The following is a 72,089-nucleotide window of genomic DNA, read 5'->3' as shown; positions in this document are numbered from 1 at the left end:
AGGGCCAGATTAGAATCTGAGGTGCCCCCACAGCAGGTCCAGGGATCAGCACAGTGTTGGGGAGCATCCTAGGGAGGTGAGGCGGACTGTGATCCCCAGCGCTGGAAAGGACTCTGACAGCAATGACTCAAGAAAAACATTTATTATTCTTATTTTTTGACTGCTCCTATAGATTCTTTTGGATTTTTTTCTTTTTCTTTTTCCTCCCCACCCCTCTGTTGTAGTTGTCAATTTTATTGGCACTAAGAAATCCAATTAAGCTTTTGAGATTTTTTTTTTCTTTTTCCTCAGTCACGTTTTTTATTGTTGTCATAAACCTCTGCCTCTACGTTGGGCTTTTGCAGTTCTGTGGAGTTTCCTTCTTCTTTTTTTTTTTTTTCTTTTATTTTTAATTTTTAAACCTATATTATTTTTTCTACATTTATTTCTTTGTTTGCTTTTCCTCCTGTTCTTTCCCCCTTGCAGTTAATCTTTAATGTATATAAATCTTCTTTATCTACCTCTATTTAAATTTGCATATCTGTTCTTTTTTTTTTCTTTTCTTTCTCTCCTTCCCTCTCAATGCATTTGCTAGATTTGCTTTCATTGCTTTATTCCCCAGTAAGCACCTTACTTTAGCTCTGTTTTCCAGTTTGTGCTTTAATTAGTTTTGTTCTGGTAGATATAATTTTTGGTTTCCTTTGTTCTCTGGGTCAATCTATTGTACTTAATTTTTGTTGGACTATTTCGATTTTGCTTATGGGTGTATATGTATGGGTGTATATGTATATGGGTGTATATTTGCTTATGGGTGTATTTGCTTATGCTTAAGTGTGTATCAGTCACACTTTCTGTTGTTGTTATAAACCTCTGCCTCTATGTTGGGCTTTTGCAGTTTTGTGGAGTTTTCCATTTTTCCCCCTTTTCTCTTTCTTCTTCTGTTTTTTTTTCTCTTTTTTTCCTTATAATTTTAATTTTTATTTTTTTAAACTGATTATATTTTTTCTACATTTATTCCTTCATTTGCCTTTCCTACTGTTCTTTTCTCCTTGGAGTCAATCTTTAATGTATATAAATCTTCTTCATCTGCCTCTGTGTAAATTTGCATGTCTATTCTTTCTTTCCTTTCCCCTCAACATATTTGTTAGTTTTGTTTTCATTCTTTTATTCCCCACTTGGCACCTTACTTTAGCTTTGTTTGTGTTTAAGTTGGCTTTGTTCTTAACTGGTAAATATAAATTTTGATTTCTTTTGTTCACTGGATCAATCTACTGTACTTTATTTTTGTTTGACTGTTTTCACTTTTCTCATGGGTGTATATGTATATGTGTATATTATATTATTTTAATTGTTATTTGTCTGATTTTAACTGCTATTGGTCTGGGGTTCATCTTTGGTTTTTCGTTTTGGGGTATTTGTTTTACTCTCCCTTAGTACCATAACAAACCACTTGTGGAATCTTTGTTCCTGACCAGAGATCAAACCCTAAGCCTTTGGAGTGGGAGCACTGACTCAAGACCCTAGACTACCAGAGAACTAACCCAAGGGAGTATAAAAGAGTGAAAACTCACACAAGGAAACCATTTGTCTACAAGACCCGGCATCACCCAACCACCAGTAGCACTCTGTGCAGGACACCTCATCTAAACAACAAACAAAACAAAAATACAAACCAAATCATCAGTAGACAGGAGTATCACCTCACTCAGCCTTACCCATCAGAGGAAAAACAAACAAGCAAACAAAAACTCAGCACAAATCTCACCCTATACAAAGCTAACACAAACCACTGGGCCAACCTTAGGAGGGCAGAAACCAAAAGGAAGAAATAATTCAACCTTCTTCAAGGAAATAACTCAACTTTCCTCGAAGCCTGGGAAAAGGAAACCTCAAACACAGTAACTTAAAAAAGAAAAAAATGAAAAGGCAGAGAAATACTTCACAAATGAAGGCACAAGCTAGAAACACAGAAGTCCAAATAAATGAAGAGGAAACAGGAAAATTACCTTAAAAAATCAGAATAATGATAGTAAAGATTATCAAAAATCTTGAAAACAAAATGGAGAAAATTCAAGAATCAATTAACAAAGACCTAGAAGAATTAAAGAATAAACATAAAGAGGCAAACAAGACAATTATTGAAATTAAAAATACTCTAGAATGAATCAATAGCAGAATATCTGAAGTAGAAGAAAAAACCAGTGAGCTGGAAGATAAAATGGTGGAAATAACTTCTGAAGAGCAGAATAAAGTAAAAAGAATGAAAAGAGCTGAGGACAGTCTCAGAGACCTCTGGGACCATATCAAACGCACCAGCATTCAAATTATAGGGGTCCCAGAAGAAGAAGAGAAAAAGAAAGGGTGTGAGAAATTTTTTGGAGAGATTATAGTTCAAAATTTCCCCAACATGGAAAAGGAAATAGCCGATCAAGTCCAAGAGGCACAAAGAGTCCTATACAGGATAAACTCAAGGAGAAACATGCTAAAACACATACTAATCAAACTAACAAAGACTAAACACAAAGCAAGAATATTAAAAGCAGCAAGGGAGAAGCAACAAGTAACATACAAGGGAAACCCCATACACTTAACAACTGATCTTTCAGCAGAAACTCTGCAGGCCAGAAGGGAACTGCAAGATATATTTAAAGTACTGAAAGGGAAAAATCTACAACCAAGATTACTGTACCTCCCGAGGATCTCATTCAAAATTGATGGAGAAATAAAAAACTTTTCAGACAAGCAAAAGTTAAGCGAATTCAGTACCACCAAACCAGCTTTACAAGAAATGTTAAATGAACTTATATAGTCAAGAAATACAACAGAAGAAAAAATATCTACAAAATAACCTCCAAACAACTAGAAAGTGGCAATAAGAACATATATATCAATAATTACTTTAAATGTAAATGGATTAAATGCTCCAACCAAAAGACCCAGACTAGCTGAACAGATACAAAAAGAAGAACCATATATGCTGTCTACAAGAAACCCACTTCAGACCTCAAGACACATATAGACTGAAAGCGTGAGGATGGAAAAATATATTCCATGTAAATGGTAAGCAAAAATAAGCCAGAGTAGCAATCCTCATATCAGACAAAATAGATCTTAAAATAAAGAAGATTACAAGAAATAAGGAAGGACACTACATAATGATCAAGGGATCAATCCAAGAGGAAGACATAACAATTGTAAATATCTATGCACCCAACATAGGAGCACCTTAATACATAAGACAAACACTAACAGACATAAAAGGAGAAATTGACAGTAACACAATAATAGTAGGAGACTTTAACACCCCATTCACACATTGATATCTTCAGGACATTCCATCCAAATGCAGAAGAATACACCTTCTTTCCATGTACACATGGGATAGTCCCCAGGATAGACCACATCTTGGGTCACAAATCAAACCTCAGTAAATTTAAGAAAATTGAAATCGCGTCAAGCATCTTCTCCAACCACAACGCTGTGAGACTATATATCAATTACAAGAAGAAAACTGTAAGAAACACAAACACGTGGAGATTAAACAACACGTTTCTAAATAACCAACAGGTTACTGAAGAAATCAAAAGGGAAAATAAAAAATTTATAGAAACAAATGACATTGAGAACACAGCTCAAAACCTATGGGGTGCAGCAAAGCAGTTCTAAGAGGGAAGTTTATAGCAATACAATCCTACCTCAAGGAACAAGAAAAACATCGAAGAGACAACCTAACTTTACACCTAAAACAACTGGAAAAAGAAGAAGAAAACCCAAAATTACTAGAGGGAAAGAAATCATAAAGATCTGAGAAAAAATAAATGAAAAAGAAATGAAAGAAGCAATAGTAAAGATTAATAAAACTAAAATCTGGTTCTTTGAGATGATAAAAAAAATTGACAAATCTTTTGCCAGACTCATCAAGGAAAAAAAGTGAGAAGAATCAAATCAACAAAATTAGACATGAAAAATGATAGGTTACAACAGATAATGTAGAAATACAAAGGATTATAAGAGACTATTTTGAACAGCTATATGGCAATAAAATAGATAACCTGGAAGAAATGGACAGATTCTTAGAAAAGTTCAACTTTCCAAGACTGAACCAGGAAGAAATAGCAACAATGAACAACTCAATTACAAGCAATGAAATTGAAGCTGTGATTTTAAAAAAATCTCTCAAAAAACAAAAGCCCAGGACCAGATGGTTTCACAGGAGAATTCTATCAAACATTTAGAGAAGAGCTAATGCTTAACCTTCTAAAACTCTTTCAAAAAATGTCAGAGGAAGGAACACTTCCAAATTCACTCTGTGAGGCCACCATCACCCTGATACCAAAACCAGACAAAGACAACACAGAAAAAGACTACTACAGGCCAATATCACTGATGAACATAGATGCAAAAGTCCTCAACAAAATTTTAGCAGAATTCACCTACACATCAAAAAGCTCATGCACCATGATCAAGTTGGGTTTATTCCAGGGATACAAGGATTCTTCAATATATAGAAATCAACCAATATGATACACCATATTAACAAATTGAAAGATAAAAACCGTATGATCATCTCAATAGATGTAGAAAATGCCTTTGACAAAATTCAGCACCTATTTATGATTAAAACACTTCAAAAAATGGGTGTAGAAGGAACCTACCTCAACATAGTAAAGGCCATATATGATAAGCCTACAGCAAACATTATTCTCAATGGTGAAAAACTGAAAGCATTCCCCCTAAGATCAGAAACAAGACAAGGGTGTCCACTTTCACCACTATATTTCAGCATAGTTCTGGAAGTCCTAGCTACAGCAATCAGAGAAGAAAAAGAAATAAAAGGAATCCAGATCAGAAAAGAACAAGAAAAGGTCTCACCGTTTGCAAATGACATAATACTGTACATAGAAAACCCTAAAGATAGTATCAGAAAATTACTAGAACTAATCAGTGAATTTAGCAAAGTTGCAGGATACAAAATCAATACATAGAAATCACTTGCATTTCTATAAACTAACAAAGAAAAATCAGAAAGAGAAATTAAGGAATCAATCCCATTCACCATTACAACAAAAATAATTAAATATCTAGGAATAAACTTACCTAAGGAGATGAAAGAATTGTACACAGAAAATTATTAAGACACTAATGAAAGAAATCAAAGATGACATAAACAGATGGAGAGGTATTCCATGTTCCTGGGGAGGAAGAATCAACATTGTGAAAATGACTATACTACCAGATGCAATCTACTGATTCAGTGCAATCCCTATCAAATTACCAATGGCATTTTTCACAGAACTAGAACAAAAAATTTCACAATTCATATGGAAACACAAAAGACCCCAAATAGCCAAAGCAGTCTTGAGAAAGAAGAATGGAGCTGGAGGAATCAAGCTTCCTGACTTCAAGTTATACTACAAAGCTACAGTCATCAAGACAGTATGGTACTGGCACCAAAACGGAAATATAGACCAATGGAACAAGATAGAAAGCCCAGAAATAAACCCATGCACCTATGGGTAGCTTATTTTTGACAAAGGAAGAAAGAACATACAATGAGGCAAAGACAGCCTCTTCAATGAATGGTGCTGGGAAAACTGGACAGTTACATGCAAAAGAATGAAATTAGAACACTTGCTAACACCATATACAAAGATAAACTCAAAATGGATTAAAGACTTAAATGTAAGACCAGAGACTATAAAACTCTTGGAGAAAAACACAGGCAGAACACTCGATGACATAAATCAAAGCAAGATCCTCTAGAGTAACAGAAATAAAAACCCACCTCCTAGAGTAATGGAAATAAAAACAAAAGCAAACAAGTGGGACCTGATTAAATTTAGAAGCTTTTGCACAGCAAAGGAAACTCTAAGCAAGGTGAAAAGGAAACCCTCAGAATGGGAGAAAATAATAGCAAATGAAACAACTGACAAAGGATCAATTTCCAAAATATACAAACAGTTCATACAACTCAATACCATAAAAATAAATAACCCAATCAAAAAGTGGGGAAAAGACCTAAACAGACATTTCTCCAAAGACATACAGATGGCTAACAAACACGTGAAAAGATGTTCAACATCACTCATTGTTAGAGAAATCCAAATCAAAACTACAATGAGATATCACCTCACACCAGTCAGAATGGCCCTCATCAAAAAGTCTATAAACAATAAATGCTGGAAAGGGTGTGGAGAAAAGGAACACTGTTGCACTGTTGGTGGGAATGTAAATTGATACAGCCACTGAAGACAATATGGAGATTCCTTTAAAAACTATGAATAAAACTACCATATGATTTAGCAATCCCACTCCTAGGCATATACCCTGAGGAAACCAAAATTGAAAGAGACACATGTATCCCATTGTTCATTCCAGCACTATTTGCAATAACTAGAACATGGAAACGACCTAGATGTTCATTGACAGATGAATGGATAAAGAAGTTGTGGTACATATACACAATGGAATATTACTCAGCCATAAAAAGGAACACAGTTGAGTCAGTTCTAATGAGGTGGATGAACCTAGAACCTATTATACAGAGTGAAGTGAGTCAGAAAGAGAAAGATAAATACCATATTCTAACACATTTATACGGTATCTAGAAAAATGGTACTGAAGAATTTATTTACAGGGCAGCAATGGAGAAACAAACATAGAGAATAGACTTATGGACATGGGGAGAGGGGAGGAGAGGGTGAGATGTATGGAAAGAGTAACATGGAAACTTACATTACCATATGTAAAATAGATAGCCAATGGGAATTTGCTGTGTAGCTCAGGAAACTCAAACAGGGGCTCTGTGTCAACCTAGAGGGGTGGGATGTGGCGGGAGATGGGAGGGAGGTTCAAAAGGGAGGAGATATATGTATACCTATGGCTGATTTGTGTTGAGCTTTGACAGAAAACAAAAAAATTCTATAAAGCAATTATGCTTCAATAAAAAATAAATTAATTTAAAAAAAAGAAATACCACTTTGACAAGGTAATCTGTCCCAAGGGTTTCCTTCACCTGAACCCCTATGCTGGGATATTAACACGCTGCACTGACAACCTGCACCCCAAGAAGAAGGTCAAATATAGCCCCTCGTGCTCTTCAGGGTGGTATATGTCCTTGGCCCTGAGGTCTCAATAATATTTCTGTTAAGTTGACTGGAGCAGTAAAAAGAAAAGAAAGGTTGTAGATTTAAATTTAACTATAATATATCTTAACTATACCAGTAGTTACAGTAAATGTAAGTGAGCTAAATTCTCTGAGCATAAGTTAAAGATTGTCAATCTGTTTTATTGTTTAAAAACTGCTTGAAAATATACTGCTTATGAGATGCATACCACAGAGATACAGCAAGACTGAAGTAGAAAGATAGGAAAAATATACTGTGTAAACACTAGCCAAAAGAAAGTTGGTGTAGCTATACTGATATCAGACAGAGTGGACTTTAAGATAAGAAATAGTCCTTAGTCCTTCAAAATAAAGAAGGATATTTAATAAGGGGTTGATCCAACAAGAAGATATCAAAGTTCAAAATCTCTCTAATATATAGACAAAACTGAAAGGAGAAATAGACAAGTTCTCAGTCACACAGTGGGAAATGTCAAAGTACCTCTCCACTTTAACTGAACAAAGAAAAGTCAGTAAGTATCTAGATTTGAACAGATTATTAATGCATTTGACCTAACTTACATACATAAAACACTGTATCCACAACTGTGAAATCATGCTTTTCAAGTGCACAAGGAGTAACAGGGGTATGAATCCTTGTTTCCAGAGAGATCCCATCACTTAAAGCACTTAAAGAAGAAATACTCTGATAGAGACAGAATCTAACAGGTGGTACTCATAGGCATGTAAACAGAAATCTGAGATTGTTGCCATAGAAGTAAGCATATGGGAAACCAGGTAAGAGGTATTAAAGAAGACATTCTTTCTATAAAATGTTAGTCACAAGTTAGAAGAAATAAAAGGAGGAGGTGCAGTTCCCAACTGTTATAACCTTATAAAGAGATACTGTATTCATAGTAAAGATCATAGGAATGTACCTGTATCAAGCTATTTACTCATTAATGTTCATTTATTTATTTTATAATGCCCTAACGAATGCCCATATTGTGCCATGTACCATAAGGATGCTCAATTATATAAGTAAAAAAGACACAGGGTTTATCATCACTGGTACAGATAGATAAATACGTGGAAAATTATGATCTGGTGAATTAAGACATATAAGACAAATTGGTCTGGATTTAATTTGGTCCAACTATTAGAGCCAAATAAAAAGGAGCCCGCTTGAGGAGTTGGTAGCTATGCATCTGGAGAGAATATCCTGCATTTAGCACTGAGATTCAGGAAAGATGGGTGCAAGGGAAACCTAACAAAGTGATAATGCAAAAATTCACCACTAAAAAAGTAAAATAGCTCTAATCTGCTGATGATATGTGTCTGAGAGAGTGGAAATATTTTGTGAAATACAGAAGAGTATGCTTCTGTACATATAAACCATAAGAAACAGATAATAATGGATTATTCTGGAAAATGGGACTACAGGACAATTATGGACCATTGTAAAAATAGCCATGCAGCTCTTTAGCTCTTTGCTTTAGGAGTTGAATCTGAGTTGGCCTTGCTATTTGCTTTAATTGATAGAGAGCAGCTATAGGAATGACATTGTACGGTTTCCTGGTCTAGTTTTAAAGAGGTCTTTTGGGGTTTGCTCTCAAAGTCTTAGAACACTGAATGCCATGTGAGCAGGGCTAGCCTGAAGGAAGAAGAGAAACATGTGGCCTGTCACTTTACTGGCTCTAGCTGAAAGCCAGGCAACCCCAGCAACTGTGCCAGTCCACTGAGTGTCAGCTGACCATAGAGGCACGTGTCAGCCTAGCCAAGACCAGAAGAATACCCAGCCCATCATAGCCCAAATTGTTGACTCATAGAACTGAGAACTAAATTCAATGTTTCTGGGTTGTTGTTTATTTTTTTAATTTAAACCTTTTTGAATTGTAGAAAACACATGCTGTAATATTCACCCTCTTAATAAAGTTAATAATAATAAATAATAAAGGGTGCACTTCAGTTCAGTTCAGTTGCTCAGTCATGTCGGACTCTTTGTGACCCCATGAACCACAGCATGCCAGGCCTCTCTGTCCATCACCAACTCCCAGAGTCCACCCAAACCCATGCCTATTGAGTTGGTGATGCCATCCAACCATCTCATCCTCTGTTGTCCCCTTCTCCTCCTGCCCTCAACCTTTCCCAGCATAAGGATCTTTTCAAATGAGTCAGCTCTTCACAACAGGTGGCCAAAGTATTGGAGTTTCAGCTTCAGCATCAGTCCTTCCAATGAACATTCAGGACTGATTTCCTTTAGGATGGACTTATTGGATCTCCTTGCAGTCCAAGGGACTCTCAAGAGTCTTATCCAGCACCACAGTTAAAAAGCATCAATTCTTAAGCACTCAGCTTTCTTTATAGTCCAACTCTCACATCCATACATGACCACTGGAAAAACCATAGCCTTGACTAGATGGACCTTTGCTGGCAAAGTAAGGTGTCTTCTTTTCAACATGTCCAGGTTGGTCATATGTCCATGCTTTTCAATATGTCCATGCTTTTCAATATGCTTTTTCAATATGACCAGGTTGGTCATAAATTTCCTTTCAAGGAATAAACTGAAAGTGAAGTCCCTCAGTCGTGTCCGACTCTTTGTGACTGCATGGACAGTAGCCTATACCAGGCTCCTCCGTCCATGGGATTTTCTAGGCAAGAGTACTGGAGTGGGTTGCCATTTCCTTCTCCAGGGAATCTTCCCGACCCAGGGATCGAACCCAGGTCTCCCGCATTTTAGACAGACACTTTACTGTCTGAGCCACCAGGGAAGTCCAAGGAGTAAGCGTCTTTTAATTTCATGGGTGCAATCACCATCTGCAGTGATTTTGGAGCCCAGAAAAATAAAGTCTGACACTGTTTCCACTGTTTCCCCATCAATCTGCCATGGGACTGGATGCCATGATCTTAGTTTTCTGAATGTTGAGCTTTAAGCCAACTTTTCACTCTCCTCTTTCACTTTCATCAAGAGACTCTTTAGTTCTTCTTCACCTTCTGCCGTAACGGAGGTGTCATCTGCATATCTGAGGTCATTGATATTTCTCCCAGTAATCTTGATTCCAGCTTGTGCTTCATCCTAGCATTTCTCATGATGTACTCTGCATATAAGTTAAATAAGCAGGGTGACAATATACAGCCTTGACGTACTCCTTTTCCTATTTGGAACCAGTCTGTTCCATGTCCAGTTCTAACTGTTGCTTCCTGACCTGCATACAGATTTCTCAAGAGGCAGGTCAGGTGGTCTGGTATTCCCATCTTTTTCAAATTTTCCACAATTTATTGTGATCCACATAGTCAAAGTATTTGGCATAGTCAATAAAGCAGAAATAGATGCTTTTCTGAAACTTTCTTGCTTTTTTGGTGATCCAGCAGATGTTGGCAATTTGATCTCTGGTTCCTCTGCCTTTTCTAAAACCAACTGGAACATCTGGAAGTTCATGGTTCACGTATTATTGAAGCCTGGCTTGGAGAATTTTGAGCATTACTTTACTAGCATGTGAGATGAGTGCAATTGTACAGTAGTTTGAACATTCTTTGGCATTGCCTTTCTTTGGGATTGGAATGAAAACTGACCTTTTCCAGTCCTGTGGCCACTGCTGAGTTTTCCAAATTTGCTGGCATATTGAGTGCAGTACTTTCACAGCATCATCTTTCAATATTTGAGAGAGCTCAACTGGAATTCCATCACCTCCACTAGCTTTGCTCATAGTGATGCTTCATAAGGCCCACTTGACTTCACATTCCAGGATGTCTGGCTCTAGGTGAGTGAGCACACCATCGTGATTATCTGGGTCATGAAGATCTTTTTTGTACTGTTCTTCTGTGTATTCTTGCCACCTCTTCTTAATATCTTCTGCTTCTGATCTCTAGTCTTTCCCATTCTGTTGTTTTCCTCTATTTCTTTGCATTGATCGCTGCGGAAGGCTTTCTTATCTCTCCTTGCTATTCTTTGGAACTCTACATTCAAATGGGTATAGATTTCCTTTTCTCCTTTGCTTTTCACTTCCCTTCTTTTCACAGCTATTTGTGAGACCTCCTCAGACAGCCATTTTGCTTTTTTGCATTTCTTTTTCTTGGGGATGTTCTTGATTCCTGTCTCCTGTACAGTATCACGAACCTCCACCCACAGTTCATCAGGCACCCTGTTTATCAGATTTAGTCCCTTAAATCTATTTCTCACTTTCACTGTATAATCATAAGGGATTTGATTTAGGTCATACCTGAATGGTTTTCTCCACTTTCTTCAATTTCAGTCTGAATTTGGCAATAAGGAGTTCATGATCTGAGCCCGTCAGCTCCTGGTCTTGTTTTTGCTGACTGTATAGAGCTTCTCCATCTTTGGCTTCAAAGAATATAATCAATCTGATTTTAGTGTCGACCATCTGGGGATGTCCATGTGTAGAGTCTTCTCTTGTGTTGTTAGTAGAGGGTGTTTGCTATGACCAGTGTGTTTTCTTGGCAGAACTCTATTAGCCTTTGCCCTGCTTCATTCTGTATTCCAAGACCAAATTTGCCTGTTACTCCAGGTATCTCTTGACTTTCTATCTTTGCATTCCAATCCCCTATAATGAAAAGAACATATTTGGGTGTTAGTTCTAGAAGGTCCTGTAGGTCTTCATAGAATTGTTCAACTCCAGCTTATTCAGCATTATTGCTCAGGGCTTAGACTTGGATTACTGTGATATTGAATGGTTTGCCTTGGAAACGAACAGAGATCATTCTGTCGTTTTTGAGACTGCATCCAAATACTGCATTTCAGACTCTTTTGTTGACTATGATGGCTACTCCATTTCTTCAAAGGGATTCCTGCCCACAGTAGTAGATATAATGGTCATCTGAGTTATTCACCCATTCCAGTCCATCTTAGTTCGCTGATTCTTAGAATGTCGATGTTCACTCTTGCCATCTCCTGCTTGACCATTTCCAATTTACCTTGATTCACGGACCTAACATTCCAGGTTCCTATGCAATATTGCTCTTATAGCATCAAACCTTGCTTTTTCACCAGTCCTATCCAAAACTGGGTGTTGTTTTTGCTTTGGCTCCATCCCTCCAGTATTTCTCCACTGATCTCCAATAACATATTGGGCACCTACCGACCTGGGGAGTTCATCTTTCAGTGTCTTATCTTTTTGCCTTTTCATACTGTTCATGGGGTTCTCAAGGCAAGAATACTGAAGTGGTTTGCCAGTCCCTTCTCCAGTGGACCACATTCTGTCAGACCTCTCCACCACGACCCGTCTGTCATGGGTGGCCCCTCATGGCATGGTTTAGTTTCATTGAGTTAGACAAGACTGTGGTTCTGTGATCAGATTGGCTAGTTTTCTGTGATTACAATTTCAGTGTGTCTGCCCTCTGATGCCCTCTCACAACACCTACCATCTTACATATAGTCAAGTCACTATATATATTATAAATATATTATATTTACAGTCAAATGACTTTGCTATACACCTGAAACTAGCACAATGGTGTAAATCAATTATACATCAAAAATAAATAAATAAACAAATAAACAAAAACCTATTAGCTTTAGCCTCTCCTGAGATCAGGCAGTAGTCTGATACCCCAGAAGTAGAAGAGTTTCTACTTCTGAATGCTGAAGTTCACCAGCCAATCACCTGGGGTGTAAGCAGGTTTCCATTACTAATGAATAAGCATGAAGAAATGACAGAGTGAAGTCTGTTTAAGCCAAGTATTTCGAAGCTGCTTGATAGAGTCAAAGTGGCCTCTCAGACTGATGGTTCTAGCATCAAAAGAGCAGAAACCCAGGAACTCTGGCTGTGGTATCCTCTTCCTGCTTTTCTAAGAATCAACTTTATGCTAAGCATTTAGATTGAATCACCCACACTTGCTCAGCTGGTAAAGAATTCACCTGCAATGCAGGAGACCCCAGTTCAATTCCTGGGTCAGGAAGATCCACTGGAGAAGGGATAGGCTACCCACTCCAGTATTCTCAGGCTTTCCTTGTAGCTCAATTGTTAAAGAATCCTCCTGCAACGTGGGAGACCTGGGTTCAATCCCTGGGTTGGGAAGATCCCCTGGAGAAGGGAAAGCCTACCCACTCCAGTATTCTGGCCTGGAGAAGTCCATGGACTATATAGTCCATGGGGTCACAAAGAGTCGGACACGACTGAACGACTTTCACTTTCACCCACACTCGAGTTCTTATCTTAATAAGCCACCTTAGTCCCTTCTGGAGCACAAGAAAGGGACAAATCAAGTGGATGAGAGCCCTTCCCTCAAACTACAGCCACATGTGTGTATGGGATCTTGCAGACAGATTTGCTCTCTGACTGGAGACACTCTCATGGAGGGAAGCATGGATGTTTAGCCAAAGACACCATGAGATTGTGGAGGCTATCCTTGCCACCACTGCATCACCAGCCAAAATGTCAACAACATCAATAATTTGAAAATAGAAAAGAAGGGACTTTCCAAATAGGGTTGACTCCTATCTTGGTCTCAATAGAAAGGTAATTCTCCTAGAAAGTTCTTTAACTAAACTGAGGCTAAATTCAGTCAGTCTCTAAGGCTACTTTCCTTTTAAATCCCTCTGGTAATTCTGGATCTTCTCACTTCCTTCAGCTAAATAAATATAGAAGGACACATTATGGTGCACTCTGGGTGCTTCCAAATAGAAGTAAGGGTAGGAGAAAGGAAACAGGATTAGAGCAATGAATTCAGTCATTGTGGCACAGAAAATTACTGCTGAGGAAAGGGAAGTCATTTTGATTCATGTCAGGATGGCTTGTGATTTTCATTCCTTTCCTTTGGGGAGTCACTCTGTCTGTATGTAGAAGGGAATGGCAAACCACTTCAGTGTTCTTATCTTGAGAACCCCATGAACAGTATGAAAAAGCAAAAAGATAGGACACTGAAAGATGAACTCCCCAGGTCAGTAGGTGCCCAGTATGCTACTGGAGAACAGTGGAGAAACAACTCCAGGAAGAAAGAAGAGATGGAGCCAAAGCAAAAACAACCTCCAGTTGTGGATGTGATTGGTGATGAAAGGAAAGTCTGATGCTGTAAGGAATATTGCATAGGAACCTGGAATGTTAGGTTCATGAATCAAGGTAAATTGGAAGTGGTCAAACAGGAGATGGTAAGAGTAAACATTGACATTTTAGGAATCAGTGAACTAAAATGGACTGGAACGGGCAAATTTAACTCAGATGACTGTTATACCTATTACTGTGGGCAAGAATTCCTTAGAAGAAATGGAGTAGCTCTCATAGTCAACAGAAGATTCTGAAATGCAGTACTTATGTGCAATCTCAAAAACAACAGACTGATCTCTGTTCGTTTCCAAGGCAAACCATCCAATACCACAGTAATCCAAGTCTATGCCCCAACCAATAGTGCTGAAGAAGATGAAGTTGAAGGGTTCTATGAAGATCTACAAGACCTTCTAGAACTAACACCCAAAAAAGATGTCCTTTTCATCATAAGGGACTGGAATGCAAATTAGGAAGTCAAGAGATACCTGGAGTAACAGGCAAATTTGGCCTTGGAGTACAAAATGAAGCAGGGCAAAGGCTAACAGAGTTTTGCTAAGAGAACAAATTGGTCACAGCAAACACATGCTTCCAACAACACAAGAGAAGACTCTACACATGGACATCCCCAGATGGTCAGTACAAAATCAGATTGATTACATTCTTTGAAGTCAAAGATGGAGAAGCTCTATACAGTCAGCAAAAACAAGACCAGGAGCTGATGGGCTCAGATCATGAACTCCTTATTGCCAAATTCAGACTTAAATTGAAGAAAGTAGGGAAAACCACTAGACCATTCAGGTATGATCTAAATCAAATCCCTTATGATTATACAGAGGAAGTGACAAATAGATTCAAGGGATTATATCTGATAGACAGAGTCTGAAGGTCTATGGACAGAGGTTCATGACATTTTACAGGAGACAGTGATCAAGACCCTCCCCAAGAAAAAGAAATGGATAAAGGCAAAACGATTGTCTGAGGAGGTCTTACAAATAACTGAGAAAAGAAGAGAAGCTAAAGGCAAAGGAGAAAAGGAAAGATATACCCATTTGAATGCAGAGTTCCAAAGAATAGCAAAGAGAGATAAGAAAGCCTTCCTCAATGATCAGTGGAAAGAAGTAGAGGAAAACAATAGAATGGAAAAGACTAGAGATCTCTTGAAGAAAATTAGAGATACAAAAGGAACATTTCCTGCAAAGATGGGCACAATAAAGGACAGAAATGGTATGGACCTAAGAGAAGTAGAAGATATTAAAAAGAGGTGGCAAGAATACACAGAAGAACTATAGAAAAAAAGATCTTCATGACCCAGATAACCACAATGGTGCGATCACTAACCTAGAGCCAGATATCCTAGAATGCAAAATCAAGTGAGTCTTGGAAGCATCACTACAAATAAAGCTAGTGGAGGTGATGGAATTTCAGTTGAGCTATCTCAAATCCTAAAAGATGATGCTGTGAAAGTATTGCGCTCTATATGCCAACAAATTTGAAAAACTCAGCAGTGGCTATAGGGTTGGAAAACGTCAGTTTTCATTCCAACCCCAAAGAAAGGCAACACTAAAGAATGCTGAAACTATTGCGCCGTTGCACTCATCTCACATGCTAGCAAAGTAATGTTCAAAATCCTCCAAGTGAGGTTCAAAAGTACATGAGCAGAGAACTTCTAGATGTTCAAGCTGGTTTTAGAAAGGCAGAAGAACCAGAGATCAGAATGCCAACATTTGCTAGATCATCAAAAAAGCAAGAGAGTTCCAGAAAAACATCTACTTCTGCTTTATTGACTACGCCAAAGCCTTTGTCTGTGTGAATCACAACAAAGTGGAAAATTCTTCAAGAGTTGTGAATACCAGACCACCTGACATGACTCCTGAGAAATCTGTATGCATGTTAAGAAGCAACAGTAAGATCTGGGCATGGAACAACAGACTTGTTCCAAATCAGGAAAGGAATAAGTCAAGGCTGTATATTGTCACCCTTATTTAACTTATATGCAGAGTACATCATGTGAAATGTCAGGCTGGATGAAGCACAAGCTGGAATTAAGATTTCCAGGGGAAATATTAATAATCTCCGATACTCAGATAACACCACTCTCATGGCAGAAAGTGAAGAAGAACTAAACAGCCTGTTGATAAAAAAGGAGAGTGAAAAAGTTGGCTTAAAACTCAACATTCAGAAAACTGAGTGGCATCCGGTCCCATCACATCATGGCAAATGAATGGGGAAGCAATGGAAACAGTGACAGACTTTATTTTCTTGGGCTCCAAAATCACTACAGATAGTGACTGCAGTCATGAAATTAAAAGAGGCTTTCCCCATGGAAGAAAAACTGACCAACTTAAACAGCATATTAAAAAGCAGAGACATTACTTTGCCAATAAAGGTCCGTCTAGTCAAGGCTATGCTTTTTCCAGTGGTCATGTATGGATGTGAGAGTTGGACTATAAAGAAAGCTGAGTGCTGAAGAATTGATGCTTTTGAACTGTGGTGTTGAAGGAGACTCTTGAGAATCTTTTGAACTGCAAGGAGATCCAACCAGTCCATCCTAAAGGAAATCAGTCCTGATATTCTTTGGAAGGACTGATGCTGAAGCTGAAACTCCAATACTTTGCCCACCTGATGCAAAGATTTGACTCGTTTGAAAAGACCTTGCTGCTAGGAAAGACTGAAGGCAGGAGGAGATGGGGACGATAAGATGAGATGGTTGGATGTCATCACTGACTCCTCGGACATAAGTTTGAGTAAGCTTTGGCAGTTGGTGATGGACAGGGAGGCCTGGTATGCTGCAGTCCATGGGGTCACAAAGAGTCAGACACGACTGAGTGACTGAACTGAACTGTCTGTATGGTGTACTTTAGCCCTGAGTGGGGAGCTGGCTCCCAAAACTAGCTCTGAGTTTCAAATTCACTAAATATCTGAGAGTCTCCCAGATATTCCAGAACAAGGTGCTGACTGCTTCTTGAGGTTCTGGAACTGGGGGTAGATGACATCATTGTTCCACTCATAGGGTGCCTTCTTTTTATTGACCATAGTGGTGAAGGCATAGATGGTGTGTGTACACAGACATAGGTTAACATTCTCTGGTATGAATTTGACAGGGCCTAGGTGATACTGAGACCAGTTGGTACTAACACATAAGCTTTGTGGTATACTCAGGTGGGAAGAAAAAGGGCTAGAACTTAGAGGCCTTGAGACCTGTTACCTCAATGCTTCTTTCACTGGCTCCTGTAGGAGGAGCGGCAGAAACACTCTGGATATCTTAGTTCTTCCTCTAGACTTAAGCTTGGAGACATGAGGAAGGCTCAGATTGGTGAATAAAAGATAAACTCTCTTTCTCAAGGACTTGGGAATGGAGTCAAAGCTGATGTAGGATAAAGTAGAACTTTTTCCCTTGAAGAGTTCTAATTTCTAGGGAATTAATGACTGATCCTCTCTGAACTAACACACTCTACTGCTATCTTAATTTCTTACCCTAATAAGGGTCTTCATGATCCTTAGCAATTTCATTTCCATGAGTTCAAAGGAATATGAATACAAGCATGCAGGAGGCTGAGCTGAGAAACTCTCTTTCTCATTTTCCTTTTCTTTCTTTCTTCCTCCTTTCCTCCTTCTCTCCTTCCACCCTTCTTTCTTTTCTCTCTTTCTTTCTTTCTTTGTAACAAATTTGACTGTCCCATAGGAGATGGAGACTCCAGCTCTCTCAGATTTTCAAGCATGTAAGTTTGATGATGGTGGAAACTCCTCTGTCAAAAGGAGGAAGAGTCATGATGTTTGCAACAACACAGCCAGACCTGCAACAAGGCAAGAGAGAAACCCATGACCCAGCTCAGGGCTTCCCATGGAAGCTACAGACCTGTTGCACTGCTGCGTACCTAACGATGAACAGTCAGCCCCTGGTGAGTCTTGCACATCCTCCTCTCTACATATTCCCCAGCCACCCTGGGGATGAATGGGACTGGAGCTGGGTCCACCCCCTATTTGTGAATGGTGAGTAGAAGCAGCCTGGGCTCTGAGCAGTCACTGTTGTGCCTGAAGCCTGGTTCTTCTCCTTCCAGCTGCAGGATGCTGGATACCTTGTCATAGAACTCCTAACCTTGCTTTGCTTACTGACACAATGGGGAGATTAAAACCAACTTCAAAATGTATTGTGAAAATTAGATGAAATGTCACTAAAGTGACATTACATAACATACAGTCAAAATCAGATAAATGCATGTTGATTAAGCCATTGGACTGTCTACCTGCTACAGTCACTAAGTCTCCAATGGACTGGATTCTCACCATTTGATAATGACTTTAAACCAAGATGCAGCTTACATGCTCTTGTCTTAACTCAGCTGCATGTTCAATGAAGGCAATAGCTGAACAGCTCTACAGTCTCATTGAGGCCTGGGATGCCCCAGAGCATCTTGTATCAGCTACTCCCATGGGTGGTGTTCAGCATCCTCAGGTGCTCATGGACCACAGCCTTCTAAGGCTCTCTAGGAGTAGGGTGGTGCCAGGTCGCAGATCTGAACACTGAAGACAGCATTAGTTCTTCATTACAAAGGGTGGCACTGGGCAAGTTATGGATGGTGAGAAAGATGATGGATCGAGGTGTAGAATTGTTGTAAAAGCCATTCTATTCAAGTGGGATATTGCAGAGAGAGCCACTGAGATTTGGATTGGAAACTACAGAAGCAGCATTTTAGGTTAGATGCCTTCAGAGAATGCCTGACTTGCTAGGACACACCTGCTAAGCTTTTGAAGTTCAGTACTTTGTGACTTAGCACTTCCTATCAGTGTACAGATGGCATCACTCTTTTCATTCTGGACCCTGAGCATGTGCAAGAGAAAGAAAAAGCCAGCAGCCTGACAAAGCAGGGGCCTGATGGGATGACACATGCCCAGACAAGAGAGAAATGATGCAGAAAAATCCAAACAGAGCCTTTTTGTATTGAAGCTAAGGGCTGGGTCTCTGTTTTCTGATGCTTGATGGAGAGGATGTTCTGGGTTTAGAGGAGAAGAGGGGAGTGGGACTGTGTAACTTACTGGCCCAAAGTAGCATCTTCCCCATCTCTGGTGCAGGCCCCACACAAAGGCCTGGGGCCCTGTCTCTCTGTGTAAGATCTGAGCTGATGGGAGGCTTGTTATCTCTGTGACAGGAGAACAGCTGCACAAGGCATTGTACCAGAATCCAGCTGTGGGGCCTGCATCCAGCTCCACGTTTGTCCCATTCCCCAGGGCCCTGGGCAGCCCACTGTGTTGTCAGACCCCTCACCTGCTGTGGCCAAGTTCAGGGAACTCATCGCACATCAAATCTTGTCAAGGTAAAAATCCCTTTGCCATGTCTTTGACCATGAGAGGGACAGGGAGGGAGATCTTGGTCAAAACATTCCACCAGGACTGTAGGGAATTTTTTTGTGGCTCCCACAAATTTTGGATAATAAAGAGTAGAGTCAGAAAGGAACTAGGAAAGAGAGAAGTGCAAGTTCCCTGCTTTGGGTTGGCTCCATCTACTGATGAACATATTGGCTATTGTAAATAATGCTTCAGTGAACATAGGGGTGCAGACATCTTTTTGAATTAGTGCTCTTGTTTTCTTTGGAAAGATACCCAGAAGTGGGATTTCTAGATACTATGGTAGTACTATTTTTACTTTTGAAGAACCCCCATTTTGTTTTCCATAGTGGCTGTATCAACTTATGTTGATTGCCCACTAATGTATATTTTGAGATAGATGATGAAGTTGGAAGTCCCAATAAATTTACAGCAAAAAGATAAGTTCCAAGAAGCTTATAAGTTAAATTTTAAAAATAGATAAATAGAAACTCCTAGACACATTATCCATGAATAAAGCACATGCAGAAAAGGCGACAGAAAAAAAACTTACAAAGATTCTCAGAAACACTTATTGTCCATATAGAAGCTAGTGGGAAAAGCTTCACCTCTATTTCTTTTCTATACTCTAAGAATGCCCAATTAGCTATATAATCCCTAACCTTTAAGTAGATGAGAGTAGGGTCTATAGAACAAGAGAAGAAATCTGAAAATCCAGTGCCCAGAATGAAATGTGAACCCACTTCTATTCCATCATACCTTAATGCAAACATAGAATGCTTTGATCCAATTGCTCTATCAAAGCACCCTGATCCAGGGGGCATGACGGCCATCCACAGGTACATCCAGTCATAGACATTTTAGCCAATGCTTTGAAGTCAATAGGTTTCTACCAAACACACACACCTAATTTCAACTTTTCTTAAATACTGGAAGATTGAGTTTGTGAAACAGATTAGCAGTAATAACTCCCAATTTATTTATGCTTCCCCATATTCATTTGCATAATTCTCAACTATTCTAATTTCATGATTGGTCATTAGACTTGCTTTGACCAATGGGACAATAGTAAATACAATTCAAACAGAGATTTTAAAATGAATTGCCCATTGGAGATTTCTCTCTTGCTTTCTAGTAACAAAGAGACTGCAACCTTGTAACCTTGTAAAGTAGCCAGTTGAAGAATGGGAGGTCTCATGGAAAGAGACCTCAGGCAGCTCAGCTGAGGCCATGATAAACCAGCCCACTCCAACCCAACCCACTAGCTAACAGCAGATACCTCAGTCACTGCAGCCATGATCAGTCAAGACCAGTCCAGACCATAAGAACTACCTAATTGAACACAGTTTAAATGACTAACCTTTAGAATTATCAGCTAAATGAATGGTTGCTTTGTAAACTGGTTTTGAGGTTGATTTGTTTTGTAGCTTAACTGATTTGTGATTTATGCTGTGGCAACGTGGTCCCAAGGCCATGTGCCCACTCATGTGTGGATACAGCCTTCACTTGCTTTGTCATTTATGATAAATGCCTCCTCCCATAGGTATTTTAATGAACCCTTATTTTAAAGCCTTGGAGGTTGCACTTTCAAAAGAAAAGGTAACATTAATGGTAGATTGGACACTCACTATCATCATTGCTTCCCAGAAAGGGAGAGCTAGAATTTGGTCCTATGTCTATACTGACTTATAAGGGTGACTCATGCCTAGGAAAATAAACTGTAGGTAGACTGGAGTGTGTAGTATAGACCTGGGAGAAGTGTGCAGATAACCAAAATATGTTGATTTTGTCTTTCCCTCCACCACTCCTTATGGAGAGAACAGGTGGGGGTGGAGGTGTTTTATCAGAGACAACTAAGACTTTCCAAAGTAGGGAATAAAACCGGAAGAGACAACTCCCTCCTCCTTCTCTCAGGCCCCTTCAGCAGTAGGGAAAACTTCCCTAGAGGAGATTCTGGCTCTGACCACTAGTGAAGTCAGCAGTGTTCATTGCAGAGAGAGAAGCACATAATCAACACTGAAAAATATCAGCATAACACAGACACAAATTCCCTCTTTCCAAAAATAGCAAGGGGAAGTGATTTTGAAAGGGAGAAGATAACAATTGACTACCACTGGTCATTTCAAGAAAAGAGCTTCAGAGAACTCAGACGGCTTCTTATGCTTTTAGTTTATTCAAGAGAAAAGAGATTAACTCACTATGACCTGGGGCCTGATTGTCCCAAGAATGAAGTGTGAATGGCTGGGCGCAGGCAGCTTCTATCAGGGGACCTAGATGAAGAGATAAGGGTTTCCCCCAGATTTTGCGCACAACAGACTTTGGGATCCTTTATTCACAGCAGAGTTTTCCAAGTTTCTTTAGAGAGAGGACTCATTAGAAGGGTTATCAAGTCGTCCAAAGAATGAGTCCATCTGGAAACAAAGGGGTTGTCAAAAGCAAGAGGAGTGTATCCTGGGGCCAGAGGGCAGCATCCACTTTTCAGCTTGTCTGAAGACCAAAGTAACCCACCAGGGCTCAGGGTCCACCTCAGAGGTCAAAGTGACCTTTCCAGAGTCTCAGCCTGCCCATCAGGGGTGACTGTCATCTTTCCAGAGGGGGTGGTCACCTTCTCAGGGCCTCCAGCCTTCCTTCCTGGGGGCGTGACCTTCTGTCCAGTCTGAAGGTGCACGGGACCCACAGCTATCCCTCCAGGGCTCACCGCCAGATGGCCCACAGTGGTCAGGGGCTTCTCTCCAGGGCTCTCAGTCTTCCCTTCTGGAGCAGCAGTGAGCCTTCCAAAGGACAGGGGGGTCCTTGTAGGGGTCGCAATCTCACCTCTGGGGCTTGTGGCCATTGTTGCAGACTTTCTTTTGGTCTCAGTGACCACAGCCTCTCCTCCTAGGGGCAAAATGCCAAAACCAGTGATCAAATCCCTGGCCATCGTTGGCATTTCAGGGCCAATTCTTGAAGAATTCACAGTAGTTGAGGACCAAAATTTCAGTGAAGGAGTTGAGCTGAATTCTAGAAGAAATCAACAGAAAAGGGTGAGACTCCTACATCTTCCTTCCCATCCTGTCACTGGTAGAATTAGAGCTGTTCCAGGGCTGAAGTACCAGCTCCCAAACCAGAAGCAGAGGATTTCTGAATGCACCCACTTGTCAACAAAGATAAAGTCTCCACACACAGAAGCCCAGCTTCCCCACCTAAACATATCAACAAGATCCCAGGCACCCATGGACACTCAGTGGGTTTGCTACATTTCCAGTTAAGTGACCCCAAGCAGAAGTCTATCAGTTCTCTATGCTCAGCCCACCACTTTGGCCGTCACACTTTGCACAAGACATTGACCCTGAGGCCCATTTCCTAACTTGTGGAATCCTCAGTAAGAATTCTTTTGTGTCCCCCACTTGGAAGCATGAGGAACAAGGCTGAGTGCAAGGAGTTTGCCCTAGAAAGCATGTTATAAAGAATTAAGTTGGCGTTTCATTTCCACCCCTTACTAGCTGTATTATCCTTCTGGGTCCTGGTCTCCTCACAAAATGAGGGTTATAGGCCATCTCCAAGGATGCTGCAGATTTAGCATGCCAGGTTCCATCTCCTAACTGTCAGTGTATATAATACTGTCATGAGTATAAGGATTATTCCCATTTTGTAGATGGGAAAACAAAGCTCAGAGAGATCAAATGGAGCGTGCATCCAAACCAAGGTTAGAAAGCAGACTGGCCTGGCATCAAAGCTTATTCTCTTCCTTCATTGTCATTCTGCCACAACAAAGCCTTTGGATCTTACAGAAGGGACCCACCCAGTGGCTGCTTGTGCAATTGCCAACCCCAGCTTCCAGGTCATAGCTACTCACCATCCTTCACCAGGAGATTATTCAACGTGTGGACAAGGGGGAAAGGGCCAGTGCCGCAGAAATTGCCCCTGACGTCATCCAGGTCCAATGTTCACACCATGGCCCCCCCAAAATGCTCTCTCTTTATGAAAAATGCCTGAAAAAGCAGTGGTCAGTCAACGTGCTGTACTAGCCATCCTCCAGACTGAGTACAATGGCAAAATCAGATGGCCTCTCAGAAGGCAATATGGTAGAATGCTTAGTCATGTAGCCTGTATTTGACTCTAGCCTCTATTGCTTATTAGCTATGGGATCTTGAAAAAAAAAAAGCTACATAAGCCTTGTGTGTTTTAATTGCCGTCTATGTAAAAAAAATGGATAACATTTCCAACATTTTTAGGATCCAAAGAATTCCTATATGCACATATTACAACATAGGTGGAAGTGGAAAATACAATGCTAAGTGAAATATGCCAGTTACAAAAGAACAAACACTATGATTCCACCCATCGAGGTGCTTAGAGTAGTCAAATTCATACAGATGGAAGGTAGAGAGGTGATTACCAGGAGCTGAGTGAGGAAGGAGTGGGGAGTCTTTTCAGTTTGGAAAGAGGAGAAAGTTCTGGAGGTAGATATGACAGTTGCACAGCAATGTGAATGTACTTAATGCTACTGAATGGTGACTAAAAAATGAATAAAATAGTGAATTTTATGTGATGTATATTTTACCATAATTTTAGAAAGATTTTTAAAATTCATACATGCAAGATATTTGGAGCAATATTTTGCACATAGTACATGTTCATAAACATTAAATATTGTCTGGATCCCCAGCCTGCTAATCACCCTTATCATCATATTAAATTGGAGATATTGCTTTACTTTTAAAAAATCATTTCAACATATCTTATGCCATAGTGATGCCATAAAAGAGGAATAGAGCAGATAATATCATACCTTTTACACATCAAAGAAAATGAAGCATTTTATCCATGATTATTAAAACCTCAGATATAACTAAATGGAAGTTGTTTAGCATTAAATCCAGATTTTGTTATTACTTTGCCAGAGTTCTCTTGTAAGGTTGATGGAAAAGATAGTCTGTCATATGCAAATAACTACATGACTTGACCAAATCAATTGCTTCTTTCTGGGGTTTAATTTCCCCAAGTGTAAAATAAGGAGGAACCAATTATTGCTAAGTTGGAAACTGTGAACAATCTGACATTTTTTTTCTACTTTTAGGCTAACAAGTTAACCTGTCAGTTTTATAGGCACATACACGCACGCGCACATGAGTGCACCCACAGACACACATACACACACACACTGTACACACAAGGGCCTCATAGAATCCAGAGGGAAGCTATGTTGGATCAATAAAGGACCAAGGTCTCACCTTGTAACTAAAGCTGATGGCATCATCATAACCAACCCACTCTTTCCCCTTGAAGGCATAAGGTACATACTGATCATCAATCCAGCGTTTATTCATTCCCTCAGTGAAGGAACAAATCTGCAGAAGCATCAGAACAGTGGTCAGTTGTGTGGCATACCATGAAGAGAAGCACCAACAGACAAACTGCTCACACCCAGAGGTAAAGACTTCCTCTCTATTTTGGATAAATTCTTACTATTGCTTATTCCTTTTTCTAATATCCATGATGGATAAACAGGTAGAGAACAAAGGAGTGAGTGGCAGCCTTTAAGAAATCAAACTAGGGTTTGGTAAATAATGTCAATACCAAACTACTACATAATAAACCTGAGTCTAGACCAAACCTGTACCTTTCTCAAAGACTTTTCATAAACAAGTATCTCCTTTGCTCATTAAACCAATGTAAACTGATCCATCCAGGTATTTATCAAGCTAACTTTTGAATCTATAATAAATGTAAAGACCTGGAAGGCAAGGAGAACTAGGGTATTACATCAAAAAACCACTGACTGTAGATTGGGTACCCAACACTGTGCTGGAGATGGTATGCTGCAAAGATATAGAAAGGTTCCATTTGGGCTGCAGAAGCTAATATGGAAGTTATTATTTTTTTGTTTATTAAAGGTGTTATCAAAATCTCTTAACATTACACTCCCTTGACTATGTCATCACTCATAATCATGCTTCAGTGGATTAGCCGGGAAACATCTCCAGGAGCCAGCACAGTGCAGAGATTGGAGAGACACCAGCATCTCCATTACCACCTCAGGCAAAGATGCAACTCTCCCTCTGGTGCCTGCTGTTCTTTGCCTAGGAGGTCCTTCCCACCCATCAGGATTCTACTGTGCTTCATAGTTCTGCTCAAAACCCACCAACTGCACACCCTACAGTCATGCCCTTGCAGCCTTTTGCTGTCTTTTCTTGTGTTCCACATTCCCTTGGATCCATGTCTCTTCCCCCCACTCAACAGCAAGTTTTGTTGAGATGGGGATTCGGGCATGGAATCAAGGTAGAGGAGAAAGAATCTGTGATGGGGGATGTCTTAGAACTGTCTCAAAATAATGGACTAGTGAGAAGGAAGGAGCCAGGAGCAGAGAAAAAACAGTACTGGTCATGAGTGGTTAATGACTGAAGCTGGGTGAAGGGCATTTGGGCATCAGGGAGTGAGGGGATGTTATACTATTCTTTTACTTTTGCGTGTGTCTGATTATATACATATGGTAAATATTAATTATGTTTATTTAGGACACATAGTAAATGAGGATTGACTTAACTGTCATTGAAGAATCTTCTAAGGGGTGAAATATCTGCCTTGGGTCTATGGCTCTTTCAGGGATTGAGAGGATGCTATACTATTCTCTTATTTTTGAAAATATTTGAACTTTTGAATATATATATATATATATATCTTGCAAATATTAATTAGGTTTATTTAGGCCATATAGTAATTCAGGATTGACTTAAATATTATTTAAAAATCTTCTAAGGAGTGAAATATCTGTCTCCCTCGATTCAGACTCCACCCAGTCCCTCACCTCTTACAAAAGGTTCAAATAACTTTCCCAAAAGAAAAGAGGGTATCCCAGAGAGTGGATGTCCCTTACCGCAGCAAACCATCTCCTTGTCCTATCTCTAGCCCTCAGTCTTGCCTTGGTCCCTTGTCCCTGCTTTGGCCCTGGGCTCAGGTTGGGGAGCCCTAACTCACAGACAGGTCCCCATTCCCGTCACCTCATAATAAGCCAAGAAGCCAACTTGCTTGATGTACTTCCCTGGAGATGCTGGTCCCACAGCTTCTGCCCTCAGCTCATTCTGAGAGGCTCTGAGGAGGTGAAAAGTATGTCCATAGGTGGGGAGCCCCATGAGGAGCTTCTCAGGGGGGGCGCAAGCTGTCGCCAGTAATTCATGGCATATGCCTGCAGGGAGGAAGAACACAACCCCTCCTTGTTACCAAGAGCCACTGGCCTGGCTCACTGCATGTCTAGGCTGCCTGACAGCTTTCCTTTTCTTACCAAAGTTTTGGGGTCTCCAGGCAGAGAGAACAGAGGGCTATTGTGTCCTGTGACCTTTTCCCAGCTTCCATGTAAGTCATAAGACAAGACGCTGATGAAATCCAAGAGCCTGTAAGGGGCAGGAAGAGGAGGTATGAAGATCACGCCAGCTACACTTTCACAGCACCAAGTAGCTAAACATCGGCCACCCAACACCCCTGCCGTCTCTGCCCACGGGGACTGCCTGAACTGTGCCCCGCAAGTGAGAGGCTGCCCTGGAACACACAGCTGGTGAGGGACAGCGGTGTGTCAGGACCTATGCTCTCCGGAGAGTATCCAAGGGAGTGGACGGGACCAGACCAGGAAACAAGGCATTCGGGCTGATACAAGTGCAGCAGAGGTCTGCATAAATGACATGTGTAATCAGACAGCATAAAAGTGCATCCATCTTTCAACTGTGAGTCAGTGAAACCCCTCTCTTCCAGAAAGCTTTCCAGATGGCGAAGTGTAATTGAGCCTTACCAAGTCACAGTGTAGAGGTTAGCATGGATTATCTAATTTAATTTTAATCTGGTTAATGTCCTAATTACCATAATAGTCTCCATTTTAAAATGAAAAAACTGAAACTCACACAGTTACCTAATTTGTCTAAGGTGACCCAGCTGGGTGAAGGTGGAGTCCTCTATCCTGCCTGGCTATGAGACCAACACGAGCCAACTCCGCCCACTGGGTCTCTCACCTCTCCTGACACACTGGACCCACTCTCCCGAAGCGTCATCACACACAGCAAGAGCATCATCTCTTGTATGTTGCATCTGCCTCACTTTTTAACACCAGGAAACACTTGATTCTTGAACTTTGATACAATTAGTCCAGAACTGGCATGTCCAGAGAGATTTGAGCTCCCTTCACACGGTTTTGTGACTTTGGCATGAAGACCTCTGCTCTGAAAATGGGCCCTGACTGGGCATTCCTGTTTTTGTTTCAGAGGCAGTAGTTGGTAATTCACAAATGTCTCTCATACCAGCCCTCTGGCACCCAGTGCACATCCACAGGGGACTCCAGCAGAACAGAGGCCAGGCCCCTGGATTCACTTCTTGAGGCCCAGCTATGGGTAATGCAGATCTCTACCCAAGAGGATGCTGTGGTGTGGCCTGGTGTTCCACCACTTCCCTCTGATTTCCTCAGGAAAGCCTGGGCTATAAGGAATAATCCTTGTCTCCACCTACATTCATGCTTAGCCCACCTCCCACAGGTGTTCTCACAGCAGGGCAGGAAGTCAAAGCTCCAGGACAGTGCTGGGCACCTCTGGGTTCTGCGCCCAAGATGCCTTCTTCCCTCTAATTCACCGCCCCCCACCAACACCAAAGGAGCACCCACTCACCTGCCCAGAAGGCGTGCATCATACGCTTTCTGGATGACATGGGGGTCCCCAGAGACAGCAGCAGACAGCAGCAGCCTTGGGCGCATGGTGAGCCGGGCCTCGTTCTTGAAGGCCTGCAGGAGCTCCTGGGAAGAGAGAGGCAGATGAGAGAAATGGACAAAGCAGAGTCGAGTCAGGGAAAACAGGAGTCATCCGGGAAACAATCTTCCGTAATAACAGAGCCCTTGGAGCCAGAGAGTCAGACACAGGCCCTGCCCACAGGTTCCCGAGAAAGGGGACATGAACCAGTGTGCTAAGGCATTGAGCAGAGGGCTGGCTGCAGGCCCAGGAGCAGAGTTCAGACAGCCTGCCTGAGAGAGGCCAGGAGATGCATGGAGAAAGTGGCACCCAGGCTGGAGGGCTGGGGCCAGGCCAGTGGTGACAGAGGGAGAGGCCTCCACAGGGCCCCTGCTCAGCAGCCCTCTGTCCACACTACTCTTCTGTCCAACCCTGGTCTTGGACTCCTCCTGTGCCCGGGGCCCAGACATGATCAAAAGAGAATTACTTCTGGATTCAGGATCTGCCAAGCCAACCTTACCTCAAGTAAGAAGACAAAGGTCCAGCGGTCACGTGAGGGGCTGCCTCTGAGTCCAGGGTACAAGAAGAAGAGGTTCAGACCATCGAAGCCATGTGTCCTCAGGAGGGTGATCACTGAATTGACAAAATTTCCCGGTTGGAAAATGTGGACAGCATCGTGGTGAACCTGCAGGTGAACTGCATGACTGTGCTCCCACCAACCACTCCCCTGCAAGGACCTTTGGTTCATGTGACTGAGGAAAGGAAGTCAGAGCTTTGAAACTCTCAAACCTTCTTAAGTCCCTTCCCAGCCCTGGACTTCAGGCTCCAGGAAGGCTTTGCAAACCACACCTGTCCCTGCCAGAGGTAAGCAACACTCAGTCTGGGGTAGAGACAGTGGCTCAGAACAGCTCTGCCTTTGAAATGGTCACTCCTGGCCCGGGACTGACTCTTTGTCTGAACAGATAAGGGGAGGGAACGTGAGAAAAGGGCCAGCATTTCCAGAAAGGTCTCTGAGCTAATGGGCCCCATAACACGGCACTAAAGGGTCAGGCTCTGACCAGGGGTTCTAGAGTCTTTGATATTCTGTTTATTAGCTGTTTGACTGTTCTCCATTTTTTCTAGTAGTTTCTCTTCCATAGTGGAGACACTATTGGAAAACCTTTAGCCACTGGAAAAACTTTAGCCACTTTACACTTCTTCTTCTTGTACTTTTCTTAAAGTAAAGCTGAACTTTAAGTAATTTGGGGCTAGTCCTACATGCAATGATTAACCAGATTCAGACTTTGCCAGGCTTGGATCCATTACTTGATCATCATCCCTAGCTGATCATCTCTCAGGAACACCTAGGTGAAATACAGTAAGTTACCAAAGCTCTCATTCGTGCTTTTTTCTTACAAATTTGGAATGCAAACAGCCACTTTGCAATCCTTTCCCCTAGCAATCATGAGATAATGAGTGTAAAGCTGGCCTGCTCCCCTGACCCATCCATCACCTCAACCCCACCCCAGAGAGAAGACCTGACGGCACAGACTCACCTCGAGGTGCCGAAGTTCCACCCCCCGATGGACAGCAGTGTTTTCAGCTTCCTGTTCCTGTGATGAGGGACAGAGTCAGTGAGCTGGGTTCTCATTCAGTCATTTGGGGAATAGTGGGAAGTAGTGGGAATGGGAGGAGGGGGAGGGGAAGGGGGAAGCGGGTGGAGTAACCTAAGGGAGAAAGGAGTGGAGCCCAAGACAGGGAAGGATAAGAGAGACAACAACCAGTCCACATATAGATCATCACACCCAGGATCCCAGGCTGTCTAAGCCCCCCTCAAACTCCCCACCCCCATGACATTCCCAGAAAAAGAAAAAGACAAGGCAGTCTAAATTTTTCTCTTCACTCACTTTTTTGGTCAACAAACATTTATTGAGCAATTAATACATGCCTCTGACTGCTTTAGGTGCTTGAAACAGCAATGAACAGATGGACAATCTCCCTGCTTTCCTCTCCAGAGACTGTGCACTAGTGACATGGATTTTCTCTGTCCTTCTACACCCAAGCGTGCAGCGACAGACCATTCCCTGGAGAGGATAGCCCAGGAGGCCTGGGGAGAGAACACTGAACACCAGCTCTCTACTGAGCACTGACCCAGCCACCGGTGTACAAAGATCATAGACACCAGCCCTTCCCTTGGGGCTCACTTGCAGGTGACAAATGGTAATGAAACACTAGCATTTGTGAAGATTGTGTGACATGCAACTCTCTCCAAAGCATTTGAAAATAGAATTCTGAGTACTGGGCTTGAAGGGTCAGTTGGGGGTGCAAGGCAGAGAAGAGAGAGGAGCATGTTCTAGGCAGGGGCACAGCAGTCACAAGGGTAAGGAGGCAAGGATGAGCTCAGAGTGCTGATCCACGGGGAGCTCCCAGAGCAGGGACACTACAGAGAGCCCTTGACAGGAGGAGGGACACAAGGATCAGAGGAAAGGTGATGCCTAACAGAAGAAAAGGCTTTACTCCTCTTTGCCTGTAAAATACAACCCCACAGACACAGTGAACACACCTCTCCTTGAGCTTGTTGAACCCTGAGTAGAGGATTTTCTCATCCTGGTGATCCTTAGGAACAATCTGATTGTTTTTCATCGAGGCAAAGGCAAATACCAGGTGGCTGCAGAGAAAGGGGTCCAGAACCTGGGGCAGGATCGAGGCAGGGCCGGGCCGACTGAATGCCCAGTTGCTTGTGGGCAGCACCTGGCAGGGGACAGCAGGCATTATTGGTAGAAACCAAGTGGAGACGGAGCTCAGCATCCACAGCAGCATGGACACTTCTCTAGATGCCAGCCCACTGTAACCCCCACCAAATACATCCCCCCCAAAGCTACACTGAGGGGAGGTCCCCCCCACTGTCGGGGTCCCCCCGAGGAAAGAACGCCTCGTGAAAGCCTGGTCAGAATGGATCCGAGAGTCTGGATCCCGGCACAGAGAAGACCCAGCAGTGACCGAGAATTTGCTGCTGAGCCGCACTGGGTCAATGATCCCCGACGCAGAGCCAGGGAGGGCACGGGGGACACTGGAGTTGAAGCAGCTCTCAGTGGACACTCTCCCCGGCTCTGGAGAGGACCACAGTTTCCTCACCATCGTGGTGTTTCAGCACGAGGAGCAGCCCTGCAGGAGACAAAGGAAGAAACACATGCAGATTCACACACACACATCCCAGCTCACCCTCCAGGTCCCACACATGCAGACATGCACACCCTTCCCTCCTTCCTCTTCTCTACATTGAGCGGATGAAGCCAGATCTATCTAAGCTCCTTTCCACTCCAATATACTCTACATGTAGATACACAGGCTTTGGGACAACCATGACACTGAGAAGTCCCAGCAAAGGTTCCAGGCCAGTGCTTCTCAACCTTGGAAGATAATTTAAACACAGTGATATCCTGGCTCCTCCCACAGACATTCTGATCAATGGGTCTGAAGTGGAGGCCAGGCATAAAAACACTTAATGTGCAGCTGGTGAGAACCACTGCTCTAATCACTTCTCCTTTCACTCTGTCCTGTCCACCTCTACCTAATCCAGGCCCCTGAGGCCCAGGATGCTCCCTGGGTAACACAGAGACAACAAGCTGACGAAGCCCAGCACCTTCTGAACTAAGAGACATTTGGGGACTGGGACCCACCACACTCACCAACCCACAGTAACAGCTTCCCCATCTCTGTGGTCTGGCAGCTGCAGGCCTAGGGCTGGAGCCCCTTTATATGAGATTCCCCAGGTACAATCATGGGACAGCACTGGGACAACCCAGCCACACACACACAAAATCAGGGACAGTGATTAATGCATGGCCGCCCCAGAGTCACAGTGACCCCAGCATCTCCTGTCCTCCCACCCAGCAGAGCCATAGCTCTGAGATCCAACAAAGCAACAACTCCCTCTGACACCGGCACAGAGGAGGTGTCCATGAGCGGCCCTAGTGAGGGCAGGGCAGTGCTCAGCCCCTCTACCTGGAACTCAGCCCCACATGGAATGAGTATAAGGAAGAAACACTGAAGGGCAGCAGTGATTCTGTTGTTATATTAGTGGTTAGGAAAATTGTGTAATGTAAAGCTAAAAATTCCCAACCATGGACTCAGGAAGGGCAAAGTTTGAATCCCAGTGTCAAGAATTAGAAGTTTTAGCATCTGGGGCCAGTTACTTAGCTCTTTGAGCTTTAGTTTCTATACTTGTAAAATGGAGATAACACTTGAACTTACCTCATAGCATTTTACACTGATTAAAGACATAGCATGTGAAAAACTTAGTTCAGGGCTTTGAACTGTGGTGCTGGAGAAGACTCTTGAGAGTCCCTTGGACTGCAAGGAGATCAAACCAATCAATCTTAAAGGAAATCAACCCTGAATATTTATTGGAAGGACTGATGCTGAAGCTGAAGCTCCAATACTTTTGCCACCTGATGCGAAGATCCTACTCATTGGAAAAGACCCTAATGCTGGGAAAGTTGAGGACAGGAGGAGAAGAGGGTGAAAGAAGATGAGATGGTTGGATGGCATCACCAACTCAATGGACATGAGTTTGAGCAAACTTATAGTGAAGGACATAGTGAAGGACAGGGAAGGTTGGTGTCCTGCAGTCCATGGGGTCACAAAGAATCAGACACAAAGGAGCAACTGAACAACAACAACAAGGGATCAGTGAAAGATAGCAGTTATTAGAGATGCCACAAGAGTTTGCCCCCAGAGCAGGGTTCTCAAACTCAAATGCTGACAGGCAGGTAATGTAAATTGGTGAAGTGGACACAGTAGAGTAGCTCATGCTCCACTTGATTAGAAGAATAGCAGTGCTCCTACTGTATAGCACAGGGAACTCTGCTCAATGTTATGTGACAGCCTAGATGGGAAGGGCATTCAGGGGACCATGGGTACATGATATGTATGACTGAGTCCCTTTACTATGTACTCGAAACTATCACAGCATTGTTAATCGCTATACTCCAGTATAAAATGAAAAGCCTACAGAAAAGAATAACAATGCAAGCCCAGTGATACTCTTCAGCTAATATGAAGTCTCTCAGTTGGGAGACATCAAAGATCAGTATTTATTGGGACAGCACTCTGAGTAGCCACTGATTTTTGCCTTGCAGTGAAATAGAACCAATACTTTGGAGGATTCTTCAATTTCTCAAGAGAATACAAAAGTCTGAATTTTTGAATGAGTCAATAATATTTGAGCCAATATATGAGCCAATGGTGACACTGTCATCAGAGGTATCATAAACCTAAGAAATATAATGAATGCAGTTCTGGACACCTAAGAGTCAATTTTTTAAAAACACAGTAATAATATGAAGGATAAATATAAGTATATAAACAAATGTTTTCATGATCCACCAGTTTTCTTTTCTGCTACCAAGATTCTCAAACCTTGAGTATGTCCCATATTTCGGAGTGTGACCCTCCATCACAGGGACAGAAATTTTGTTATCGGTGTATCCAATACACCCGTCTTCTTAGAGATTCAGACTGCTCACTTAATCCACACACAGTGGAGGGACTAATCAGATGTCAATATAATAAATGACACTGGGAAATAACAATGACTAGTGGTTTAATTTGCTTCATTTCTAGTGTGAAGACCAGGAAAGTGTACCTTGTATCAGCAATTTGCTTGGTATCATGGAACAAAAACCATGATATATAGTGGTATAGAATATTTAGGGTGAGGACTATTTCGCTGAAACCTGGGAAAGCCTGAGGGAATACTCTACCCAGCAGAGGCTGTGTCTCCATTTGTTCATCCCTCTTTGTCCTCCTTTAGGTATTCAATGAATATTTTATTGAACCTAGGCCAAGCCCTAATGGGCTTCCCACATAGTGCAAGTTGTAAAGAATCCATCTGCCAATTCAGGAGATGAAAGAGATGAGGGTTTGATCCCTGGATCAGGAAGATCCCCTGGAGAAAGAAATGGCAACCCACTCCAGTATTTCTTGCCTGGAGAATCCCATGAACAGAGGAGCCTGGAGGGCTGCAGTCTATGGGTCACAAAGAGTCAGACACGACTAAGAACATGCACACAGGCCCTGATAGACACCCTAGGTATGTGCTGATCAAGAAACAGTTTCTGCTCAAGGAACCTCTAGTCTAGTGAACACGTAGATCACATCTCCCAGAGCTAAAGCAAGTCTCTATCTTAGTCTCTTGGAATAAGTACAGTGGGAGATACATGAGTTTTGTTTCCAAAAAACCTTGGGATCTAATACCTGCTCTGTAGTATCATTAGGTCCACCTGCATGTTCAATGCCACCTCCATACCTTGGGTTAATGTGAGCCTGAGTCAGGAGATTCCTGAATGCAACACTGGATCAGGTTTGGCAACAACTCACACCATTGGTTAGATCACCCCTAGTGTGGTTTCTAACTCTAATGACCAATCTCTTATTTGCTTCCCAGTTCCTAGCCCTTGTGCCCTAAGTCTTGTTTCTAGGTCTCTGCTTTGATTTCTCTTCCTGGTTTATAAACTGTAGGTACCACACTTGGTTTCTAGGGCCTGGGTCCTGACTCATTCTTGCCAAGCTCCCGGGGCTTTACTGCCTGCCTTTTAAGACCTCCCTGGTGTGAATGCTTGCCTCTACTTCTGAGCCTTCTCTCACCCCACCTCCTGCCACCCAAACTCTGCATCACTGAGATTTCCCACGAGGTTAGTTCTCGTGGGGGGCGGGGGGGTGGCTGGCTGTTAATGCTGTGCCCATCACAGAGACAAATCTGTTGGCCAGCTGAACCTCCTTCATCTGCACCTGGGTCAGTGCTCTGGACTCCTATTCTGCTGCAGTGGGCAAGGCTGAATCCCAGACCTGCCTGTCCCATACCTTCAAAAGTGACTGATGATGTTGAGAAAAATGGCAAGATATAACAATGGATGCCCAGGAGTGACTTTTCTTCATTCAGGGGTAACTGTGCCAAAGAGTGGGCAACTAAAGCTCTGTGTGTAGGAGATGATGAACAGTGAAATGCTGGGCTATGCTGAAAACCAGCGTGCCATGTCGCTCCGGTCACTCCCGATCCTCTTCCTTGAGTTCTTGCTGGCAAAATACAACCACTGCTTTGTATTTTTACACACCCACAGGGTACTTAGAGAATACTCCTTCACAGTATTTAGCTGTTCTCATGAAATGAGAAAAGAGATGTACAAATGTCTTTTAGTCGACCTGCTGAAGAAATTCCACAGCAAACAACCCCTCCCATATTCTACAGCACTCCACTAAATGAGGGCAAGATCACAGATGCAAAGGGCTTTGGGTTTAACAAAGCATTTGACCAAATTTATCATGATTCTCATGTGGAAGAAATGGAGACGTTTGATTTGAACAAAAGCAACTGGTTGAATAATGTAAGAACACAAAGAGTATCAACTACAGATCAGTACAAACTTGGAGAGCTTTACCATGTCTCTAAAATGAAGGAGATAGACTAGAGTGTTGTTTCCCAGTATTTAATGTAAAAGATGATTTTTGGCTGTGCATTAAGATTTTTTATTTTCATATTTATGCATTTATTTTAATGTGTATTAGAAAATGTATACTACCCCCAAGTCCCATGATTTCATATATTAAAGTGTAAAAATTGAGGCAACTCAAAAAGAAGCATTTTAATAAAGTTGTAAAGGTAAAAACTATTCAATCTCCTTAGAAGTCATTCTGAGAACACCACAATTCTATAACCAAGCAACTTCCCTTTAAGAAATTTGGCATGCAGAGATATCTGCCCAATTATACAAAGAAAGTATGTTCACTGCAGGTTTATTTGTAACAACAATAGCAACAAAAAACAACAGGCAAATCTCAGCTGACTAAATGACCATTATTGAAAGTGAAAGTGAAGGCTCTCAGTCGTGTCCAACTCTTTGCGACCCCATGGACTGTAGACCACCAGGCTTCTCAGTCCATGGGATTCTTCAAGCAAGAGTACTGGAGTGGGTTGCCATTTCCTTCTCCAGAGGATCTTCCCGACCCAGGGATTGAACCTGTGTCTCCCACATTGTAGGCAGACGCTTCACCGTCTGAGCCACCAGGGAAGTCTAAATGACCATTATTGAGAGATATATAAACACATTATCACACATTGTTACCCATGGAATGTCCTCTTTCTTTACCTTTTAAGACAGTGGTTCTCAATTGGGCAATACTCGGCCCCCCATTGGACATGGCAATGTTTGGAGACATTTTTCATTGTCACAGTGGAGGCAGGGGTGGTACTAATACAAGGTGAATAAAAGCCAGGGATGCTGCTAAACATCCTACATTGCACAAGACAGTCCCTCATAACAAAGAATTACCCAGCATTGATAATTAATAATCCAAAGGGTGAAGCATCTGGTTAAAGTTATTTTCATTGTTGTTCTTTTATTCTATCACAAACCTGAGACCACGTATATACTTACCTCTTACTACCCTAGATTTAAAGTTAAACAACTGTTTCTCTTTTAAATTTATTTATTTTAATTGGAGGCTAATTACTTTACAATATTATAGTGGTTTTTGCCATACATTGACATGAATCAGCCATGGGTGTACATGTGCTCCCCATCCTGAGTCCCCCTCCCACCTCCCTCCCCATCCCATCCCTCTGGGTCATCCCAGTGCACCAGCCCTGAGCACCCTGTCTCATGCATTGAACCTGGACTGGCGATCAGTTTCACATATGATAATACACATGTTTCAATGCTATTCTCTCAGATCATCCCACCCTTGCCTCCTCCCACAAAGTCCAAAAGGCTGTTCTATACATCTGTGTCTTTTTTGTTGTCTTGCATATAGGGTTATCTTTACCATCTTTCTAAATTCCATATATATGTGTTAGTATACTGTATTGGTGTTTTTCTTTCTGACTTACTTCACTCTGTATAATAGGCTCGTTTCATCCACTTCATTAGAACTGATTCAATAGTATTCTTTTTAATGGCTGAGTAATATTCCATTGTGTATATGTACCACAGCTTTCTTATCCATTCGTCTGCTGATGGACATCTAGGTTGCTTCCATGTCCTGCCTATTGTAAACAGTGCTATGATGAACATTGGGGTACACGTGTCTCTTTCAATTCTGGTTTCCTCAGTGTGTATGCCCAGCAGTGGGATTGATGGGTCATATGGTAGTTCTATTTTCAGTTTTTTAAGGAATCTCCACACTGTTCTCCATGTGGCTGTACTAGTTTGCATTCCCACCAACAGTGGAAGAGGGTTGGTTCTCTTTTCTCCACACCCTCTTCAGCATTTATTGTTTGTAGACTTTTGGATAGCAGCCATTCTGACCGGCATGAGATGGTACCTCACTGCGGTTTTTATTTGCTTTTCTCTGATAATGAGTGATGTTGAGCATCTTTTCATGTGTTTGTTAGCCATATGTATGTCTTCTTTGGAGAAATGTCTGTTTAGTTCTTTGGCCCATTGTTTGATTGGGTCATTTATTTTTCTGAAATTGAGCTGTGTGAGCTCCTTGTATATTTGGCAGATTAATTATTTGTCAGTTGCTTCATTTGCTATTATTTTCTCCCATTCTGAAGTCTGTCTTTTCACCTTGCGTATAGTTTCTTTCGTTGTGCAAAAGCTTTTAAGTTTAATTAGGTCCAAATTGTTTAGTTTTGCTTTTATTTCCATTACTCTGGGGGGTGGGTAATAGAGGATCCTGCTGTGATTAATGTCAGAGAGTGTTTTGCCTATGCTTTCCTCTAGGAGTTTTATAGTTTCTGGTCTTACATTTAGATTTTTAATCCATTTTGAGTTTATTTTTGTGTATGGTGTTAGAAAATGTTTTAGTTTCATTCTTTTACAAGTGCTGGACCAGTTTTCCCAGCACCACTTGTGAAAGAGACTGTCTTGTCTCCATTGTATATACTTGCCTTTGTCAAAGATAAGGTGTCCATAGGTGCGTGGATTTATCTCTGGGCTTTCTATTTTGTCCCATTGATCTATATTTCTGTCTTTGTGCCAGTTCCATACTGTCTTGATGACTGTAACTTTGTAGTATAGCCTGAAGTCAGGCAGGATGTTTCCTCCAGTTCCATTCTTCTTTCTCAAGATTGCTTTGGCTATTCTAGGTTTTTTGTATCTCCATAAAAATTGTGAAATTATTTGTTCTACTTCTGTGAAAAATACCATTGATAGCTTGATAGGGACTGCATTGAATCTATAGATTGCTTTGGGTAGTATAATCATTTTCACTATATTAATTCTTCTGATCCATGAACACGGTATATTTCTCCATCTATTTGTGCCCTCTTTGATTTTTTTCATCAGTGTTTTATAGTTTTCTATATATAGGTCTTTTGTTTCTTTAGGTAGCTATATTCCTAAGTATTTTATTATTTTTGTTGCAATGGTGAATGGAATCTTTTCCTTAATTTCTCTTTTGTTTTCTCATTGTTAGTGTATAGGGATGCAAGGGATTTCTGTGTATTAATTTTTTTTCTGTGTATTAATTTTATATCCTGCAAGTTTACTATATTCACTGACTAGCTCTATTAATTTTCTAGTGGAATCTTTAAGGTTTTTTATGTAGAGGATCATGTCATCTGCAAACAGTTAGAGTTTTACTTCTTCTTTTCCTATCTGGATTCCTTCTATTTCTTTTTCTGCTCTGATTGCTGTGGCCAACACTTCCAAAACTATGTTGAATAGGAGTGGTGAGAGTGGGCACCCTTGTCTTGTTCCTGACTTTAAGGGAAATGCTTTCACTTTTTCACCATTGAGGATAATGTTTGCTGTGGGTTTGTCATATATAGCTTTTATTATGTTGAGGCATGTTCCTTCTATTCCTGCTTCCTGAAGGATTTTTATCATAAATGGATGTTGAAGTTTGTCAAAGGCTTTCTCTGCATCTATTAAGATAATCATATGGCTTTTATCTTCCAATTTGTTAATGTGGTGTATTACATTGACTGATTTGTGGATATTGAAGAATCCTTGCATCCCTGGAATAAAGCCCGCTTGGTCATGATGTATGATCTTTTTAATATGTTGTTGGATTCTGTTTGCTAGAATTTTGTTAAGAATTTTTGCATCTATGTTCATCAGTGATATTGGCCTGTAGTTTTCTTTCTTTCTTTCTTTTTTTTTTTTTTTTTTTTTGGTGATATCTTTGTCTGGTTTTGGTATTAGGGTTATTGCGGCCTCATAGAATGAATTTGGAAGTTTACCTTCCTCTGCAAATTTCTGGAAGAGTTTGGGTAGCATAAGTGTTAGCTCTTCTCTAAATTTTTGGTAGAATTCAGCTGTGAAGCCATCTGGTCCTGGGCTTTTGTTTGCTGGAAGATTTCTGATTGCAGTTTCGATTTCCATGCTTATGATGGGTCTGTTAAGATTTTCTATTTCTTCCTGATTCAGGTTTGGAAAGTTATACTTTTCTCAGAATTTGTCCATTTCTTCCAAGTTGTCCATTTTATTGGCATATAGTTGCTAATAGTAGTCTCTTATAATCCTTTGTATTTCTGTGTTGTCTGTTGTGAGTTATCCATTTTCATTTCTAATTTTGTCGATTTGATTCTTCTCCCTTTGTTTTTCGATGAGTCTGGCTAGTGGTCTGTCAATTTTATTTATCTTCTCAAAGAACCAGCTTTAGCTTTGTTTATTTTGGCTATGGTCTCCTTTGTTTCTTTTGCATTTATTTCTGCCCTAATTTTTATGATTTATTTCCTTCTACTAACCCTGGGGTTCTTCATTTCTTCCTTTTCTAGTTGCTTTAGGTGTGGAGTTAGGTTATTTATTTGACTTTTTTCTTGTTTCTTGAGGTAAGCCTGTATTGCTATGAACCTTCCCCTTAGCACTGCTTTTACTGAATCCCATAGGTTTTGGGTTTCTGTCTTTTCATTTTCATTTGTTTCTATGCATATTTTGATTTCTTTTTTTATTTCTTCTGTAATTTGTTGGTTATTCAGACGCATGCTGTTCAGCCTCCATATGTTGGAATTTTTAATAGTTTTTTCCTGTAATTGAGATCTAATCTTACTGCATTGTGGTCAGAAAAGATGCTTGGAATGATTTCAATTTTTTTGAATTTACCAAGGCCAGATTTATGGCCCAGGACGTGATCAATCCTGGAGAAGGTTCTGTGTGCATTTGAGAAAAAGGTGAAATTGATTGTTTTGAGGTGAAATGTCCTATAGATATCAATTAGGTCTAACTGGTCCATTGTATCATTTAAAGTTTGTGTTTTCTTGTTGATTTTCTGTTTAGTTGATCTATCCATAGGTGTGAGTAGGGTATTAAAGTCTGCCACTACTATTGTGTCACTGTTAATTTCCCCTATCATACTTGTTAGCATTTCACTTACATATTGCGGTGCTCCTATGTTGGGTGCATATATATTTATAATTGTTATATCTTCTTCTTGGCTTGATCCTTTGATCATTATGTAGTGTCCTTCTTTGTCTCTTTTCACATCCTTTATTTTAAAGTCTATTTTATTTGATATGAGTATTGCTACTCCTGCTTTCTTTTGGTCTCCATTTGCATGGAATATCTTTTTCCAGCCCTTCACTTTCAGTCTGTATGTGTCCCTTGTTTTGAGGTGGGTGTCTTGTAGACAACACATATCAGGGGTCTTGTTCTATTCAGTCAATCTTTGTCCTTTGGTTGGGGCATTCAACCCATTTACATTTAAGGTAATTATTGATAAGAATGGTCCCATTGCCATTTGTTTTGTTGTTTTGGGTTCGAGTTTATACCCCCTTTCTGTGTTTCCTGTCTAGAGAAGATCCTTTAGCATTTGTTGAAGAGCTGGTTTGGTGTTGCTGAATTCTCTCAGCTTTTGCTTATCTGTAAAGCTTTTGATTTCTCCTTCATATTTGAATGAGATCCTTGCTGGGTACAATAATCTGGGTTGTATGCTTTTCTCTTTCATCACTTTAAGTATGCCCTGACATTCCCTTCTGGCCTAAAGAGTTTCTATTGAAAGATCAGTTGTTAGTCTTATGGGAATCCCCTTGTGTGTTATTTGTTGTTTTTCCCTTGCTGCTTTTAATATTTGTTCTTTGTGTTTGATTTTTGTTAATTTGATTAATTTGTGTCTTGGGGTGTTTCGGCTTGAGTTTATCCTGTTTGGGACTCTCTGGGTTTCTTGGACTTGGATGGCTATTTCCTTCCCCATTTTAGGGAAATTTTCAACTATTATCTCCTCAAGTGTTTTCTCGTGGCCTTTCTTTCTTTTTTTTTTTTTTTTTCTTCTTCTGGGACTCCTATGATTCAAATGTTGGGGCGTTTAACATTGTCCCAGAGGTCTCTGAGGTTGTCTTCATTTCTTTTAATTCTTTTTTCCTCTCTGCTTCATTTATTTCCACCATTCTATCTTCCACCTCACTTATCCTATCTTCTGCCTCCATTATTCTCCTGTGGTCTCCTCTAGAGTGTTTTTTATCTCATTTATTGCATTATTCATTATTGGTTGACTCTTTTTTATTTCTTCTAGGTCCTTGTTAAACATTTCTTGCATCTTCTCAATCCTTGTCTCCAGGCTATTTATCTGTAACTCCACTTTGTTTTCAAGATGTTGAATCATTTTTACTATCATTATTCTGAATTCTTTTTCAGGTAGACTCCCTATGTCCTCCTCTTTTGTTTGGTTTGGTGGGCATTTAACATGTTCTTTTACTGACTGAGTATTTCTCTGCCTTTTCATCTTGTTTCGATTGTGTGTTTGGGGTGGCCTTTCTGTATTTTGGCAGTTTGTGGTTCCTCTTATTGTGGAGGTACCTCACTGTGGGTGGGTTTGGACGGGTGGCTTGTCAAGGTTTCCTGGTTAGGGAAGCGTGCATCAGTGTTCTGGTGGGTGGAGCTGGACTTCTCTTTGGAGTGCAATGAAGTGTCCAGTAGTGAGTTTTGAGGTGTCTATCGGTTTGATGTGACTTTGGGCAGCCTGTATATTGACGCTCAGGGTATATTCTTGCTTTGCTGGAGAATTTGTGTGGTATGTCTTACTCTAAAACTTGTTGGCTCTTGGGTGGTGCTTGGTTTCAGTGTAGGTATGGAGGCTTTTGGATGAGCTCTTATTGATTAATGTTGCCTGGAGTCAGGTGTTCTCTGGTGTTCTCAGGTTTTAGACTTAAGCCTCCTGCCTCTGGTTTTCAGTCTTATTCTTACAGTAGCCTCAAGACTTCTCCATCCATACAGCACCAATGATAAAACATCTAGGTTAATGATGAAAAGATTCTCCACAGTGAGGGACACCCAGAGAGGTTCACAGAGTTACCTTGACAAGAGAAGAGGGAGGAGGGAGATTGAGGTGACCAGGAGGAGAAGAGGAGGAATCAAAAGGGGAGAGAGCAAGCTAGCCAGTAATCAATTCCCTATTTGCTCTCCACAGTCTGGACCCCTCAGAGAGGTTCACAGAGTTACATGGGGAAGAGGGAGAAAGAGATAGATGTGACCAGGAGGAGACAAGGGGGAATCAAAAGGAGAGAGACAGATCTAGCCAGTAATCAGTTCCCTAAGTGTTCTCCACAGCCTGGAACACACAGAGAGATTCACAGAGATGGGTAGAGAAGAGAAGAGGGAGGAAGGAGATAGAGGTGACCCGGGGGAGAAAAAGGAGAGTCAAAGAGGGAGAGAGTAATCAAGTCAGTAATCACACTCCTAAGGAAAAATGGGTAATAAAGATTGGATTCTTAAAGGTACAAAATTGATAACAAATACCAAAAAGCAAAGATTAAAAATCTAGAGTAGAGATTAGACTCTCAAAAATACAATCTTAAAAAAAAACAAAATCACAAAAATTATAAAATATATATATGAAACTTGCTTTAAAAATAGGGTCCTTTTTTTGCAAGGTAATAATAGGTTATAAAAATGAAAATTAAAGAAGTAATAGAGGACTTAAAAATTAAACTTTTTTTCTTAATTAAAAAAATAATAATAGTAAAAATATATCTAGGAATTTCTCTAGAGCTGTTGTGGGCAATGTGGGGTCAGTTCAGTTTCAGATAGCTCCTTGATCTGGCTTATACTTCTCAAGATCTGTAGGCCCCTTCCAATGTAGTCGGTGATAATGACAGGGTTTTAATCTGTTGCACCTGTCACTTCCAAAGCGGTTCCCTCTGTTTACTTTAGCTTCTTCTGTTTGCTGGTCTCTTCAGTGTCTAATTTCCGCCCTGACACAAGAGGCGAAGGTGGTCACTTATTTAGGCTCACTTGCTCAGTCGTGCTGTGGGGAGGGAGGGGCACTGCAAACACATATCACTGGTGTGTGGGGAGCGCTCACAGTGTCTGGGCCACACTGGGTCTGCCCCTGCTCATGGCGTGTGGGCTTTCCCAGTCTACACTGCTCAGGCTCTAGGTTGCTCTGCTGGGGAACGGTCTGAGGTGGGCCCTGGGTTGTGTGCACTTTCAAGGTCTAAGCCACTCAGGTTCAGGTTCTCAGGTACTCCACAAAGGCACAGACTCGGTTGGGCGTGCGTTTTGTGCCCTTCCCAGGCCCGAGCAGCTTAGGCGACCAGGTACTTGGCGAGTGCGGTCTCCCCAGGTGGTGGGTTCGTCTTATCACCTCCCCGGTCACAGCCGCTCAGTTACCTGGGTGGCAAAGGGCATGCCTGTCTCAGGCGTGCTATGTGTCTCTTCTGGGGATCTGATCTCTGGCTGCGACCCTCCCAGCAGATGTCAGCCGTCCAGAATCCCAAGAAGTCTTGGTTAGCCACTGGGAGCCTACTTGCAGTTTGGTAGAGGATGCCATCTCTGGGGCCGAGATTGCCCCTTTCCGGCTCTGGCTGCCTCCCTCCTGCCTCCCTGCCTCCGGCAGAGGATTGGCCAGTCCACAGCTGGCTAGCTCTCCTCTGGTATTCGCTCAGTCCTTTGTTCCATAAGCGGGCCTGGCAGTGTCTTAGGTTAGGGCTTTTCGCAGGGTAGTTCTCTCTCTCTCTCTCTCTCTTTTTTTTTTCTCTCTCTGTCTCTGGCTATTCCACAGCTTGGGTTGCTAGCTCATGTTAGTTCCCTCAGATTGCCCTCAGGGCATTCAGGCCCGTTCCTTACCCCAAGCAATGCAGCCCGCGCCTCCCTGTCCAGCTCCTGCTTGCTGGTGGCAGATGTGAGCATCTGGGCTACTTCTCTGCTGGGAGTTGCCATTAGGCACATAATCTGTGGGTTTTATTTATTTATTTTTCCTCCTGGTTATGTTGCCCTCTGGGATTCCAAAACTCCCCACAGACCCGCCGGTGAGAGGGTTTCCTGGTGTTTGGAAACTTCTCTTAAGACTCCCTTCCCAGGATGGGTCTCCGTCCCTAACTCTTTTGTCTCTCTTTTTATCTTTTATATTTTTTTCCTACCTCCTTTGAAGACAATGGGCCGTCTTTCTGGATGCCTGATGTCCCCTGCCAGCATTCAGAAATTGTTTTGCGGAATTTGCTCAGCGTTCAAATGTTCTTTTGATCAATTTAGGGGGGAGAAAGTGGACTCCCCATCCTATTTCTCCGCCATCTTAGGACCGCCCTCCTAAACAACTGTTTCATCTATTGCAAAGTGAGCTCATTTAGTGAGGATACATGATTAATTTACCTTTTTAGCACCAAAACAATTAAGTAGTCTGCCTTTGAAATGCATGAGATAAGAAAATACACAGCCAAGAGTACACTCTGGCTTAGAAAGAGGCAACTGGCATTGTTACAGAAGCAGGGGTTGTAACAGGTATACTTTACATTACTTGTTTTTACCTTCCCATTTCCCTTCTGCTACTTTACCTGTTGATGGATAGCTGTTTAGTTTAAGGTGATTATGAACAAATGAACACTGTCCCATGATGATAAGTAGCTGAGGGAACTTCGGGTATCTCATGTGTTGAGGACATGAAATTTTACCTGCATTTCAGAAGGACACTAGAGGCAAACAGGGTGGATCATAACAGATATTTTCCAATTGTCCCTCTACCTCCCCATCTTTCTCCACCTTTCTCTCCAACCCTGGAAGTCTGTTTGGACTACAACCAATAGCTCAGTAGGCCCTGCTTGAATGAAGGGTAGAGTAAGGAGGAGAATGAGGTCAGGGTGTTTACTCCCCTGATCTCTCCCTATGAAATCACATCAAGGTGACTATATCCCTCCATCAAGGGTCACTGCTCCTCTCAAGGAGGACTGCTTTACCTGACTCTCTCTTCTTCCAGCTTCTAGAAACCTCTCCCTGTACCAGCTCCACTGTTCTAGCCCTGGCTTCATGGACTAACCTTGTGGTTCCCCTAAAATATTAATCTTTGTGGTTAGTCTCTTTGCAAATAAATCCCCCTCAAATTATCTTGAGTGTACTATTTTCCTTAGGATGCTGACTGATAGACTATATAACATTGGATCATGTTGCTTAATATTCATGAGTCTGTTTTCCCATCTATAACATTAATATATTGATAATTATCTTACAGAGTGTTTAGATTATTAAAAGTCTTACTTTAAAGGCTAAGTACTCAAAAACATCATGCACTATTAACTACTTGCATTTGTTAGGTGCAATAGAAATCTCAACTAGAAGCAATTTAACTAAAAAAAAAAATTATTAACATTCATTACAAGAAATCCAGAAGAGGTGGCTAAATCATCATTGCTTAATTCAGGTGTTCAGCAGAATCATCCAGGACTCAAGCTCTTGATATATTTCTTCTCTGAAGGACATGACTACCCATGGATGAACAAAATCAAAGTTCTATCAGTAAAGATGGAGGAAGGAAGGAGAACAGATGTTATACAGCCAACTGCACCTGCTACACTATTACTAAGTCCATCTCTGGTGTTTCAGGTGGTAAAGAATCTTCCTGCAATGTGCGAGACCCAGGTTTGACCCCTAGGTTGTTAAGATGCCCTGGAGAAGGAAATGGCAACCCATTCCAGCATTCTTGCCTGGAGAATCCCATGGACAGAGGAGCCTGGCGGGCTACAGTCTATGGTGTTACAGTCCATGGGGTTGTAAAGAGCTAGACAGGACTGAGCAACAACACTAACGAGCCTCTCTGGCAGCACATCCATCAGAGTGGATGGGCCCCAGAAAGAATATTGGGAGGGTGGGGGCTGGAGTCAGCAGAACAGGGTCAGAACAAGAAAGAAAATACCCCTAATAGAAACCAACAAAGAGGGGCTGTTATTCCTGATGACAGTGATGAACTCACAGAAAGTTTCCCATAACTCTGACAACAGCTTCTACTTCATCTCCAAATTTATGAAACATGCAGCTTTTTCAGCACTGACCAAGACAGTTGTTATCAGGGTAGTGTGGATGCAAACAACAGACAGCAACTCTGGCTGAATCTATCCAAGCAGAAATTCAAAGAAAAGCCTGTAAAGCAATGTGGAATCAATGGACATGTTGTGGAATAGTCTTAAAACACAGACAGGAGGCAAGAAAGACTATTTATAAAAGATACTGCCAGAATCCTGCCATGGGAAGTATGGCTTGGAAGTTCCACTGATGGTGTTGTTGCTGCTGCTACTGCACTGTCCTCATCATTGTCAGATATCCATCCTTTGAATCTTTGCAGCTCTGCCTCCTGATTTAACTTCCAGATGGGAGTAGCCAAAGTACCAAGCCTAGTTCAACTGCCTACAACTTAGTGGCTCAGGTTAAAGGAAAAAACAAAAACCTAGTATCCTTTAAGTTTTCACAGTCTCCCCTCCAAAGTCCAGCACTGAAATCCATTTCAAAAGCACACCCAACAGGTCACTCACCTAGAACCAGACATCCTGGAATGTGAAGTCAAGTGGGCCTTAGGAAGCATCACTATGAACAAAGCTAGTGGAGGTGATGGAATTCCAGTTGAGCTATCTCAAATCGTAAAAGATAATGCTGTGAAAGTGCTGCACTCCATATGCCAGCAAAGTTGGAAAACTCAGCAGTGGCCATGGGACTGGAAAAGGTCCATTTTCATTCCAATCCCTAAGAAAGGCAATGCCAAAGAATGTTCAAACTACCACACAACTGCACTCATTTCACATGCTAGTAAAATAATGCTCAAAATTCTCCAAACCAGGCTTCAACAGTATGTCAACTGTGAACTTCCAGATGTTCAATCTGGATTTAGAAAAGGCAGAGGAACCAGAGATCAAATTGCCAACACCTGCTAGATCATTGAAAAAGCAAGAGAGTTCCAGAAAAACATCTATTTCTGCTTTATTGACTATGCCAAAGCCTTTGACTGTGCGGATCACAATAAACTGGAAAATTTTGAAAGAGATGGGAATACCAGACCACCTGACCTGCCTTTTGAGAAATCTGTGTGCGGGTCAGGAAACAACAGTTAGAACTGGACATGAAACAACAGACCGGTTCCAAATAGGAAAACATACTGGTTCCAAATAGGAGTACATCAAGGCTGTATATTGTCACCCTGCTTATTTAACTTATATGCAGAGCACATCATGAGAAAGTCTGGGTTGGATGAAGTGCAAGCTGGAATCAAGATTGCTGGGAGAAACATCAGTAACCTCATATATGCAGATGACACCACCCTTATGGCAGAAAGTGAAGAAGAACTAATGAGCCTCTTGATGAAAATGAAAGAGGAGAGTGAAAAAGTTGGCTTAAAGCTCAACATTCAGAAAACTAAGATCATGTCATCTGGTCCCATCACTTCATGGAAAATAGATGGGGAAACAGTGAAAACAGTGGCTGACTTTACTTTGGGGGGCTCCAAAATCACTGCAGATGGTGATTGCAGCCGTGAAATTAAAAGACGCTTACTCCTTGGAAGGAAAGCTATGGCCAACCTAGACAACATATTAAAAAGCAGAGACATTACTTTGCCAACAAATGTCCATCTAGTCAAGGCTATGATTTTTCCAGTAGTCATGCATGGATGTGAGAGTTGAACTATAAAGAAAGCTGAGTGCCGAAGAATTGATGCTTTTGAACTGTGGTGTTGGAGAAGATTTTTGAGAGTCTCTTGGGCTGAAAGGAGATCCAACCAGTCCATCCTAAAGGAGATCAGTCCTGGGTGTTCATTGGAAGGATTGATGTTGAAGCTGAAACTCCAATACTTTGGCCACCTGATGCAAAGAACTGATTCCTTGGAAAAGACCCTGATGCTGGGAAAGATTGAAGGTGGGAGGAGAAGGGGACAACAGAGGATGAGATGGTTGGATGAGATCACCGACTCAGTGGACATGAGTTTGGGTAAACTCAGGAGTTGGTGATGGACAGGGAGGCCTGGTGTGCTGCAGTCCATGGGGTGGCAAAGAGTCAGACACAACTGAGCAACTGAACTGAACAGGTTACTTGACTGTTTTGAGATCCTCACCATAATTCATGGCACCACCACCAGCAGCAACTAGCCTCATCTTTTATCCTGCACCCCCACCTCCATTTAACCCTAGCTGCAGTGACCTCCTTCTCTAGCGAGCTCTGAGCTCCTTCCACAGCAGGACTCTGTTCACACTACCACTTCCATCTGGAATTCTTCCTTAGCCCCAAGCAGCAGCTACTCCACATTCAACCTTTAGGACTCAATCCAAATGTCACTTCATCAGGGAAGATTTACCATTTCTTCATTACTGGCTATGATCTCTCCATTTCCTAACAGTCTTCATTTCTTTTGGCTAGCACTAAAACAATAATTCCATCCTATCTCTTTCTGTCTAGACTAAGCCGTTGGAGGCTGGGCTGACTACATCTGTCTCGCTCACTACCACACTTCACAATGCCCCAAAGCTCCTGACACATCAGAGTGGCTCACTTGTGAATGGCTGGACACTTCCCTGCCTGGTTCCTGAGCCAGTTAGAATTCTCAAAGGATAATCAAAGTCAGTGCTTCTCAACTTTTAACAGGCACTAGTCACCGGGAAAGTATTAATTACAATTTAAGATATCTGAACATTCTGCCCTTCTCACAAGTTCCAGGAGATGCCAGTGCTGCTGGTCCCACACTTTGAGGAGCAAGGCAACACCTTATAAAATCAAATGACAATCCAGACACATAGGACAAACAGTATGATTCTACTCATATGAGGTACCTAGAATAGTCAAACCCACAAACCTGAAAGTAGAAGGGTGGTTGCCAAGATCTGGAAGGAGAGAGTTATTGTTTAATGATTACAGAGTTCCAATTTGGGATGATGGATGTTGCTGATTGTTGCACAATAATGTGAAAGTACTTAATGCCACCTAATTGCACACTTAAAATGATTAAAATATAAATTGTATATTACATTTTACTATAATTTTTACAAATAACTACACAAATGATACCCAAATTGGTCTTGCTATGAGGAATCTACCATGGGCCCAGGGATGGGCACTCTGTGCTGGGCACAGAATCTGCGTCTCAGGTGCCAAGATCAAAGGTAGAATTAATGCTAACTCTGCCAGGCAAGTTGACATTGAATAATGGTCACAGGCCTGTACATCAGGCAGTTTCTGACCTAAACAGAGGGCTCTTTTGAGCGACAAATTGCTTGTTAAAGATCTGGCAGAACCTGAAGCTGATTTAGCTTGTACATGTAAAGCACATTTTCTGATCTAAACAAGTTTCATTCTTTTCAGCCAATATTCCAGATAAACGTTACTATTGGAGTGGAAAATTTTAGCTTGAAACTGAAGTTCCTAATATAACCTAATATAACATGGTGCCTCCCAAAGTAAAATGCTTACCAGAATGTGAGCCTCAACATCACGTCGATATTGAAATATGACTGTATTTACTGAGGGAACTTGCAACCAGTGGCACTGACTGGGCTCCCACCAGAAAGTTGAAAGGTTGGTGTAAACTCTATCTACTCTTCCTTTGATTTGTTTTTTATTGGAGTATAGTTGCTTTATGATGTTGTGTTAGTTTCTGCTGTACAACGAGGTGATCAGTTATGTGTTGTGTTGCACTAAGTTGCTTCAGTCATGTCTGACGCTGCATGACCCTGTGAACTGTAGCCCACCAGGCTCCTCTGTATATCCCCTCCCTCTTGGACTTTTCTTCCACCCCTCCCATGCCACCCATCTAGGTCATCACAGAGCACCAAGCTGAGCTCCCTGTACTATACAGCAGATTCCCACTAGCTATCTATTTTACACATGGTAGTGTATATATGTCAATCCCAATCTCCCATTAAAAGGAATGAAATTGCATCACTTGTAGATACGTGAATGGGCCTAGAGACTGTCACTCTTACTGTTAGAGTGAAGTAAGTTAGAAAGAGAAAAACAAATATCACATATTAACACATATTTGCAGGGCAGATATAGAGATCAGATGATCTTTTGGATTTTGATGATATATTATATATTGAAGCTATGGCATATCATGTACAAGATAAGGAAATTTTCCACAATAAGTTGAGGAGGGTATTAAACCTTACACAAGATGACAAAAGATTTTAGGATCATGGATTACGTGTCATAAGCCACTTGAAATAAGTTAAATTTCTCTCCCCATCTCTGTACCTGCTTGAGTCTTTCTGGATTGAGCAAGTTTTGTGACCATATAATGAAGATGAAAACTTTCATAGATGCCCATTTTTCACGGAGAATGCAACAAAACAATGTGTTTTGGGTCCAAGACTGTTCTGCTTATTTTATTTTCCCAAAATTGATCTATATAGGTTGCTGATGCTCTAGGGAAACTTTAACTCAAAATTGAGACTAGAGTTTGCTTACCCTTTATCCAAACAAAACCAGGTTCTGCACAAGTGATTCTAATAATGTTCAGTGTGACCCAGAGATCAACGCTAAGAAACGCCCTGCAAAGGGTGATTGAATATAAATTATCTCAGCTTCTTCCACATTTTTTGGCTCTCCTTAGATGCTCTAAAGCTTCCTCAGAATGCATAGAAGTACTAAGTGAAAGAAAGCACTTACTGAAAGAAAGGTTTATGTAAATATAATAATTTGGAACAAACCTCATACTTGCAAAACTTGCTGACAATGAGTGGCTTGCTCTCATCCACCTCCCATAATTCATCAGCACCTGTTGGTGGTGGAGAGGAGGCTGAGTGAAACAAGCTTGGCTTACACCAAGATAGCAATTCACTTCTAGGATTCACGTAGTCTATTGTCACTAAACTAACAAAATTATTTCTGTAAAAGGACAGTCCATAGTGGCTGTACTAGTTTGCATTCCCACCAACAGTGTAAGAGGGTTGCCTTTTCTCCACACCCTCTCCAGCATTAATTGTTTGTGTAACTCTATGGCTGATTCATATCAATGTATGACAAAACCCACTGAAATGTGAAGTAATTAGCCTCCAACTAATTTTAAAAAAATTAAATTAAATTAAAAAAAAAAAAAGGAGAGTCCACATCTTTAGAGAGTTTAACTAACAAGCCATTTAGCTTTATTCTGGCATTATTGTTGTCCTATTAACAGACAGAAAACTAGGTGCGGAAAGCTTCCAGAAAAAGACAGGGGGAGATGGGATGGCTGGTAAAATCCATCATTCTGCTTCCAGTGAGAAAACATTGGAAATTAAGTTCTTAGGAGACAAAGATGAATCTCCAAAATGATCTAAGTAGCACATGGTCCAGTATGGTTAAAACTTTACCATTATTTGGACACTAATAAATATTTGTTGAACAACTTGAATATATGTCTTACAGAGTCATAAAAAATATATGTTGAATAATTCAGTGTCTTTTCAGTGACTGGCTAAGTAGGAAAAAACCTTTAAATAACTTTCCCAACAACGTATCTTTCTTATCTCATTCAAGATCCAATCTAGGAACATATGTCGCATTAGAGTTTCATGCTTCATCAATATGCCTGAATCTGAAGTAATTCCTCAGCCTTTTTATATCCCTCATTTCTTTGGTACACATACACTTATTTTGTTTTTGTTGGTTCACACCCTCCTGGGCTCCTGACCCTAGCGGGGCAGGTTCCCAACCAACGGGGCCCAACGGGGCCCAACGTGGCTCCGGGGCAGACCCTCTTGCCACGCAGGCGCACGAAAGCTGGGGTTGCCTGCCAGCCTGTTCCCTAGGCAACGCGGTTCAAACCGCTCGCCGTAGAGGCACTGGCGCGATGTGCTTCGGCAAAGCAGGTGAGGAGGGCTGAGTCAGAGTAGAGGCAGAAGGAAAATGGGGAGACAGGGAAAGATCAAGAGGGAAAGAAGGGAAATGTAGTTTGCCCGTCTCCTTGGATTGGTCACGGTTTCGTTAAGAGTGCAATCTGCTCAGGTCTCAGCCACCTTTCCCCACACCGCCCCTGCCCCCAACCCTCATTTGGACCACAGGGCCTTCCTTCATGTGGGTTTCTCCTCTTCCTCGCTCTCCAGAGACGCTGGTTAACTACTCCTTTGGAACTTGTCAACATAAGAAGATCTTTCCTCACTTCCATCCCCCAAACTTATTGGGGAACAAGTTTCTCCCTATTAGGGGAGTGCCCCACAGAGGGCCTGGATGTTATATAGCAGAAGAGGTGAGTATTCACTTTCCCTCAGGTGGTGTCAGTTCCCAGACTATCTAAGGATACCCAAGTTTCCTGGAAGAAAAGCCCTGTGCATTTGTCACCTTCTGGGTCCCAGCATGAGAAAGTACTCTCTGGTCCTCTGTCTGCAACCAGCTGTCAGGGCCATTATCAGAAAGTGAAGGGCCATTACTCGCATTTGCCATCCCCACCAAATGCAAACCTTGGCCTCATGCCATCCCCAGGAAGTGTTCCTTCATCATTCACACCTACAAAGGCCAGTGACTAAATATTTCCTCTTAGTCCAAACCTACTGTGTCTGTGCTGGTAGGTAGTTTATGAAATCATAATCAGACTCAGTTGAAACCATATAAAGCCGATTCAGCTCTGTGGAGCTCAGAAAAGTGGATTCACTGGATTCAAATGTCTTTCATTCTACCTATCCAGTCACATTTCTTTGTAGAGAACCCTGTGTTACACATGTAATTGTTTGGTCTTAATTCAGAGGAATCAAGAAAGAAAGGGCAACTTGAGCAGAGAAGATTCAGGAATACTGAGATCACTCTTTTAATAACTATAATGTTCTCTATGCGTGTTTTGTCTTTGTTTGTTTTCTACATAACACATGAAGAGTAAAGACTTGGCAAACAACCTCGCTAAGATCCCAACCAGTATAAAAGGATATGGTTTTGGAGCCAGAACAGCTGTGAGGTTTAAGCCAAAGAACAAGGTTAGAAATGGTTGGACGTGCTTAGATTTCAGTGTGATCCATGTTGCTGCTTGTATTTGTATTGGGGAGCACGATTGGAGGTTACCTAAAGTATATCCTGAAATTCAAGATGAAAGTCATCTGGACAACAGCTACCAACGAGTCTACATGAAAACTTGGGTGTTAATATGGGAAATGTGTGTAAGTGTCCTGGGAGAGTGGAAAATAATTCTCAGAAGAAATGGTATCAAGGCAGGGCTTCAGTCCTAAGACACCTGTTGATAAAATACTGGAAGCTTTGTTTATATTCATCATATAATTATATGTAACATATAGTATAATATCTTATCAGTTAAAAAACCAGTTCTAACTTCTTAATGTTTTTGTGTGATTGGATTTCAAGTCTTCAGTATAGGTTCCTAATCTCTTGTTGGACATTTCTTGACACTTAAGCTCAGGGAGAGGATACTGGCTCCAAAAGAAAATCTGAGTGGGATGGTGGGATGGTGAGATGGTGGGGATAGTAGCTATGATAGGTTACCTTGGCTCTCTGTCCCCATAGGCTTATTTCTACAGCCAAAGCATTTGGTACTTTTAGATAGCTGAAGCATACTCTTATCTTGGTTTTCTACCTACTGTAGGCCTAATTCTATAGCTTGATATAGTTAAACCATAGCTGATACATGAAGAGGGGGAGGATGAGTGTTTTTTCTACTTAGAAGTCTTTACATATATATACATCAACCTCTGACATATTGATCTTTTTCTTGGAAACAGGATGTGACACCTTACCCAGGCATGTACCAGACAGTCAATCTTCAGGAGCAAACACACAAACCAAATTTTGCTCCATTTAATACCTTGTCACCTCGCTTTCGGACACACTCAAAGGACCCTTGTTATCCTGGGTATGTGCCCCTTCTTCTGGTGTACTTCAACAAAGAGCAATAGGAAAGGAAGTACAAAAAGGGGTTACATCCTAACCATGCCCTCTAAATAAGAAACCATCTAACTTTAAAGATTCAGCCTCTTGCCTTCCAGGTTTCTAGAATCATAAATTGTAGAGTGTGGTGATTCATTCAATAAATATTTATAAAAGGCCAAGAAGTTGTGTAGGTTCCAAAGATTTTGCATTACACCCATCATCATTTCTTGGAGTTTACATTCTAGAGTTCAGACAGATGAGAAGCAAATAAACAAGAAAATAATCAGTGGTGATAGAGAGTGACCATATAATTTATTAGTCAGCATGTGACACTTCTGAGACTTTAAAGGGGGTCTTATTAATAATTATACCAAGACAATAGCCATGACCTGGGGCTACCACAGGCACACCCAGAAGTATGGTGACCTGGTGGAGTGCTGAATAACACCAAACAAGATGATATAATAGGGGGGCTTCCCTGGTGGCTCAGTGGTAAAGAATCTGCCTGGCAATGCAGGAGAAACGGGTTGGATCCCTGATCTGGAAAGATCTGGCATGCCTTGTAGCAACTAAGCCCATGTACCACAACTACTGAGCCTGTGCCCTAGAGCCTGGGAGCCACAACTAGTGAAGCCGACACTCCCCAGAGCCCATGCTTCACAACAAGAGGCGCTGCCGCAATGAGAAGCCCACGTACTGCAACTGGAGAGTAGCCCCTGCTCATTGCACCTGGAGAGAAAGCTTGTGAACCAACAAAGACCCAGTACAGCCTAAAATAAATAAACAAAAATAGTAATATTTTTTACAAAGATGATATGATATGGAGTGATGACTGGAATTTGCTTTGGCAAGGATTGGTCTTTCTGGGAAATGACACTTCATCTGAAAGCTCAGTGACAAGACTGAACTGGCCCTGTGAAGATCTAGGCCGAGAGCGTCCCAGGCAGAAGGAACTGCAAGTACAAAGGCTGTAGTTGGGAAGGAATTTGGTATGTGGAAAAAAGAAAGAAGGCTAGTGTGGCTACAGTGTAGTGGGCAAGAAGAAAATGAGAACAGAGGAGGAAGAAAGGCTAGAGTCCATAAACCTCATAGACCAAGGGAGCAGTCTCAGTGCTTTAGGAAGCCATTGAAAATTATAGGGCATGTCAAGGTCTTTTACTGGTGAAAATTCTAAGGATCAGAGAGGAAATATAACTTTCTTAAGGTTGTAGTAAAGAAGTGGAGATGATGAAGCTTGTTTCCCATGTCCAGTCTACATCTTATTTCCACAGTTAAGCGTTTACACCAAAAGACAAAATGATATGAACAATGGCCATACAAAATACTCTATTGTAATAAAGAAACTTCACATCATGGGTACTAATTAGCATCATTGTGGCAAATCTCTGTTATCATCCACCACTTCTGGGATCTCCTGGTCTCTCGGTTAAGAAGAGTGAGGTTGCAGAAATAGCTGAAACTAGGGTTGATTTTTACCTTCACTGCAATGTCAGAACTAAAAATCTTGAACACTAACACCTATTTAGAAACACATTAGCAGACAAAGGAACCCTATGCTTGCCTGACATTAAGATCTAATCAGACTGTTGCCTTTTCCAAGAGAATTAGGACTAGTTCAGGTACACAGGTGGTCCTGATGAAGTTTGTGGTCACTACAACTCACTCCAGCATTCTCGTCTGGAGAATCCCATGGACAGAGGAACCTGGTAGGCTACAGTCCACGGGGTCACAGAGAGCCAGACATGACTGAAGTGACTAACACTTTCACATCCAACTCTTTGCGACCCCATGGACTGTAGCTTGCCAGGCTCCTATGTCCGTGGGATTTCTCCAGACTAGAGGTGACTACTAGGTGGTCACTAACTCTTCAACATAAGGTTTTATATTTTTATTTCTAGCCCTGGCACATATAACGTAGAGAACAAGGCACCCCAGAAAGTCACCTGGCCAATGAAATTTGGATCTCCAGATTGGGCTCAGGTTCCATGTCTACAGAAAAGAACCCTGAAAACTGAGGTAATATGATTGGACTTCTGTGGAACCTTTACCTAATACTTCCACATGTAACACTGATTCTTAACCAGGGGTCTGTAAATAAGCTTCAAGAAATCCTTGATCCCCTGAAATTACTTGCACAATTTTGTGTAATATATACATATGGGAAATTTTGGAGAGTTACACAATTTCACTAGATTTCTAAAGGTGTATGTGACTGAACAAAAGTCACAGTTTCTTATGTAGTCCTCAGGTAATCTTTGTGGTAGTCTGAGATAATTATCCTCTATGATTGAGGAGGAAACTGAGGATGGTGCTGTGCTGTGCTTAGTCACTCAATTGCATCCGACTCTTTTGGAGAAGGGAATGGCAACCCACTCCAGTATTCTCGCCTAGAGAATCCCATGGACAGAGGAACCTGGTGGGGTAAAGACCACGGGGTCACAAAGAGTCAGACACGACTGAAGTGACTAACACTTTCACATCTGACTCTTCAACCCCATGGACTGTAGCCTGCCAGGCTCCTCTGTCTGTGGGAATTCTCCAGACTAAAATACTGGAGTGGGTTGCCATGCCCTCCTCCAGGGGATCTTCGCAACCCAAGGATCAAACCCAGGTCTCCCACACTGCAGGTGGATTCTTGACCAGCTGAGCTACCAGGGAAGTCCAAACTGAGGCTTAGATGGATTAAATAGCTTGTTGAAGTTGCTCAGCTAGAGTCTGGATCATGTGACTTCTAAGCCAGTGCTCTTCCCATCACATCACTTAGTGTTAGATAATCAAGGTACAGTGGATCATTCTGGCAAGAACATGGATTTTAGGAACAGACTGCCTGAGTTCAAACACTAGTTCCATATTTGTTTGCTATGTATCCTCTAACTTTTCTAAGCCTCAGTTTGCTTATCTTTAGAATGGACGTGAACTAGCCTTGATCTGATGAAGTTGTAAAGATTGAGATATTATAGCACCAGACCTGTAGCATAATAAATGGTCAGCCCATGTCACTTATAATAATTCCAGAAGTGTCCTTTTTCCCCTGGTGGAACTTTGGATTAATTCTGCAAGTGTTTATTAAATGCCAAGTGTACTAACTCTGGAGAAGGAAATGGCAGCCCACTCCTGTACTCTTGCCTGGAAAATCCCATGGACAGAGGAGTGTGGTAGGCTATTGTCCATGGGGTCGCAAAGAGTCGGGCACGACTGAGGGACTTCACTTCACTAAGTGTGCTGACGTCATTTTGCTAGGGCCTACAGGTAACATTCAAGAATTAAACACATAATCTTTGTTTTCAAGAAATTTACCAGCTATACTTGATGATTTGCCAAGTAGAAAACAATTCCTAGCATGATATATTCCAGAAAAAGATGACAAAGAGTAGATACACAGAGCAATGTTGAGAGATTCACTAGGTGAGGTTACTATGTGGTTGGGGCTCAGGTAGGCTAAAACAGCTCTAACATACAGGTCTATTTCACACATCCAGGAAGACCAGAGGCAGGGAGTTCTTATGTGAATATTGACTTTGACAGTATTTTTCATTTCAGCTGTCCACAGACAAGGACTTTAGAAAGCATCGGAACCATTTGGCCTACCTAAGCTTGTACTACAACTGAAAAGCTGTGACTACCTTCACATGCTCCTCCTGACCACAGACTCTCCAGGACTGAGGACAGCTGCTCTCGTCCTTCTGCATTGCTCTGACCCTCCTGTCTGCCAGCATGGGGTGCAGGGAGGGGCAAAGGGCTCATAATTACTATATGACTGCATAAAGACTCATTGTACAGAGGGTGCTCTCTCCACGTGCTGGTTTGTTGTGTAAAAATGTAGAAGGGTCAGAGGGGTTCCTAACTGAGTGCTCAGTAGAGTGGCTTCACTTGTGCATCCCTGCCCTCTAGCTATAAGTCCCGGGAATGCGTTTTATATTTTCTACTGCTAGCCCTGGCGATAGGAGATTGTTGGTCTATACATATCAAGGATTTAGATGGCTTGCTTGATTTTGTATTTGGACTTGCTAGATGTAGAGGATACTTAAGGCAGAGTAAATATTTTAGGGGCTCTTCCAATTCCTAAACAAGGTGGCAGAGTAGAAAAAACTTTGTGAGCTCACCTCTTCTCACAAGCACACCAAAATCACAACTCACTGCTAAACAATTATTGATTAAAAAAAGACTGGAACCTGCCAAAAAATATCCTGCATCCAAATACATAAAGAAGTAACCACAATGAGACACTAGGAGGGGTGTGCTTGTGATATGATCAGACCTCACAAACTGAAAAATAATACGACAGAAGTTCTTCCACAGGTGTGAAAGTTCTGAGCTCCATGTTAGCCTCATATTTGACATCGAGAAGAACAGCCTCCAGAACCTTTGACTTTGAAGGCTGGTGGGGATTAATGGCAGGAGCTTCACAGAACTGGGGGAAATAGAGACTCCACTCTTAAAAGCTACACAGGAAATCTCATGCACACCAAGACTCAGGGCAAAAGCAGTAACTTCATCAAAGCCTGAGCAAGACCTATCTGTTGGGATTTTGAGGGTCTTCTGGGAACGTGAGGAGAGTGGTGGCTCATCCTGGGGACAAAGATACTGGTGGTAAAAATATTGGAGTAGGGGGACAGGAATTCATCTGCATGAACTCTGACTGGAGGTAGACATCTTGCTTGGGTCATTAGCAGCAAGACCTGACCCCATTCAACAGACTCTAGGCTCCAGAGCTAGGATGGCTCAGGCCAAACAACAAACTGGGTGGGGATGCAGCCCCATCTATCAGCAGACAGCCTGTCAAAAGACTTCCTGAGCCCACAGCCACCTTTAAACATGCCCCTTGATATGGCCCTGCCTGCTGGAGGACCAAGACCTCCAGTTCCATTCACCACTGGGCAAGCACTGGCCCCTCCAGGGGCCAGACAAACCAGGAAACCTGACAAACCTTTAGTCTAGCCTCAGGCACCAGAGGGCAAGCATCATAAGGCAGAAGACTGTAATCCTGCAGCCTGAGGAACTGAGTCTGTAAACAGGTCAGAACTTACCCTGAGACCACTGGTCCCTAGTCCTTGGGGGATGAATGGGGAGTGTACTCCTAGGTTACATAAGCCATACCCTACAGAGAGTCACTTCTCCGAGGCTGAGAAATATAACTAACAACTAACATTCCACCTACATAAAAATACAAATAGTTTAGACAAAATGAGATGGCAGAGAAATATGCTTCACTTGAAATAAGATAAAACCCCAGAAGAACAACTAAATGAAGTAGAAAGAGCCAGTCTACCTGAGAAAGAGTTCAAAGTAATGATTATAAAAAAGATCCAAGAACTTGGGAAAGGAATGGATGCACAGAGTGAGAAGTAAAAAGTTTTTTAACAAAGAGAAAATATAAAAGACAGAGTTGAAGAATACAATACCTGAAAAGGAGTTCTTCCAATTGTCCCATTTCCCTGGTGTGGAGTGGGAATGTCACAATTTGATAGCCTGTCCTAGATTCATGTAAAACCAAGTCAAAAATCCCCCCATTCCCATGACATCATCTATTTAGTCTGTCTGTCATCATCATACTGAGTTCCTACCATGAAAATCAGGCAGAGTGGCAAGCACTGGGGTCACAAAAGGAATTAAAATAAACTCATCTACTGACTCCTTGGGCCTGGACTGAAGTACAAGAAGGACTCCCCGGGGAGGTTAGTGGATTGGCTACCCTGCTCTCCCCGTTTTACTGATGTCCTGAAGTCTCACAAGTTACTCTAGGTGTGCCAATATCAGACCTCGTAGAAGCTGCATTCAAAGTACTTATCTAGACACTGCTTGGTGTGTACCTCACTCTGTGAATATTTATATCTTTCAAACCATAGATCTTGGTGAAATGGGCTCCTGATAAGCTTAGGATTCAAAGCTAGAATTGTATTTTTTTTTTACGTTGTTCATAACATATCTATAGCTCTTAATATTATCACAACCAAACAACTTAGTATTTTTATAAGCATATAGGACTTTTTGGTCTTCAATTCTGGCTTTGCTTAGGAATGTACAGCTCTATGGAGGAATGAGGAAGGCAACACTGAACATGTCAGATTATGTCATGTGTTGGAGGAGAAAAGACTTTAAATGGGAGAAAAATAGTAAGAAATGGGAAGGAGATGGAAAAGGGGACATTATGGAATATCTTCATTAAGTTCACATATGTATCTCAAAAGTGATTTTGTTTCATAAAATGAACACAAATCTCTATGAAAACAGGCAGCTAGCAAGTGAAACTTTAATTCTGTACATAGGAGAGATTGAGAAATGGTAAGCATGACCATATGTGCTGAGATCATTCTTCCACAGACACTTGAGTAACAAACACTGCTAATCATTCTATGTATTTTCAGCACAAATTTTCAGGTTGGTGGAGAAATCATAATATTTGCTCTCCCCAGGCTAGTCTGTTGAAATCCTTCTCCACCTATTTACATGGATGTAATAAAATTCAGTATAGGTTTAGGCTGTGGGAAAGATGATACCATACACTTCAAAATCCCAAAAGACAATTCAGATAGTTTTTTTAAGTGAAAACTATTCCATAGCCATCAACCTGCCTTTCCACAGATCTGTGAAAGCCAGGGTATAAAATCTCAAGAATATAAGAATAGCAAGATGACTTGGAGGGTTGAAGAATTTTCCCCAGGGCATTTTAGCCTGAATTAGCCATGGTGGTTACCTCATAGTAAGCCCAGAAGCCAGCCTCATGTGTGTAAGGACCAGACAACCCTGCTTCAAAAACTGGGGTACAGACTGAGGTGTCAGAAGTGCTGAGTTGGAAGATCCTCCCGTAGGTGGTGAAATCCATGATGAGTTTCTCTAAAGGGATGCTGTTGTCTCTCCAGTACTTCACAGCATATTCCTGCAGAAGCAACACAGACATTCTTCTTCACCAGTGTTTGTCCCACATGATTAACAAAGTCTAGCTAATCATCCCCCAAAGAGAAAGCCTGTTTTCCCACAACCAAGGCTCCAAATCCCTTCCCCATCTTCCTTCCGCATATGTGAGTCTTATCTTTCTTACACAGTTGAAATAATCCATGTCACATCAATCCTTGGTTCCTACATACAGGAGACTATTGTGCCTATACCTGTGTCCCAGCTACCATGGAAGTCATAGGTCATCACGCTTATGAAATCAAGGAGCCTGGATCAAGAGATTTGCGCCATCAAGATCCTGGGAGCTTTTTCTTGTAGACAATTTAAGAGCAAGAAATGATAGCAGTGAAAATTCAAGATGTCAGGTAGATATCCATATGGGCCCACTACTGTGGCTTCCTGAGTGCCTTCCTGTTTTCTTCTGTGACTCCCACGGGCCTAGACAGAAAGTCTCCTTTACTTTCTTAAAACATTAAAGGCAAACCCAGAAAGAAGTCAAGCAGATGTTGTTAGAAGTGTATGTGTTTCAAAAACACACATCTCCAGGATCATGGGAATCATAAGTGAGTGGCTTTGTCAACAACAGTTTTCGCAATTTCACAACCTTTTCCAAAAGGAACTGCTAATGAGGATTTCTACTATATATATATATCAATTTGTCAAGGTCTTGAAACTTGTTCCTCTTTTCCCCAAGATCCATCATAGTGGCAATTTAAACAAGTCAGCACTTTATTCCAGAGCCACTCATTACCCAAATTTCCTTGTCAATTGAAGGTACCAACTTTTAAAACATTACATAACTACTTGGGGTGCTTGCCACCAGAAAGGTTAGGCATCTTTGCTCTAGGATTTGGGAGCCCTGGGATGCTCATCACACTCACTTCCCAGTCTCTGCAATTTTATATCCTGTGTCAATGGTCCCTTGCTGGCAGAATCAGCTGCTGTGATCAGCAGCCTGGGATATCCTGTTTCTTTAGCTTCTTCTTCCAAGTGAAAGTGAAAGTTGCTCAGTTGTGTCCGACCCTATGGACTATACAATCCATGGAATTCTCCAGGCCAGAATACTGGAATGGGTAGCCTATCCCTTCTCCAGTGGATCTTCCCAACCCAGGAATCAAACCATGGTCTCCTGCATTGCTTGGGGCTACTTTCCAACTTATAGCAATTCTCTTATCTCTGGAAATAGCTCCTGAAATACAGGGATAGGCCCTGGTAAGGTGTAACCTTGACCAAAGAGATACAGGGAAATAATATTCCTTGAATCTATTTAATGAATCATATTTATATGATTCCTTGAATCATATTTAATGATAATTCTGAAGAAAAAGCCCAGGAACTCCTGGTAGACAGTCTAGGAGCTTACTGTGATTCACTCTCCCTTTTAAAGCTCTCGTGTCTCATTTTTTAAAAATAGCTATGCTAAACTCTTCTCTAGTCAATAAACTCTGCTTTATTGACTATGCCAAAGCCTTTGACTGGGTGGGTCACAATAAACTGTGGGAAATTCTGAAAGAGATGGGAATACCAGACCACCTGACCTGCTTCTCTATGCAGGTCAGGAAACAACAGTTACAACTGGACATGGAACAACAGATTGGTTCCAGACAGGAACAGGAGTACATCAGGGCTGCATATGTCACCCTGCTTCTTTAACTTATATGCAGAGTACATCATGAGAAATGCTGGGCTGGAGGAAGCACAAGCTGGAATCAAGATTTGTGGAAGAAATATCAATAACCTCAGATATGCAGATGACACCACCCTTATGGCAGAAAGTGAAGAATTAATGAGCCTCTTGATGAAAGTGAAAGAGGAGAGTGAAAAAGTTGGCTTAAAGCTCAACATTCAGAAAACTAAGATCATGGCATCCGGTCCCATCACTTCATGGAAAACAGCTGGGGAAACAGTGGAAACGGTGGCTGACTTTACTTTGGGGGGCTCCAAAGTCACTGCAGATGGTGATCGCAGCCATGAAATTAAAAGATGCTTACTCCTTGGAAGGAAAGCTATGGCCAATCTAGGCAGTATATTAAAAAGCAGAGACATTACTTTGCCAACAAAGGTCCATCTAGTCAAGGCTATGGTTTTTCCAGTAGTTATGTATGGATGTGAGAGTTGGACTAGAAAGCTGAATGCCGGAAGATTGATGCTGTTGAACTGTGGTGTTGGAGAAGACTCTTGAGAGTCCCTTAGACTGCAAGGAGATCCAACCAGTCCATCCTAAAGGAGATCAGTCCTGGGTGTTCTTTGGAAGGACTGATGTTGAAGCTGAAACTCCAGTACTTTGGCCACCTGATGCAAAGAGCTGACGCATTTGAAAAGACCCTAATGATCAGAAAGATTGAGGGAGGGAGGAGAAGGGAAAGACAGAGGATGAGATGATTGGATGACATCACCAACTCACTGGAGATGAGTTTGAGTAGACTCCAGGAGTTGGTGATGGACAGGAAGGCCTGGGGTTGCGAAGAACTGGACACAACTGAGCGACTGAACTGAACTGGACTGAAACTCTTCTTGGTAAAGAATCTGCCTGCAATGCAGGAGACCTGGGTTCAATTCCTGCGTCAGGAAGATGCCCTGGAGAAGGGAACGGCATCCCACTACACTATTCTTACCTAGAGAATCCCATGGACAGAGGAGCCTGATGGGCTATAGTCCATGGTGTCTCAAAGAGTCAGACATGACTGAGTGACTTTCACTTTCACTTTCAAACTCTTTCTTGCCTTCAATCCTTTGTTAATGCTGTTATCACTTCTTTAAAAAGTCATTCTTCCTAACTTTTGTTTGCCTGGCTCCTTTCAACTCTTCATCGTTGTTGTTATTGCTCAGTTACTAAGTCTTGTCCAACTTTTTGTGACCCCATGGACTGCAGCATGCCAGGTTTCCCTGTCCTTCACTTACTTCCAGGGTTTGCTCAGATTCATGTCCATTGAGTCAGTGATGCTATCCAACCATTTCATCCTCTGTTGCCCCCTTCTCCTCCTTTCCTCAATCTTTCTGCCCATCAGGGTCTTTTCTAATAAGTCGGCTCTTCACATCAGGTGGTCAAAGTATTGGAGCTTCAACATCAGTCCTTCCAATGAATATTCAGGGTTGATTTCCTTTAGAAGTGACTGGTTTGATCTCCTTGCAGTCCAAGGAACTCTTCAGAATCTTCTCCAGCACCACAGTTCAAAAGCATCAATTCTTCAGGGCTCAGCCTTCTTCATGGTCCAACTCTCACATCTATAAATGCCTACTGGAAAAACCATAGCTTTGACTATATGAACATTATTTGAAAAGTGATGTCTTTGCTTTTTAATATACTGACTAGGTTTGTCATGGACTTCCCTTGTGGCTCAGATGGTAAAGAATCTGCCTGCAATGCAGGAGACCTGGGTTCAATCCCTGGATCAAGAAGATTCTCTAGAGGAGGGAATGGAAACCCACTTCAATATTCTTGCCTGGAGAATCCCCATGGACAGAGGAGCCTGGCAAGCTGAAGTCTATGGGGTCACAAAGAGTCAGATATAACTAAGTGACTAAACACAGGTTTGTCATAGCTTTCCTCCCAAGAAGCAAGTGTCTTTTAATTTCTTGGCTGCAGTGACTGTCTGCAGTGATTTTGGAGCCCAAGAAAATAAAATCTGTCACTGCTTCCACTTTTTCCCCATCCATCTTCCATGAAGCAATGGGACCAGATGCCATGATCTTAGTGTTTTGAATGCTGAGTTTTAAGCCACACTCTCCTCCTTCACCTTCATCAAGAGGATCTTTAATTCCTTTTCATTTTTTGCCATTAGAGTGGTATCTTTTGCATATCTAAGGTTGTTGATACTTCTCCTGGCAATCTTGATTCCAGCTGAGGATTCATTCAGCCTGGTATTTTGCATTATGTACTTTGCATATAAGTTAAATAAGCAGGGTGATAATATACAGCCTTGACGTACTCCTTTCCCAATTTGGAACCAGTCCATTGTTTCATGTCTGGTTCTAATTGTTGCTTCTTGACCTGTATACAAGTTTCTCAGGAGGCAGGTAAGATTGTCAGGTATTCCCATCTCTTGAAGAATTTTCCATAGTTTGTTGTGATCCACACAGTCAAAGGTTTTAGTGCAGTCAATGAAGCAGAAGTAGATGTTGTTCTGGAATTCCTTGCTTTCTCTCTGATCCAATGGACATTGGCAATTTGCTCTCTGGTTCCTCTGCCTTTTCTAAATCCAGTTTGTACATCTGGAAGTTCTTCATTCACATACTTCAGAATCCTAGCTTGAAGAATTTTGAACATTACCTTGCCAGTGTATGAGATGAATGCAATTGTGTGGTAGTTTGAATATTCTTTGGCATTGCCTTTCTTTGGGATTGGAATGAAAACTGACCTTTTCCAATCCTGTGACCACTGCTGAGTTTTCCAAATTTGCTAACATATTGAATGAAACACTTTAACAGCATCACCTTTTAGCATTTAAAATAGTCAGCTGAAATTCCATCACTTCGTCTAGCCTTGTTTGTAGTAATGCTTCCTAAGGCCCGCTTGACTTCACACTCCAGGATGTCTAGCTCTAGGTGAGTGACCACACCATCATGTTTATCTGGGTCATTAAGGCCTTTTTTGTATGGTTCTTTTATGTATTCTTGCCACCTATTTTTAATCTCTTCTTCTTCTCTTAGGTCCTTACTGTTTCTGTCCTTTATTGTGCCTGTTCTTGCATGAAATATTCCCATGATATCTCCAGTTTTCTTGAAGAGATCTCTAGTCTTCCCCATTCTATTGCTTTGCTCTCTTTCTTTGCATTGTTCATTTAAGAAGGCCTTCTTATCTCTCCTTGCTCTTCTCTGGAACTCTGCAATCAGTTGGGTATATCTTTCCCTTTTGCCCTTGCTTTTTGTTTTTCTTCTTTCCTCAGCTATGTTAAAAATCTCCTCAGACAACCACTTTGCTTTCTTGCATATCTTTTTCTTTGGGATGATTTTGGTCATTGACCCCTGTACAATGTCACAAACCTCTGTCCTTAGTTCTTCAGAAACTCTGTCTATAAGATCTAACCCCTTGAATCTATTTGTTACCTTCACTGTATAATAATAAGGGGTTTGCTTTAGGTCATATGTGAATGATCTCATGGTTTTCTCTACTTTCTTCAATTTAAGCCTGAATTTTGCAATAAGGAGCTGATGATATGAGCCACAGTCAGCTCCAGGTCTTGTTTTGGCCCATTGTATAGAGCTTCTCCATCTTTGACTGCAAAGAATATATATTGACTATCGAGTGACGTCCATGTGTAGAGTTGTTTCTTGTGTTCTTGGAAGTATGTGTTTGCTATAACCAATGTGTTCTCTCAGCAAAACTTTTTTATCCTTTGCCCTCCTTCATTTTGTACTCCAAGGCCAAATTTGCCTGTTACTCCAGGTATCTCTTGACTTTCTACTTTTGCATTCCAGTCCCCTGTGATGAAAAGGACATCTTTTTTTGGTGTTAGTTCTAGAAGTTCTTGTAAGTCTTCATTTTCATAAAACCATTCACCTTCAACTTCTTTGGCATCAGTGGTTGGAGCATAGAGTTGGGTTACTGTGATGTTGAATGGTTTACCTTGGAAATGGACTGAGACCATCATGTCATTTTGAGACTGCACCCAAGTACCACATTTCAGACTCTTCTGTTGACTATAAAGGCTTCATTTCTTCTAAGTGATTCCTGCCCTCAGTAGTAGATATAATTCAGATATAATTCAACTGAATTAAATTTGCCCATTCCTATTCATTTTAATTCACTGATTCCTAAAATGTTGATGATGTTCACTCTTGCCATCTCCTGTTTGACTATGTCTAATTTACCTTGATTCATGGATGTAACATTCCAGGTTCCTATGTAATATTGTTCTTTATAGGATCGAGCTTTACTTTCACCACCAGATGCATTCACAACTGAGCTTCATTTCTGCTTTGACCCAGCTGCTTCATTCTTTCTGAAGCTGTTAGTAATTGCCCCCCACTCTTCCCTGGTAGTATATCGGACACCTTCCAACCTGGGGGCCTCATCTTCTGGTGTCATATCTTTTTGACTTTTCATACTGTGTCTGCTGTTCTCCTGACTCAAGTGGTTTCCCATTCCCTTCTCCAGTGAACTGCATTTTCTCAGAACTCTCCACAATGACCCATCCATTGTGGGTGGCCCTGCTCAGCACAGCTCACAACTTCATTGAGTTATGCAAGCCCCTTTGCCACGACAAGGCTGTGATCTATGAAGGCAAGTGATCCATGTTCTATGTGTTTTTGCTTCCTGTTGTTGTTTAGCCATTAAATCATGTTCAACTCTTTTGTGACTCCATGAACTGTAGTCCACCAGGACCCTCTGTCCATGGGATTTCTTTCCCAGGCAAGAATACTAGAGTAGGTTTCCGTTTCCTTCTGCAAGGGATCTTCTCAACCCAGGGAACAAACCCAAGTCTCCTGCTTTGGCAGGTGAGCTCTTTACCACTGAGCCACCAAGGAGTTTGTTTCCTACACTTGGGCTCTGAGCACCTTGAGAGAAGAAACTGTGTCTTACTTAATTATATTGCTAGTGTCCAGCACACTGCCTGACATATACAGTGCCCTGTAAGTTATCTTAGACATAGTTATTAAATAGAAGTAGCTTGAGTCTTACATTGAGTTTACAAAAGAGTTGCTATTTCCCTGAAAGCTGTTTTATTCTAAAAATAAAAAAGCAGTGATTTAAAAACTTTGCATTTTTACTTGGATTTATGTTTTTTATTTTTATTAGTTGGAGGCTAATTACTTTACAATACTGTAGTGGTTTTTGTCATACATTGACATGAATCAGCCATGGATTTACATGTATTCCCATCCCGATCCTCCCTCCCACCTCCCTCTCTACCCAATCCCTCTGGGTCTTCCCAGTGCACCAGGCCCGAGCACTTGTCTCATGCATCCAACCTGGGCTGGTGATCTGTTTCACCCTAGATATTATACATGTTTCAATGCTGATCTCTCGAAACATCCCACCCTCGCCTTCTCCCACAGAGTCCAAAAGTCTGTTCTGTACATCTGTGTCTCTTTTTCTGTTTTGCATATAGAGTTATCATTACCATCTTTCTAAATTCCATATATATGTGTTAGTATACTGTAATGGTCTTTATCTTTTTACTTGGATTTAAACTCTTACTATTAAAAGGGCTTCCCTGGTGGCTCAGACAATAAAGTGTCTGTTTGCAGTGCAGGAGACCCGGGTTTGATCCTGGGTTGGGAAGATTCCCTGGAGAAGGAAATGGCAGCCCACTCCAGAACTCTTGCCTGGAAAATCCCATGGACAAAGAAGCCTGGTAGTCTACAGTCCATGGGGTCACAAAGAGTCGGACATGACTGACAGACTTCACTTCACTTCACTTCACTTCACCTCTCATATAAGTCAAACTAAGGTCATGTTATACATGTTAGAGCTAGACTTCTTCAATTCCCAAGATGATTTATCTCTTCCTGGGGAATATTTCTATCTCCACTTGGCGAGATAGAGGGATACATGGGCAATGACACAAGAGTTATCTTATAATTGAAAGAAACCCAAAGATTATCTAACCTCCCTCCCCAGCTGACCAGAATTTCCACTGCAGCCTCTCCTGAGGGGAATTACCTCATGGTAGATCTGAAGTGAACCTCCTGGTTGTGGGTCCAAATAGACCCTGTTCTAAGGTGAGTGCTGCCACAGACACATCTGAAGAAGTGAAGTGCTTGGTCTGTCCATATGTGGGGAACCCCATGATGAGCTTCTCATCAGGAACTCCATCATCTCACTGATATTCTTATGGTAGATTCCCAGGGAAATATTCAACTTAAGGCTCAAAGCCAGCTCCTCTCCCCATTTCTGCTTCCCAGTCCTAACCGATGGTTCCTACCTCACAGTGTTGAAGTAGACAAACTCTTCATGATCAGTAGGAACCCTGGTGCAGGTGGCTGTCATGTCCTTCACTGGTGTGCCAAGCTCCATGCATATTGTGGGTCAGCACACGATGAAGCCCAGGAGCCTAGGAGGGAGGTGGCACAGGAGGGGCAAACAGCAGCTGAAGCTGTCATTGCCATGATGGGGAGACTGAGGCCATGGCCATGGCTATGCTGCAACTTAGACATTTCTCAGGGACCCAAGGAATTATCTGGCATTGAGGGCTTTTTCTTTTGTTTTTCAGTGATAATCCACCGAATCCTAGAAATCTGGATACAGATACATGACATAGAACTTTCTCTAACTTTCCTTTTCTTCTCACTAATGGCATGCCTTCAGTGGGGTGATAAGTCTTCCTCTCCCTGGAATGGTATAGTAGGTGGGTCAAGTGCATTTATGCAAGCCCACTAGAGAACCTCAAGTCACTTAGAATACTTGGAACTCTCTCTAGGTCCTAAGCAGGAGGCAAGAGTGTTTAGCATACAGTAGTAACTTCCAGGCAAGAGCCTTGAGGAAGAGAAAGTGGAGGAAAACTCCAAAAACACCATGAAGATGTACTTTGTTGAGTTTGTGTTAGGACTTTGTTAATTAGTTTGACTGCAGCTCCATGGGTCTCTCAGGTTTAAGTTTTGCCTTGGAATGAGATGTGCTGTTCAGGCCTTTGGGTATTGCTGCCTGACTCACTCTCTGAGTGGCCAATTCTGGCCATTTCATAACCCAAAACAACAGTTCCTTTGCCTGCAGACTTGGCTCCAGTAGACAGGGATGGCCTGTGACTTGGGCCTCAACTTCAAAAGCTGCTAATATTTCTTGTTGGAAAAAATAGGATAGTATTGGTGATTATGGTAGTGATAATTTTAGGGAAAATACATGACTCATAAGTGATCCAGATTTTGTGTATATGAAAATTTATATTTAATTATATATGCATTTATATAAATAAAAATAAGTAAACATAAAATATAAATATATAATGTGTATGTAAATTAAAATCATGTTTATATAAAAATATAGCAATATTTTGTGGGAAGAAAATAGCCTATGTAGACTGAAATGTATGTGTTTACCAGGTGTGTATGTGTATATATGTATGTGTGGGATGTAAGTAAGCTAAGGCTTGACACCAAAGTGTCTGGAATATTTTCCCCTGCCCTAGGGCCCCAGTACTCAAAGTCAAGGTCAATGCTATCAAACTTACAGCCAGACATACGTGATCCGTGGGTCAATGAATACCATATAATTGCCAGCCTTGGTTACCATGGAGGTAAGCTTGGAGAAGGCATGATCCTGAGTGACACTCAGATGCTATCATATGTTTCGCTTTCTTCTTTCTCTTACATGGACTTGGTCTGGCCCAAGCTCCAGAAAATATCAGAGGAAGCAGCACCAGCCCATGCAACCCTGTCGTTAGCAATCCACCTCTATCTCCAGCATTGGCTCCTGGTGGTCTGATATCATAAAAATCCTCCCATAGAGACTTTAAGGCAGTCAATATAGCTAGACCAGCCTTTTGGTGTTGGCAGATGAACAAGCCCTTAGTTATTTCAGGGTCTCCTTGAAGCCACTTACCAGTCACACTCCATGTCCTCTCATTAACTCCCAGATCCCTTCAGGAAAGGCATCATAATACAGAAACAGGGAAATAAAATGACATAAGTCTTCACAAACATTTATGCTCACTCACCACCACACCCCTCTTTCTCTTTTCCTCTCTTAGGATGTGGTTTTACAACTACTTGACTACTCAAGAGTTCACTCAAACACTCCTTTATACTCTCATATTTCCATGCCTCTGCTCATGGAGTTTCCTTCTCTTATAATACAGGGCCCTGCCCATTCTCCTCTGACAAACTTCTACTTATCATTCACTGCCCTTTTCAAATGTTACCTACCTTTAAGTCCTTCACCCAAGCAAAATTTACCATTGCTTTATCATCATTTTTTGATGATATTGTGCATATTCCATCATGGCACAGTTTTCATATTTCATTACAGTTTTCAGGTAGATGCGTACATGTTTGTTTCTCCATTAGACAAAAAGCTTCTTAGGACTCTTTCATTCATCTTTTTTCTCCTACAGTGCCTTGAAAGGCTCCTGCTCTATGCTAATTAACAAATATCTAATATCCTTGTGGTTTCCCTGGTGGCTCAGATGATAAAGAATCTGCCTGCAACCCTATTTATTTATTTCAAGAAGTATTTATTGAGTCTATATTATGTGCTAAGTATCATGGTAGTTACTAACGATAAGATGCCAGATAGTCAAGGAAGAAGGAACTGTTGTTAATACAAGTTTGTGTGCCTCATGCACAGTGAGGCCAAACAAACTGAAACTTCACAGTTTGGAGCAGAGAAACATTTATTGCAGGAGACATGCAATAAACATGCAAGAAGAGGGTGGCTCAAACCCCAAAAGCCCCTAGCTCCCTGAGGTTTAGGCAAAGCCAGGTGAGGGAGGTGGAGTCCCAGTGCATGTGATCAGCTTGTACACAATTTTCTGATTGGCTGAGGGTGAGGTAGCAGGGTGGTGTCACAAAGGTTAACAGCATCAGTCCTTAGGTTCCAAGAGGTCTGGGGCTACAGACTTATGGTCATCTCCTTTTGTTGGAGAGTTGTTTTTTTTTTTTTTTTTTAAACAGGCTTCCCTTGTGGCTCAGCTGGTAAAGAATCGCCTGCAGTGCAGGACACCTGGGTTCAATCCTGGATTGGAAAGATCCCCTGGAGAAGGGAAAGGCTACCCACTCCAGTATTCTGGCCTGGAGAATTCCATGGACTATACAGTCCATGGGGCCATAAAAAGTTGGACACAACTGAGCCACTATCACTGGGGTTTTTTATATCTGCAAAACAACTCATGAAATGTGCATCAGATACTATCATCTAGGTACTTCAGAGAGGAGCTAAAGCAGAGGATAGGGAGGAAGTCCTGTCCCAGGAAGGCCCCACAGGGTTCTGATCAGTTACAACTCCCTGTTTTCTTTGATAATCCTCAATCTTGCGGAGAACAAGTTTTGAACAAGAAAAGGAATAAAGGGTCAGATGAGGTTAACCATAAACTTGACAGAAGAATCCACAGGGTCCTAATTGGTTACATTGTAAGACAAGAGATCTTAACACAATGTCTCCTACCATCTCAACTAGAGCAAAGAAAATAAATATTGCCAGTTTGGGGAATTCATATAGGATATTCGACATTGTTGGGTTACCCCAGACAGACAAACAGAGATTTGCTCTGTTGTGTCTGAC

The 72,089-nt window shown here is 41.7% G+C and overlaps 1 protein-coding gene and 1 pseudogene across 1 annotated transcript; one reads left to right on the top strand and one right to left on the bottom strand.

Moving 5' to 3' along the window:
* Positions 1 to 21,940: 21,940 nt before the first annotated feature.
* Positions 21,941 to 31,781, bottom strand: LOC136162886 (oviduct-specific glycoprotein-like; annotated as a pseudogene).
* Positions 31,782 to 52,019: 20,238 nt separating this feature from the next.
* On the top strand, positions 52,020 to 57,646 carry LOC136147639 (ciliary microtubule-associated protein 3). Its single transcript, XM_065907009.1, has 6 exons — positions 52,020 to 52,038; positions 52,273 to 52,415; positions 53,035 to 53,133; positions 53,890 to 54,020; positions 55,936 to 56,053; positions 57,578 to 57,646. Exons 1-6 carry the CDS (start codon positions 52,020 to 52,022, stop codon positions 57,644 to 57,646), a joined length of 579 nt encoding a protein of 192 aa, XP_065763081.1.
* Positions 57,647 to 72,089: the final 14,443 nt, after the last annotated feature.

This window comes from Muntiacus reevesi, chromosome 1 (genome assembly GCF_963930625.1).
Source record: "Muntiacus reevesi chromosome 1, mMunRee1.1, whole genome shotgun sequence".
In the NCBI taxonomy this organism is placed as follows: domain Eukaryota; kingdom Metazoa; phylum Chordata; class Mammalia; order Artiodactyla; family Cervidae; genus Muntiacus; species Muntiacus reevesi.
The sequence above is the reverse complement of the archived record's forward strand: the minus strand, read 5'-3'. Positions and strand labels throughout refer to the sequence as shown.

Bases quoted from the DNA above. Each gene is read 5' to 3' on its own strand.
- LOC136147639 (XM_065907009.1), top strand. The intron at 52,416-53,034 runs GTGAGTATTCAC...TAACACATGAAG, and splicing joins GATGTTATATAGCAGAAGAG to AGTAAAGACTTGGCAAACAA. The intron at 54,021-55,935 runs GTATGTGCCCCT...TTTTATTTCTAG, and splicing joins AAGGACCCTTGTTATCCTGG to CCCTGGCACATATAACGTAG.